Genomic DNA, 63,363 nt, shown 5'->3' with positions numbered 1-63,363 from the left:
ACTCTTGCCCCGCAGGTAAGTTACTCCAAACCAAAAAGACCTAATTAATAAGCCAAGTCTATCCCATTCTAGCCTTGTGGTAGCGCTGTTGTCCCAGGTTGTCACTCTATGAACCGGTCCTTATGGAGAGTGGCCAACCAGGCAGTAAGCACCGTGCTGGCCCCCTAAACCATGTTTCTACAAAAACCATCTTTTAACGAGACGTGAGCCACTCAAGCCACACAGAGTGCCACTCTCAGAATTAAGTTCAAGTAAACCATTAATCAATTTAATTAAAAAGGACCAAAGTGTGTCATAGCGCAGCAACCTAGCACAACTAACCAAAATGCAACCCAAAGGTATATTTAAAGGATATAAACTGGCTAGGAAATCCTTAAAGGCATACAGTATTAAAATGCAGTATGAAAATGTATTTAAAAGTGATGGGTTGTTCATGTTATACTTGCCTTCCTCGTACTGCTCTGGCTGCTGCTCAAACTGCTCGGAAGACGGCTGCTCCTAGTACTGGTACTGGGGCTCCTCAGATGGATCAACGTCTACTCACGAACACATGGCCAAAACAATGCACAATAATAAGCATACAAGCAAACTCTAACAAAAGCTAAAGAACAGTACATCAATACATAAAAACAGCAAGAAAAACTAAGCTAAAACTATTCTACGCGTTACAACGATCGCGTGGATATAAAGAACGCTAAAAACGGAGCTAAAACGCATTTTCTAGGCTAAAAACAAGTTCTAGGGGCTTATTTGTAAGAAAACTGAAGTTCCAGGGGGTTTTCTGCTAAAACCGAGGGCATAAACGTAAATAACAGTTAGATCTAAGGGCTAGCGTGCAAAAACTCAAAGGCTGGTCTGCGGGCGCTATTTCTAAAGAGCTCAGGGGGCTATGTGTTAAAAACAGGGACCTAACTGGAATTAATTTTGAATAAGCCTGGACTGCGGGTCGAATAGGGAAAAACCGAGGGCCTCTTTAGAAAAAGAGCCAGGCCGAACCGGTATGATCTAATATGGGCCGTTGATCTCAGATCTAAAGGCCTGGAGCGAAGCGGTACGCCAATCTAATCCGGGCCGCTGATTCCGGATCTGGCGGCCACGGGCGAAGGGGCGTGCGGGCGGCGGCGCTGACCGCCGGAACAGGCGTTCCACGGCGGCGGCTCGCCGGTGCAAGCCAAACTCGGCCTTCCCGTGGAGGATTCGAGCGGGGCTGGGGTCTAGAGGCATCTAGGCGGCATGCGCAAGCCACCTGAGGCCACAAAACAAAGGATTGGGGCCTGGTAGGAGCTTGCCACGGCAGGGAGCGGACTGCGTGGCGGCGCATCGCCGGCGTGCAGCGTCCTAGGTGCTAGCGCGTCCTACAGGCTGAGATTTCTAGCGCAAACAACAAGGGAGGCTCTGGGGGGGCTCACCAAGGTCCGGAACGGCCGGAGTTGCAGCGGAGCGGGGTCGACGTCGAGGTCCGGCGGCGGCGGCGGCGTGGAGGTCGCGGACTGGTCGCAGGGGTGGTTCTCCGGGCTCTGGATCTTCACGGTTCGTCTCGCGGTGGTGCTGCGGAGGCCTAACGGGGTCAGGGCGGCTAGATTGTCACCGGCGGCGAGGAAAACTAGCGGGCGGCGCATCTTACCGGTGAGGGCCTCGGTGGAAAACCGGCCGCTGCTCGGGCCTAACCTTCGATCAGGTGGCCCGGAGGGGTTCTGGACGTCGAGGCGAAGCTCCTGGGCGGCTTGGCCGGAGCTCCGGCGCGGCGGAGTGGCTTGGTAACGGCGGCGCAGGTGCTCTGCGCTGCGGAGCGAGGGAAGGCGGCGGCTAGGGTTGCGGCTGGAGGTGAGGATGGGAGGTTGAGGGAGGCGCAGGGCTGCGGGGCCAATTTAAGGGGGGCCCGGGCATCTTGGGGAGGCGCGCCCAGGGAGAGGCCGGCGGGAATCGCGGGCATGATCGCGGGCGGCCGTTGCGGGAGGAGGAGGACGACCCTGACGCGTGGGGTCGGCCTGCCAGTGGGGCGACGCGCGCGAGCGGGCGGGGTGTGCTGGCAGGTGGGGCCGGAGCGAGCGCGGCGTGGGAGCAGGCCGAGTGCTGGGGTGGGACTGGGTGCTGGCGTGGCCGCGCTGGGCCGCGGCTGGGCAGGCCGGGGTAGAGCGGGCTGGGCAGGGACTTGGGCCGCGGGGAAGGAAAAAAAAATGGGCCGAGTTGTTTTGGGTTTGGGTTATGGGTTCCTTTCTATTTCTCTTTCTATTTCTTTTCTATTCAAACTAACTCAATCAAATCTATTTGAATTCAAAATTGAATTTGAATTCAACTCTAACACTCAAACAAATAAATCAAAGCTCCAGCATGAATGCAACACAAATTTTTAAACCTATGATAAAATTTTAATTACTTATAGAACAAAATTTGAATTAAATGCCCGGCTAACACAATAAACCTTAGAAATTTAAATAAAACCAATTAAATTTATTAATAAATGCTGAAATTTAAATTAGGGTGTTACAAAGATGGCGCCCGCCTCCCTCTTTTATAGACACAAGGAGGGGCGGAGTACATGTACGTGAAGATCTAAAGTCGTCATCTTCTCCCCGAATCGGGGGTGCGCAGTGGGTGGCTACTGTAGAAAATACACTGTGGGGCACTGAAGAGCATGGCGCCAGGCGTGGCGATTGTCCTGGGAGTCATCCTTGGTCTTGCGGAGATCACGCCGGCGTCCTGGTAGCTCCAGCGGGCGGCATGGTGGCTCCTGTAGAGGGTACCGTCCCCTGCACTTGACGAGGCGGTGTTCCGAGGGTCCTGCAGACGGGGGTCTTGATCGGATCAAGGTTCGGGCCGCGCCCGAGGGTCGTGCCCATGCCGTTTGAGGGTTCCGCAGCAGAAAAAGTACGAGGAGTAGGCAGTCCAGTGGAAGGAGCAGCGCCACGCACGTTCGCATAGTGCGCCGCAGGTTCCCACAGTGGCGCCACAGTTGGTGGATAAGACCCTGGTCACAGCCACTGTGCGGAGTGGTGGCCTGACGCCGTCTGACCCGAGCGCTGCGGCGGAGTTGTCAGCATTTAATGCCTCCGTACGGTGGGCTGGTGGGCGGATGGCCGTTTGTCTTTTCTGTCGAGGGGTGGCCTCGAGCGAGGCGGAGTTGATCCGCTTGCTCGAGGGCGAGCGAGGCGGAGACGCAGTGCGCTGTCGAGGGTCTCGGCGGGGAGCCCTCGAGCGAGGCGGAGATTGCCCCGCGGGTTCGAGGGGGTTCGGACGGGCCGCACCGTGTACTTGGGCCGTGGATTGGGCTTCTTTGAGTCCTTTTCTTTCCTTTAGATCGGGAGGAGACTGTTGGCCTTGGTGGGCCGGATTGCCGGACATGTGTTTTGCGTTTTAAGGGTGATTTAGTCCCTTGATTAGGGTGCCCCTAATCATGGTACCCGACAAATTTCTAAACTTATTCTATGCTTTTATTCCGGTTACTCTCTCGAGTTTTTATCTTAATCAGCAAACTCTAAAAAATGAATATAATAGTTAGCAAACTTATCTCAAACTCTCAAACAAGTCCATAAACATTTTAAATACTTAGATTCTTTTTACGAATTGTTTCATCAAATCAAGTTGTAATCTGACTCAAAATTAATAAAAAAATTCATGAGGCAATCATCTTTGATACAATATTTGATGATTTCTAGAATTGTTATTTTAATGTATTTATTTAGTAGTTGATTTTACTTTAAAGATTAAAGTAGTACTAAAATTATTTATCCTTTGTAAAAAATCTAAGATTTTTTTAAAAAAAAGTCAAATCTAGGTTATTTAGAGACTTTGATATTTCATATTCAATTCGTGATAATTTATTCATAAGTTTCGGATCCACTTTGAGTGGGAATTGAACTTGATTCGAAACTCAAATAAATTGTAAACAATACATAAATTTTTTTCTAAATAAATATTATATCATAGAAGCATATGGACCACTTTGAGTTGCTCCAAATAAGTTTTTTTCTAAAGGTTTTTTGAGAGTGTAGGACAAGTTTAAGAATTGGGATAAAAATGTGGAATAAGCTTACAGACTATTTTATGTGCATACGGAGCATTTTGAGAGTACGAGGATCAGGATAAGAATTTGTGACAAGTTTAAGGATTGGGATGATAATGTATGACAAGTTTATGTACATTTTAAGAGTACCATGGTTGAGATAAGTTTAAAAACCGTTGATGAAATTTACTCTGTAGAAAGCAAGCAGGGGAGAAATTTGGAACGCTGACTCGTCCGGCACTCCGGCAGCAGTTGAAGTGATGTCATGGAATTTGTTTGTGCAGCTACTCCCAAGTCGCAGCCTAGAACTAGAAATGCATGAACTTTTCATGTTAGCCTAGCTTATTAATATTAACAACAGAGATAGGATTCGCAAAAACAAAGAAAGAAAAGAAAAGAAAAGAGGAAAAGCCAAGAAGATAGGCCTGCTACTGCTTATCCTGGAGCCGAAATGAAGTACACGGGCTGAACTAGCAAGTAAATGGGCCAGAAGGCCCAACTTGTGCACGAGCGGTGTGGCGCGCGCTGCGTAGGTTCATTGGTTGGGTAGTCCCACCCCGCCGAGGCAAGCAAGCAGCAGGGGCAGGGCGGACGCCGCTACAAGATGGGACGCATCGCAACCGGGCAGCGGCACGCAGCTGCGCGGTGCGCAGAGGCACAGAGCGAACTATTCTTTCGCCTTTTACTGAAGAATACCGTGTGCGCGCCGCAAATAGTTATAGCAGCATACGCCTATTTTTGGAAGGTGCTTTCCCTGTATGGGAGGGCCCCAACAATTCAAGGAAAATATTTGAAATATTATGGAGGGTGCTTTTATGTTGCTGTGTCCATCGAGATTTTAAATTCTGATACTCACCTTATTTCAAAAGGTAACCTCATTAACTTACAGATGAGTTGGAAGGCCTGTCAAATCTTATCATTTTTTCCCAAAGAAATCAATCGCTGTGTTGGCTAACAAGCCTCCAAGCGAACACAGCGAATGTCCTCAAAGAAGTAGAGAAGGTAACATTGCAAGCAGACCGGAGATGCAAAACACAAGAAAACTGAGGCAATGCATTCAGGATTGTTAAGGGCGCTCAAATGAGTACAGAAGAAGAGAAACTTGAGTGATCAACGCATATTTCAATCACGTTTCATCTTACCAAGAACAGATTCCACACAAGACCTATGCCCTTCTAAAACTGGAACCCTATGCTTTGATGAGCGTGTCAGCTCAGCTACAAAATGGCCAGCCATTTCACAATCATCCACGGAAAACAAATTTGACCTTGAGACTTTCATAGCACCCTTCTAGGTAAGCACCGCCTTCGCTGTAGTGCTGTAGGACCCAATGAAAGCTCAGCCGGACACAAAATTTCTTCACTCTGCCATGCCTTCACTTGTCATGACACAAAACAAGTTTCACGTGATCAGCTGCAATTGCCTCTTTCCACCCTACAAAACACAACCACTCTTCAGTACTGAGCTAAATAAGGAAGAACCACAATACAATTTTCAAATTCAAAAGATACAAAAATTTATTTACACTCCAAGGCATATAAACATAACGTAAAAAAGAATTGTCATAAGGGCATAAGTTTATTTGAGCACTTCTTTTCATTCCCTCCGCTACTTATATAGAATATATAGATGTTTTCCTGTACACATTACTCAATACAAAAAAACTTGATGCAATTTTCAAGTCAAGTATTCTTTTTCTAAGAAAGAAAAATGGGTAAGAACTGCTAAGTCAATTAACATGCTGAAAAACTACTTGGCTAAGAAAAATCGGGGAAAACTTATTGGTCAGCTATGCTTGAAGGGTGTGTGAATGGAACAGCAGTAAGATGTTTACTTTGAGAACGGAAGGATGTAGCTTCTTTACTGGAAAACATGGTTCGTCGTAAATGTTCACCCTCAGCGAAATCTGCACTGCAGCATGTTGAATGACTGCTTTCATCTGTCATACTACTGAAGCAAGAACAGTTCTGATCAGCTGGCGCACTATTGCCATCACTATTAGAAATGTCTTCATTTCTGTTTTCCTTATGGGTAACCAGTCAGACCACATTGACTGATGCATGTTTCATAATTTTGGAACTGGGAGGGACTCGTTCATTCTTAGAACGGGAGTCCTTCAAGTGTTCATTACCATCTTCAATTGCAACACTTATAGATCCTATTAGCACACGAGAGTTTTTGCTAGGAGCCATGTTGTGTTCATCATCTACATCTAACCCATGTTTAGGACACTGGTTTCCAATCTCAGCTGGCACTTTCCGTGCCCAAGTTTTGTTTCTATTTGGTAAGGAACAGACATTTGCATCCCTGTAATTTGAAGGTCTCGCTAAAGCTGCTTGCTTTGAAGCAACTGCCGAACCAGACACAAAGTTAGTTTCAGCAAGTTTCTCTGTTATGCCTAAATGATGCCTTGAAATAACTTGTTTCCTTAACACAACACCTTTATCCATTTCAGGCACTGAATCACAGCTGACATATTCTACCGATAGGTCCACATTAAAACCATTGCCAGTTTCTGAAGTAACTGGTCCTGGAAATTGAATATATTGTGACTTTTCTTGCTCATAAAGGTCAGGATCTGAAATAGCCTTGAAACTTTGAATGCCAGGAGAACAACTTGTGTCATCCATGATTTCAGGTAACTGAATCACCACATTCTCGTCCTTCAGGTCTTTTAACCTCTGTTCTTTCTGCCTAAGTTTCTTCATCCGCTTCCTTTCCATCAGTTCGGCTTGCCTTCAAGTTATAGAAGAAAATAAAATACATGTCAAATCAAGATTGAATTATATGGTGGTGTATTTAACTATTTATACAATAAATAAGTTAGCCAGATATTTGAACTATAGTATGGTCAAAGTGTAAAGCAATAACCTTTTCTGAGCAGCTTCCTCTTCCTCCACCAGTAACTTCTGGCATCTTAATGCTTCAGCAGCCTTATCAGCACACCATGCTTCAACCTGTTTTTTTATTTGTAGTCACAAATTAAATTGATCAAACTTATGGCTAAAGGGTAAATGCCAATTCCCTTTGCACAATAGAAGCACTATCTTACCAGCTTTTGTTCAAGCATGTAACTAGCACATGCAACAACATTTTTCAACTCAGTTGCAATTTTGTTTGCCTCTCCATCAAACAAAAACTTTTGTATACAAGCAGCTGTGTTTGTGCAAAGAAATGTTTTCTCACTAGCTTCACCAAGAACACTAAATAGATCATTCGATGACACAGGCAACTGCATCGAAACCTTTGTTTGAATCAAATCCTGCAGAGACCAAAAAGAGCTTAACATTCCAAATCCATAACATAGATCAGGAAAAAAAGTAGCTCAAAAGTCTTACCAGAAGCTCACTGCCAGCTCTTGCATATGCCATTGGCAATGAAGCATACCCTGGCTTACACATCCATGCTGATAGTGTTGTTAAAATTGATGAACCGGTGACACCCTGAAAATGTATTTCTATTCCCAGTTATTGTTTTGAAGGGAAAATGGTAAAAATATGTATCACTTGCTATCTGGAAAAACGAAATTAACAATCTGATAGTATTGCATAGTTACCTCCACAACAACATTGTTCGAAGACAAAACTGTGCTGGCTTCATCCACAGTCAGCTAAAGAAAACAAAAGGATAAATCAAAGCTATGAGCAAAATTGTATCTAATAAAGGGAGTCACTTGAATAAACAAGTCAATGGATAAATCCAGATATAATTCACGATTCAAGTTGACACGTACAAAAAGTATACTGAAAGTTATACGGCATATCTTATCTTTTTACATGGGAAGTTACAAAGGAAACAGAGCGTATTGTCTCCTTTAAAAAGTTAATAAAAAAAGAACCAAGAGGCAATTAGTACTTAATATATCACAAAATACATGATCAAGCTTAGAACAAATTTAGGAAATTGGCGAAGTAAGAAATAATTTATTGCAGATAACTTACTTTGTTCCAGAATGCGGCAAGATGGTCTCTATTCTTGGGAAAATCCTGCAGAGCATAAACAGTGTCATGCCAATATGGAAATGAGATGGAGGAGTTCCTTCATGGGGGAAAAAGTGAATATGCAATGTAAATGAAGTTCATTATGACAACAAATAACTCTGTGACATTGATAATAGTTAAGATGTTTAAACTTGAATAACTAGGGAAAAGAGAACACTTACAAGAACACGACATAAAAAAAACGAAGTACAAGTCAGTTGAACAATTTTGCGCTTACTATTAGGTTGGTAAGCTAAGCATTCTACAATAGATTATGAGACATCTGGGGAGTTGTGTATATCCCAGGTTTTGTAGAAGCGAAAGTACGTCATGCGGTGGCAACAACAAATTGCATACTTTCCAGGAAAATAATAGGTGACTCAGCCAGCATTTCAACACCACCAGAATAGGAAATGAATAACAATTAGAATTTTGACTCGGGAAACTAGCAAGTTATTATGCAGAGAGCATGCATTCGTCCGACGCACAACTTAACGACTTATGCTAAAATAACCATGCATATATGAAAATAGGAAGCATACAATGCTACTAATCACCTTCAGAACTACCCTATCAGAATACAGTGGCAAAAGTACGTGGTGGTGAAGCAGTTGGCTGAGATGATGGAGATCAGACTCGAGAGCTATCTCCATACTTAGATTTAAAAGATCCGCAGTTCTCTTACGTTTCCCTCATTTATGCAACTATGGTAGGTTGGCACAGAATTGGCAGGAAAAGACAAATGGACAAACCACAGACCTTGTCTAATTTGAGGGTTCGGCGATGAACACGTGTATGCCGCCGAAAGTTGATTGAAGAACAGAATTCTCTCGAACACTTGGTACACTTGTCCAGCTGCACCTTCGGAGGCGAGAACAATGGTCAGCCTGGAAGATCTGCAAGGTTTAAAGAAACAAAGATGCACACAGGTTTATTTGTTGGTGGCGAATCTCCTTTTGCTTATCCGACAACACCACAGCCTATATCGCAACTGAATAGAATACCTGCTTTCGACAGGACATACATTTTTCAGTCTCACCATTTGCCTTTGCAGCAGCCTGAGCGATCGCAGCAACAGCGTCCGGGACCTTCATGGACTGGATTTGGCTGGACGTGGGGATGATGTCCCTCGCCGTTTCTGCACTGTCCTTGGTGGTGACATGACTGGATTTTCTAGATGCACTCATCTCCAACTGCAAACAGGGGAGCGATCAGGGGCGGACCCAGTATAGGACCGATACTATGTGCAACAAAAAAAAAATCCAAGTTTAGCAGGTAAAATACATGGTCAGATCCGAATCCAAATAGCATACATTAGGGTTTTGGGTGTTCGATTCCGTACAGTAGGAAGGGAAGGTAAGGGAAGGGAACAGGTGGGCTCACCTGCCGTATGCTCGTTGCCGGCGAATCTCACGACGAAGAACTGGCAAGTGCGGCCGCTCGCCCTGTCGTCGCCGGCCCGCCGCGAGGAGAGACCGAGAGTGGAGCGGAGAAGGAAAATGGAAGGCAGAGGAGGAAAAAGAAAAAAAAATTAAAAAGGAACTCGCTCTCGGGGCCGTACGTAACGGCCCGGCCCATCCGACGGATTGCATCACCTTGCGGCCCATAAACGAGCCAGCCCATGCCCTCCGCAGCTCGCGGACGCTGCTGGTTCGCTGTTCGCTCGCTGAGGGACAAGGAAAACTGGGCGCCGCCGGGTGCCACGACGCCTCGCTCACAGCCGTCCACCGCGCCCAGCTGGATGCCGCCCGCTTCGCCGCCGCCGGGTGCCGCACCATACGCTCGGTCGGTGCTTGTTCAGAATTCTGTGTGCAACGAAAAAAGATGTGAGGAGCTGAACTCCTCATGGATTGTAAAATTGTAATCTGCTGGTTTATTGGGCTTGTGAACTATAGGGTTTTTTTTTTATAGGTCTACGAGACAATCGATTTCAGCTGCCTGCTAACTGTGAATTTGTTGTCATCCGTCACATGGAATGCCAGCCGGGTTTCCGACATGGGAGCAGAGCAGACAATGGTGGGCGTCAGAATCAGCTGCACCGAATGATGAATTGAGGTTGTAAATTGATGTAAGTTGTGACTAAATATCAAATGTGATGGTCAAGTGCTTTTGTCAATTTTATAATACTGCCACTGAAGTTGAATTGGGATTACTTAATGCTGTCAATTTAAGATCAGATCATTGAATGTGGCAAAATGACTGCTCCCAGTACTGAAATTGAGAGCAGATCACTGTTGTTGAATTTGGTACATGTCTGTAAATTTGGGTATGGATTTATGTTTATATTTACTTTTAGCTTTCTTTGTCACTTTTTGCTAGGAGGCATCCTGGGATCATGGCCACACATTTGCAATCAAGTCTGTAAATATTTGGCGATCTCTTTTGCCACTGAGTTATGTTATGAAATCATATTCAGATGTGCTCTCAAATTGACATCATTCAGTAATCTCAGTTCACACAATTTCGGAAACAAACTCTCAAATTGACGAAGACATTCAAAATTCGGTAATCTCACTTATGTTCTGTAGATGTTGGTGCATTTTTCTACAAACTAGGTCAAAGTTAGAAAAGTTTGACCTCAGGAAAAACATAAACTACTTATCTTTCTTGTATTTTCTGATGAATGCCATTTGCATGCATTGATCAATTTGATTCCGTACAGGTTGATTGTTTTTTCACACTACAAAAGGAACATGCATCTAGAGACTGCATATGCCTGCTCGTTGTAATGGATTCTAACAGAACATGTAAGATCTGCATAACTTTACAGTATGTATTGCTGCATGCTGCAAGGGATCCTAAACAGATGTTGGTGCACGTTCTGAAAAAATACCATGCACCTGCAGAGTTCTTGGTTAACCAATTGCGACTGCATCTAGCATTTGCTTAAGTTCTTTCATTCACACTGTTGTTTCTACTGTACTCCTAAATGTTTACAATATGTTCTAATTCAGATTTATTCTTGGATATGCTTATCTAATCACAAGAGAATTACTAGCTAATACTACTGTTGGATTACTACCTAATACTAGTTTTCATGGTATTTGCAGCAACATACTAGGAAGTCGATATACTGTACAATAATACAATATTCAGTAAGTTCAGCTTCCATGGGAATTCCATTTCCAGGATTTACTAGCTGGCGTTGCCATGGCCCGTAGGATCTCGAGCGATCTCCACTCGGCGTCGGATGTGATTGCCGGCCGGCGCTTCCTCTCCAGGCTGCAGCACCTCAGCGCCAGCTTGAGCAGCCGCTCGGCCTGCACCTCCGGCCAGGCCCCCGCGGACACGTCCAGCACGCTGTGCACGGCGTCCATCTTCACCGCCTCGCGCGCCTGCTCCGCGACGTTGAGGTCCAGGAGCCCCGTGAGCAGCTGCAGAATCACCACGCCGAACGCGTACACGTCCGACTGCGTGGTGAGCTCGCCGGTCATGAAGAACACGGGGTCCATGTACCCCGTGGTGCCCATCGGGTTGGTGCGCCGGCCGATGGTCTCCTCCTCCAGCGGCTTCACGTGCACCTCCCGCGCCGTCCCAAAGTCCCCCAGCCGGCTCACGTTGCCGGCGTCCAGGAGGATGTTGGTGAGCTTCAGGTCGGCGTGGATGATGGCGTGGGGACGCCTGGAGTGGAGGTACACCAGCGCCGAGCGCTGCTCGGCGAGGATCCTGACGCGATCCTTCCACGGGAGGCCCTTGGAGAGCCTCTCCAGGAGGGTGCCGTTGGGGAGGTGCTCGTACACGAGGCTGCACGACTCCGGGCACACGCCCGTCAGCCTCACGATATGCGGGTGCTCCAATTTGCTCAGCACCATCACCTGCGGTTACTGTATGTTAAGTTCCTCCGTTTACAGTATGCCATTTTCCATGCATGTCCACGTCTGGGGTATAAAAGGTGTCTGGAGTAGTTGGGATATTGAGTTCATTGGAGTTACCTCTTGCTGATATTCAGGGAAACCTTGTCTACCATGGGGCTTTAGCATCTTGATAGCCACTGGTGTCTCACCCAGTTTTCCTTTGTAAACTGGACCATAACCTCCTTCTCCTATTAAATTTCTTGAGTGGAAGTGATCGGTCGCTTTTCCAATCTGCGACGTTGAGAATCGTTCAATGTTCTCTGGAATTTGAAACTCTGGGTATCTAGGTTCTGATAGGCTCTTCCGCTTCAACGAAGCAGCCATTTGTCTGGGTGACAAACTCCTCGCACCACGATTAGGGCCCTCTCCTTGAAGCTCTTTCAGTTTCTTTTGTAGTCTGTCTATTTCCTCCTGTCCAAAAGAAAAACAAAGGGTGCTGAATAACAATACTTATATGATGCCCTAAGGTTCTTTTCTTCTTCTTTTGTTCTCGTCAGAACTAAGGCGATCCAATATATTAATGCTATCATATGACATACATTTTATTACCATATGATTTTTATCACCTATTTCTCTGAACGGATATCCTGATGTTTTCTTACCTTCATTAATGTCATTTTTTGTTATTTTGAACAGATTATCATTATAAAAAGTTGAAACCATCTGGCTCTGTTTTTAGTTGTGGAATCTGAGGAAGGTTTTGTCGTTTAATTCTTACCATGATTTTTTCAGCCTTTTCAGTTATATTTCTGAAACTCTGTATCTCATCAGACTGGTCAGCATCCTCTTCAGCAGAGTTTTCCATCTCGTCGGAAGCAATTGATTCCTCTGTGCCTTGTTCAGTCACTGTTTCATCTTCCTGCACAACATGGTGGGAGCAATCAATATATTGTTGGTGAATTATCCCTACCTGAGCTAAAACACATACTCCTTTGAGGCTACACTGGTGAACATAAATATAGGCCTCCTAAACATACTTAAGTGGGCAGTAAACTTAAATGGCGTCTATGGAGTATTTCTAAAAGAAGATATTTTAATGCACATATCATAGAAGTTACCCTAAAAGCATAACTATTGGAAAGCATACCATTACTAATTGATCAGAATCATCCATTTCATTCAGTTCCTCATCATCCATGATTTCATCAGCCTGAAATCAATCAAATGTGGTAGTACAACAGAACTTAGAACTGACTTTGAACAATTACTATCGACCTGGTAGAAATGGCTATTATTATTGTGAATGGGAACTCTTCACAGGAAATTTACTTACGAGGTCACTTGGTGGTGTCATGTACCCATCAGATTCCTCACCTAGCTCATGTATAGATGCTAAAATATCTGAGCTGCCTCCATAGCCAATATTTCCACTGTGCTCCAAGTGATCGTTGCTGGATTTACAATAATAGTATACATCAAGTCATTTCCCTGTGTGATCCAGAGGTAATGATAGTAGGCCAGCTGCCATTAACTTAGTAGATCTCAGGTATACCTGGTGGAGATGTGTTTTCCATTGAGCACCACCCAAACCTGACAGCATTGGCGAAGCGCCACTTGCCTTGACATGTTCCTGTACAACTTGGTTTAGTTTTTCATGCTAAGATAGAACATTAGTTTAATCTGTGTACAGGTTCTACAAAGAGCAGTATATGTGAAGAGATGTTTGTTTGTTTTTCTTGATGTGCAGATTCAGTTCTGACCTTGAACCAATGACGATTCTCTTAATTTTGAGCTTCTTTACCAGGTTCACAACACCAGCAACAGTGTCATCATGTGTGAGATAATGTGCGCTAACCTGCAGGAACACATACTTGTTTCAAAGCATGTTCCCTAATAAATAAAATTATCCTTAGTTTCAGGAGCCTATTGCAACATTAATTTGATCCCTTGCTCCACATGACTTGTTTCCTTAACTATCAGTGTAGATTAAATAAAATATTCACTATATGGTACTGCTAGATTAAGTTTATTTACAATCCCAGATGGTGTTCAAATAGTATATCAAAGAGGAATGTCTAGGTTTTAATGTAACTCATTTTTGTTTCCCCTGTAGGAAGGAGGCCACAGACATGCATATGTACTAGTATTAACAGTTTAGCACACTGACTTAGAATGGAGAGATTAGAAGGTTCCAAGGCAAAAGTACCAAGCCTTTAAGGTATCAGAGGAGTAGAATGTTTTTCTTTACCAGATAAACCCAAATAAGCACTGCTGTAATCTGACTTCTATGAATCCAAACTCAAATATAAATTGATAATGTAGCATTACCTTTCTTGTACCACACAGATTTTTGTACTGTGATAACATGTTGACCATAGCTTTTGTTTCTCTGCCTCTATGCATCTCCTTCTCCTTTTCATCCGCAAACTTGTAAAGAACTTTGCCACCCACTGCAGTTGGGAGGATAGGAGAGGAACAATAAGGTGCAGCTCATGACAATACGCTCTGTTAATGCCTATGGTCATCGAGCATAGCTATATATTGCTGGTATTTGTGCTTAGACTCGTGTATCCTGTTAATGCCTATGGTCGTAGTTATGCAAACATTGTGCATAAAGTTGGCAGTTCCGGAAATTAATGTGGCTATCAATTGTCTCCTTCTATCGACCAGTATTTTTTCATCCTTTCTAGTTTATTGGGTTGGATGACCATATTCAGCATGATAGAAAAATAACCGAATGGATGAATTGCAGGGCAAAGATTATAAAGGATTTGCCTGAAAGATTATAAAGATCTTACTGAAGGGCATCCACTTGGAGGGCCAGTGAACATGGACAAGAACTATGGTGGCCCTCGGGAAATTCGCAGCAGTCCATAGTATGTTAGCTTTCTCCTTTCTTGAGTTCTTCCCCACCGCAATATGTACCTCTTCCTCATCCATCTTTCTCAGCTTGCTCCCTACAGGTACCTTCAGGAATCAAGCTAAGATTCTGCTTTGCCATCTGCTTCAGCAGGAGCATGTCTGGACTGGGGAAAGTGAGGTAATTACCTTTTTCGTGTCGCGCCACTTTTTACTTCAACCGCATGGTATTGGTATTGGTATCAGCATCGCCCTTATCCCTTTTGTGCCTTGTTATTCCTAGGAATTGTCAGTTCAGATAGAGCTAAATAAGAGGAGAGGCTGGAAGTGTGGCCGCGGATTTGGTTTACTTATGGTGGGATACCGTGTACAGCATCATCCAGCACGTCATGTCAGTGTCTGGCTACGTGCCCCAAGTAGAAAAGTCTTGCTCCAATTTAGGAAACATTTTCAGGAGCCAACTCAAATTACAAAACGAAATACTACACTTGTTTGTGGTATTCTGTTTCAGTGACCAATTCTTTGGAGTAATTTCCATCATCGTTTGTATGATATGCAAGAGGAAAAGGTTTTTCTTCAGCTATGGAAGTCGGTCGGAAGCTAGCGTGGTGTCTCAGAGTTTCAGTATGGCCTATGAGTTGTGCAAAAAATTCTACACCAATCCAAGAAGTTGCAGTACATGCCTGTCCTCGGCGACTGACCTTTGATGCTTCACGACGAAGTCGTCCAATTAGATGGCGATTATCACAGTTTCATTTATCGCATCTCCCCGGCCGGCAAGGCAGCCATGCTTTCACAGCATCAAAGCAGGTTGCTTTCAAGCTGCAGAAGAAATGTCCATGATATGTCTGTCTGGTATGGATCCTTTGAATTCTGGTGCACTGGTGAATGGCAATTGGACATTTGGACCTTGTTCTTTCTCCAGGAGTGCCTTTCACAGCATTCTTGCTCTCAAAGCTGTCAATACAGTAATCCACGTCAGGACATCTCCAATTTTTTTTAACACGGACTGAAGAGCATATACCGGTATCATTCTTTGAGCTGGGCGACGTGAAGATTGAGGCCGAAACTTCTTTTCATTGGGAACTCCATGGGAGTTACTCATGGTCATGGGCTGTTGAACGGCTGCAGAGTTCCAGAAGAGATTGTACATGAGCATGTGTAATATAATTCTTGTAGTAATTCAGGTAGAATTTCTGATCAGACAGACAGACAATTCAATTGCAAATGCAAGGCGCCACAGGTAGTTCGTGATAACCGGCTTCAGAGGATCCATCTCAGTTGCTTTCATCACGCGCAATTCCATTTTGTTAGTTTCTTCTGAGCAGATTGCTTCTGGCAGCTTTGGTCAGTCGTCTGAGACTGTGACATTGTGCCTTTCTGAATTTCCTGTGATTTGCACAGGGTCAGACTTTGACAAACCTGGGCACTGGACACGACTTTCAAACAAAGATCCTTTTTTATCCACCCCCCATGACGTTCTGCAATGAACAAATGGACATTACTGATGGAAGGTCATCGCGAGATTAAATTATCCGTGTACTTTTGTCACGTCTTTTTCCCAAACTACACAGTATATCAATGTGCTACTGAAGATATATTGGGAATGGCTAAGTTCTAATATGCACAAGTTTAGAACGCTTTCCATTTACCAGTCAGAGAGGTCCCCGCCATATTTAATATTCACTCAGCAGTATGCATGGCCAGTCTGCCATTATTCAGAATCAGAACTCAGCACAGGGTGATCACCAAAACAGTTTACATTATGTAAAATCCTGTCCAACATTAAGCACCGGTTCATTATATTTTACTTACAAGCATAGCTCGAAAAAAAGACCTGCGTATATGGCTTGACGCAGGAAAGCGTTTTTTTTTTTGTGTATTTCTTTATTCTTGTTGTAGTGCCTGTTTAACATGATGTAGCACAGAAACACATCTTACAGCATAACATGTTATGTGCACTGATCTCCTTGCTAAGTGTTGGTCCAGTGATAAAACCCCCCTCTCCCCCACTCTAACACCTAAGTTTTAGGGTCGGAGTAGCTAGAGGGGGTAGTCTAAGTTGGTACCAGAGCCAGGTCCCGGGTTCGAAATCCACCGGCCACGCATTTCTTCCGCTGCGCGATTTCCCCTGCGGGGTTCGCTGAGACCAGCAGCCACAGGCGCGGCGCGGCTCGCTCGTCGTAGGGGGGATGTTGGTCCAGTGATAAAGCCCCCCCTCTCCCCCGCTCTAACACCTAGGTTTTATGGTCGGAGTGGCTAGAGGGGGTGGTCTAAGTCTAAGGTCATGGTTGGGTAGGAGGGCATCTGATTTACATCCATATAATTTAGTCTACATTTAAAACAGATCCTGAAACTTCCAATATCAATCACCCCCGTCCAAACACCTTTCATGCTGCCTGATAAGAAGAGAGACATATTAATCTCCATTTGTTTGCAGCCATTCTTGAATTGCAGAGCGGAGAGCATGATTGGGCAAAAGATCACAGTGGGGTAGCTCAAGGTTTGTCATGGGTGATGTCCGATGACCACTGTCCAGCCATTCCCTTATTGCGTCAGCTTCATAGGTAAAACCATCTGCAGCAATTAGAGGGTCCCTCATGACATCCTGTAACACATAAATGCAAAGGTGAAACAAGGTAGCACAATATCGGAATCTCAAATTCTGGCTATACATTTTCTTTTTTGTAAAATGACTATGAATAATAAACATATCAGAAAAGTTAAAGCAATATTTAAAGGCCAGTTTCACTCCAGATGTTTTACAGTAAAAAAAATAGGGAATCACAAGAAGGGAATTATATTCACTATGCAAAATGTACTACTCACCTGCAGTATTGGACATATGAAGTAGGATGGCACACCACCGAGGTCTTCTGATACTGATTTAAATGACAATGAACATAGCATCATCGAAGCAGACTTGAACATTGGTTCAAGTACAGTCCAAGCTTCTGTTTGCAGGTCAGGACGATTTTTCCTTCTTATTTTACAGCATCTCAAACCTAACTCAGCCAACTGCTCAGCATACATGGCAGGCCATTCACCAGCAGATAAATCTAATATTGCTTGCAAACAACCCTTTTCCATAGCCTGCTGCACTTCTTTCAATAGACCAAATCCTGATCTTCCAGTTAAAAGGCGTAGGAGTACGATGCCAAAAGAATATACATCAGATTCGGGTGTCAGGTCACCAGAGATAAGGTATTCAGGATCAATATACACAAAAGAACCCTTTGGGTGGGTATAACGGTATAGGGTAGTCGTGGCCTTGAACTGATCAGTCAATATTTGGCTTACACCAAAACCACTGAGTTTAGCTACATTATTTCCATCGAGAAGAATGTTAGATGCTTTCAGGTCACTGTGAACAATGCTATGAGGCTTATTAGAATGGAGGAAAATTAGCGCAGAGCAAATGTTAGAAGCGATATGGGTTCGTAACTGCCAACTAAGAGGCTTGGAATTATCTTTGCAAGCCAGCCGGTCATCCAAGCTTCCATTTGGCATGTATTCATAGACAAGGGCTTGAGCATCCTTGCATGCTCCTATAAGAGTGACAAGGTTTGGATGCCGCACCCTGCTGAGAATTTCCACCTGTCAAGCAGAAGCAAGAAAGACTTTAACCATCTGCAAGACAATAATTTACTTGAACCAACAAAAATGCAGTTTGGCAAGTGGTTAGAACTGAGAATTCAACCTCTTGACTGAACTGTGACTGTGTCTGTGTAGTTTCAGGATTCAACTTCTTTATAGCTACGTTGGTGTGCCGAAGAAAGCCCTTGTATACACTTCCATATACACTTTCTCCAATCTTCATTGAGTGGTCAAAGTCATTAGTTGCTTCCTTAATCTCTGAGTAGGATAACTCCGTAATGTGCATCATCCCCTCTGTAGTTGCACTAGACTCTCCTTTCTTCGCACGTAGCATTTCTGTCTCTCTCAGCGCTTTGTCACGCTGCAACATCAAATCCTTGATGATACGATCAGAATGGGCACCTCTCTTCTCCAGGACCATTCTTTGCTCACGTTCCCCTTGAAGCTTTGCACAAAGTTCGTCAGTCCTTACTGTAAGACTCTCAATTTCTTCCATTATTGTTGTCAGCTTTTCTTCCAGTTCATTCTTTTGCTTCATTTCACGGAAGTACAAATTTTCAGAGGCTTGTGCCTGTTGAGGAAATTCAATGTGAGACATAAAGAACTTTGTTCAAAGTTTAAGCCTGTAGCTGCTACTTATCCAGAGTAATGTCTCCAGTTTTTTAATCCACAGTTATGTTTCTGAAAGTACTTTGCATGCACAGTAAAAATTATTACTCCCGGTATTACCCTCGCTAGCAAACAACAATGCAAGTCAATTTAAGTCCTCTGATATATTGTGAATGATAATTATAAATTAAGATAATTACTTTCTGTAAAGCCTCAAATAATTCTCTTTCTGCTTTTTCACGTCTGCATTTCTCTTCATAAACCTCTTGCCTTACACTCTCTAGCTCCCTGAGGATATGCTGGAAATTATCACAGGACTCACTAGTTTCTTCAACATTTTCCTGCAAGAGATCAATTTCACACATCATGTTTTTGTCGATTATGGAAATACAAAACTAAGATATTGCTGATGCATGAGACTAGGTAAGCCAATGCTGTTAAGACATTGCATTGCAATTCTAGAAGTTGATTTGAAGATCAAGACTATCAGCTAAAGTGGTATGAACTAAAAAATCGTCTTAGTGTATCTGTCAAGCAAATTCTCCACCATGGAGCACGATCTAGGTGCAGGTTGAATCATTGACTGTGTCATCATGATATGCTATGAGTTATGCACGTTGACTATCATTTAGCAACCAGCCTCCAAATCTTTCTTTATAAATTAATAAATGTAGCTTCTTCGTTGCTTGATTTTAAGTTCGACATAATTTCGGCGCCATCATTACCTTCCCACTGATGTAGAACGGGTCTGAAGTAGTCCTTTCAATCCATTGCTCCCCGATTGATTTGCATAGCCATGTGTTTGCAACACACCACATTTCTGACAGACTTGCTGATTTGTCCAAAGAATGTGTGGCCCCAGAGCTTTGTCTACATTCTTGCATTTCTTCATGGCTAAGCTGAACAGCTTTCCTAGTGTAGAGGAAACAAAAAAAATCTAATTCGAATCAAGGTATCTACATTAATGTTTTTACTCATTTCACACATGCAAATGGACTCAAGCCTAGAAACTATCATTGTAACTGCAAGCACAAACTTAAAGTGTATGCTCAGCTCACGAACCATACCTACGGCAAACCAGTGTTCCCTTGCAAATAAACCAAATTTTGCACGAAGGATCTGCATTCTGTTCTATGAATCGTGCTTTCCTGGACTTCGGAATCTTCATTTTCCTGAACTCTTGAAACCAGGAGTTAGCTTTTAGTGAACCAATGGGGAATATCTTATTATTCAGAGTTAGAAAAGTAGTAGAAACATGGAAATTTCTTACAAAGTAGAGCATAGGCTAGTCATTTATCTAATAGAGTACAAACCAACATTTCTCTGAAGCATATGTATGAATCTACAACCTTGCAAATACATGGGTCCTCGCTATGATTAGGAAACGCTTATCTATAGTTATCATACATAAAAGTGTTGCTGCAGAAAAAATATCATTGAGAACTTTGGCACATACTTAGCATAATGCTTATCAGATGCTGCACCCATAACAAGCACAGTAACATGATGCTTAGAAATGAGCTCCACTAGTCCCTGTGCAACATCATCTGATTCAACTACCAACTTCTCAGCATGTATCTGCGAGATGTACAGCGCAGTGAGTTAACATGATAGATTATCTGATGACATCCTGTGATTAAATCGGTACATTTGTGCTGCAAATGATTATTCTGCAGTTTCTCCATTTCTAGGGATGAAAATGTGGATTGCCATAATTAATTATGTGGAAGAAGCAGAGCAACAGACCTTTTCTTGTGCGCATAAGTGTCGGTATTGATCCAAACTGGCATTGACTCTTTGCAGCTCCATCTCCTTGTATGCAGTCAGCCCCTGCTCCCCATCGTGGGCAGCTGGAATCCTGGCACCCACTGTGCACAACGTTGGAGCATAAACATCAGAACATGTGCATTCATAAATGGAATTGGAATTAAAATTAGAACCAGGAATATGAAAATCACTATTTATTCCAACAAGGAGCCCAATTTAATACGAATAGTGCTGCAACCGGCAAACAAAGTTCTCCTCTTTGAGTTAAATTGGGCTTTGTTGCACACAGCCACACATGGAACTCTAGTGCAGGTAAATTTGCAGGAATATTCGGGCAAGAAGCTGTTAGATACTTGATTGCTGTTAAATAGGGCCTTGTTTGGTTTGTGTTGTGTTAGTGAATAGTGACACTTTGACCGCTAATTACGGTGTCAAACAAAGCCAGTTTACAAAACCAACTTCAGAACCCCCGCGCTAGTGACCCTGAAGAATCTAATGAGGCCTTTGAACGCGCGATTAGAGGAAGATTACTGTAGCATCACTGTAGCCAATTATCGATTAATTACCGTCATTAGATTAGTCGCGAAAATTTACACCCATCTCTAAAAAGATTTTGCAAATTGTCTTCATTTACTACTTCATGCATAAAAGATTCTTTCGTAGAATGGAATAGTGTAGCCTGAACCAAACGGGGCCTAGATAGCCGAACTGTGAAAATTACACAAATTGAAGCTGCAACATATGATTGGCATGATAAAACAGTTAACGATATCATCTCCTGAAGTCTGAAGAAAAGACCTTTCCGTTTGCAGCAGTAAACAGGAAGACCTTTATTTGCATTTGCAGCGGAGAAGAGGAAGTGGGAGAACAGGGCGAGGGACGTACGGAAGGGCAGGAGCTTGGGAGGCGAGTAGACATGGAGCAGCACGAAGGAGGCAGCGCCGGCGCCACGGGGGAACCTGTGCAGCGCCCAGAGCAGCGTGGCCCTGGACTCGGCCACCTCCCTCCCCACGGCCACGTACACCTTCTCGCCGGGGAGCGACGGCTCCGGCGAATCATCGGCGTGCGGCGTGGGCGGCGAGGATGAGCCGGCCGTGGCTGTAGCCATGCCCGTGCGCTGCAGCTGCTTCGTCTGGTGCGTTTGGCCTGCAGCCTTGGAGCTGTCCACGGCGGCCGGCGGCCGGTTGCTTTGCTTGTCGGGGACCTGACCTGCCTGCCATTTCTGGGCCCCCTGTACCCATTTATATAATCGTTTCTACCCGCCCAACACGCAGAAAATTCTCTTTTTACACTAGTGTATGTTGCATTCATCATACATTACCTAAAAATCACCGTCTTTTTTTCTACTTTTCTCAATCACGCGTCCTAGTAGAAAGGGCGTGTGTGTGTGACTGCTTGATTATGATTTATGAGTTTTTACTTTTTAGGATGTGATGTGCTGCATCTAGTATATGTTTTCTTTTCAAAAGCAAAATTCTGTACGATGTGGCTATTCTCCTGAATAAATAGTATTATGTGAGAGGAAATAAGCCGAGACAAGTCGAGATTTGGTCAGCCGAACAGCCTAGCTTCCTACTGTGTTTGATTGATCCTTTTTTTTGTTTTTGTTTTGACGTGTTTGGTTGGTTCTGGGCGAGCCCGTTCCGGGAGGAATCTGTTTCTATGAGGAATTGTTGAGTACTACTGTGGTTTAGCTGTGGATAATGCTAATTTGTTTGTGCAAAAGTAAACAAATTTTGATGCAGTAAATTGATCATGTGGGAATTACATAGGCGGATTACAATTAATACAGGCTGCTGACATTTTACCATTTGTCTAATTCCTCAACGGGGTAATAAATCGCTTGCGCTTGAGTGCTTGACTAGTTGACTAGTACCATCAGTAGCGCAAGCACACAGAGTTGACATGGGAGACGCGTAAAATCTGTTTTGCCGTTCGTTGACGATTGATTATCAGGCCTTCGGTCACTTTCCTTTACTTTCCTTGATGATGATGTGTTCACTATGATTTTTGCAACTGATGTACTACCCTAATTAGCTTGCGTGTCAATTTGATCCTACACACGCAATTACATACGTTCACACATAGCATTTGCGATTAATATAATACTAGAAACTGGGGCGCGCCCTTGGCGCGCCAGCTTGGGCTGATACAGTAGATGATCTGCGAGTAGTATTAGCGTAGGCTATGTGTAGAGGATTATACAATTGACATGGAGGTGGGGATTAAGTGGACGAAGAAAGCGATGATGGAGTCCCGGAGATCTTAGTTGTAGGTTCGGGAATTTTGTAAATAGAATTTATGTTGTAATTGTAAAAAGAAAGATTTGTACATTTTTTCTTAAGCTGGAAGTTTAATATAAATGCGAAAACGGGAGAGTTCAAGCTAGAATCATGAAAGTTAGCAATCTGTAGACACGTGATGGTGTTTTTTTTAAGAAATTAGGGGTAAATATTTATGTGAACGAATTATGAAAATATTTTTTAATTTAAAATTTTGTTGTGCAGCAGGGATTTAGATTTTCAAATTTTGAGTGATTTTTTTGTATTCAAAACTTGTTGACATAAAAATATTTCAGTGTCCGAATCATAGGTAGAATGGATTTCATATAAGCATTGGTGTGAATGAATTGTGGAAGTGTTTTGAGTTTAAAAATATGCTCTGTAATAAAGTTGTATATTTTGAAATGTTAAGCAAATTTTATGTAGGACACGTTTTGGTTCGAATGTGTCTTGGTAGTCGAATTCTATGTATAGTGTCGCTAGTGTAGAAGTAATGAATGAAACGGATTGTTACATAATTTAAGTAATATTCGAGGGTATTTCGACGAAAATTCTTGAGAGAGGAAAAAGACGGCGGGGTGTATTCCAAGGAAGTTAGGGAATTTTTTTTCAAAATGTACTAAGTTCGAGGACTTTTTTCCGAAATGACCGGGAAACGCAAGATCTGGTATTCCAAGGAAGTTCGGGGACTTTTTTGCGAAATGGCCTAAGTTCGAGGACTTTTTTGCAAAATGGCCTAAGTTCGAGGACTTTTTTGCAAAATAACCGGGGACTTTTTTGCAAAATGGCCTAAGCTCGAGGACTTTTTTGCAAAACATCCGGGGACTTTTTTGTAAAATAGCCTAAGTTCGAGGATTTTTTTTGCAAAATGACCGGGGGCTTTTTTGCAAAATGGCCTAAGTTCGAGGACTTTTTTGCAAAATGTCCGGGCTTTTTTGCAAAATGTCAAAAGTTCAAGGACTTTTTTGCAAAATGTCGAGGTCTTTTTTTGCAAAATGATCTAAGTTCGAGGACTTTTTTTGCAAAATGATCGGGAAACGCAAGATCTAGACCGTCCGCCCGGCCGATCTGACGGCCGGGAATTGCGGGCGACGTGGCGCGATGTGGTGGCCGAGCTTGGGCCGCGTTTAGAAGTATAGAGATTTGATACGTAGTATATATATATTGGATGGAGCTCAGACGTGTTGATAAGTACTCCTCCATACTCGAAAAAGAAGTTATTTTGGACAAAGTTTGGATCAAACATTAGGAATATAAGTCATGAATAATTTTTAAGTTTTTAAATTTCAAAATACAAAAACCATATGAATAGATTTGTTTTGAAAAATATTTTTATAAAAATATAAATATATCACTTTGTGATAAATGTGTTAATAGAAAAAGAAGTCAAAGTTAAGTTTTGCAGAGCATGTCGCTATTCAAAACGACTTTTTTTCTGAGTTTGGACGGAGGACAGGCAAACATTGGTCGTACCGCTGTTTTCCAATATATTACATATGTAACATCCAAGTGTACGTTCACACTAAACTTCAACTTATGAAAAGATACATACGTGGCGTGCACGTCTTGGACGTGTTTAATAAACAACGAACACAAAGGAGGAAGTTACGCAAAGAGCTCGCGATGTACATTGTAATATAAATATTCATTAGTTTGCTACTCTCATAAATCTTGTAGACTATAGGTTACACGTTCACATTGTACCCATATAGCAAAAACCGACCCGGTTATGTTGGACTAGAAAAACCATGAAAGGGTGACACAATCGGTTTGGTTCATACTAAAGGTTCAGTCATGCAATTGAACTGGTGCGAACCAGTTGAACGGCCCGATTTTCTACTGAACCAGTTTTCAATGAACCAGTAATTAATTGGACACAGTTTAGAACGTTGGACAATAGACCACTGCAGTATTTTCATGTTATCTCATATATTACTTCATATGTGCTATATTTGGATAATTTGTTTTCCATGTATGATAGAAAAATTGCATATTTTCTATATTGTTCATGAGAAATTCATATTATATTGATAAATAGTGCACCACTATAAAAAGAAGTTTTAGAGGCAGGTAAAAATATATTTTCAAGGGCGGGTGCGGTACATGCCCCTACAAATCAATTTCCAAAAAATAAAAAATAGGAAAAAAATTAAAAACAATAAAAAAGAAGAAAAATATCACAGCTAACCAGCCACCGGCCACCACAACAAGCCACTTTACTATGGGGGTACAACTTTTTGACGAAATATGCACACTTACTTTATTGTGAAACTTCTATACTATGATTATTGTGAATATAGAAAAAAATATGCCAGATATATTTCAGTGTACAAAGGTTAAGATTGTGGAAACTTGAAAAATATGACTTGAGTTGTATAAGATATTATATAGTCACAACCATATGTAGGACAAAACTAGTAAATGATTTAAATGAACAATATATAAAGTACAAAATTTTAGATCTTACCAATACAATTTTGATATGGAACGACTTTACATCTGAGGTTGTTTGAAATAAACCGAAACCTGTAGATTTTGTAACTAGACAACTTAATGATTTTTCAGACTATTAATGACCTTAAATAAAAAAGTTATCAACTACAAAAATTTTAGATCTTGTCAAACTCTACAATTCTAGTATAAAATTTGTCTTCATCCAATATTATATGAAAAATTATTTTTTTTGCATGAGACTAATTGTAAGTGCAGGTAATGCCATTGACCATAACAATATTTTTAGAGGCAGGTGATGTCATCAGTGTCATCATCTGCCCCTAAAAATACGTTTCTAGGGGCAGTGATAGCGTCACATGCTCTTAAAAATGGTGGCTATTTTCAGGGATACCATCACTCGTCCTTAAAAATATATTTTCAGGGACATGTCAATTGATACAGTACATTCGCTCTCTTTGTAGGAGAGATTTATCTTTTGACCTTTCTCTGGAAAAAGTAGGATGTTCCGACTAATCGTTTTTCAGCAGCGAGTGACCCATTTGTTAAAAACTAGTAGTTTGAGCGGTTCGATTACCGTCCGGTTGTCATTCTACGATTGTACCCCAATTGTCGTGTCTTATCGATCACATCCCAATTGCCATAGTTGTACTGTTATGAATGCAAACCTATTAGGTTAATTTAGGCCCGAGCTATTCGTTAGTTGTGAGCTTCATATGACATGAGCCGAGAGGGGTGTTAGCTCACGGGCATGGCAACGTGGACGGTACAGATGTAAACGGATTGGATATGCACGGATATTACTGATATCATATTTATTTTTATATTTTTATTTGAATATGGAGTCGAATATAGATAGTGCTAGCTTTTGCCGGATAATATTGTAATGGATGTCGACATCATAAAAATGTAACTTTTGAGTATTCGGATACAGATCGGTTATGTATATTGAGTACTCGGAAACAGATACAGAAAGTTAAAAACCCTTCCAGACCGGATCAAATTCAAATACAGTCAGAAAATATCCGTACAACTCACGTCCCAGTGAACGGCCCCCACCACGAAGTGTTGTTGCAACAAACATGCTCATCTCCCTAGATTGTCAGACGCTACAAGCGTGCACCAGACCTTAGGTCGGGTTGCGCCAGGTTCGGACCAAATCAAAAGAAATCCAACGTTCTTCTGTCGGTCCATGCCTGACCCGATCCGACCCGAGCTTCGGGTCAAAATTTGGCACCAGCAATGCGTGAAGAAAGTGGTCTTTATAGCCACTGTAGTATTTATATGGACCGCCTATAGCATTGCGGAGCCGGTCTTTATGGAAAAGATCTCTTGAGCCACCCCGATAGTACTATGGGTAGGTCATAAGAAATAAAATAACAATTTATCACTCTCATTCCTCTTTTTTCTCTCCTCTCTTACAATATCATATCATTAGTACTTTTTTTTGCACTATACATTGTGGAAATTGCAATAAGTATAGCTCGCTGTTACAGGACCCACCACTAAAGACTATTTAGTCCATATACATTGGTTTTCCCTCAGCCCATGCTGGCCTGATGTACGGACCTGCACCTATCCGCAGCCTGGCTGCCTGACTGCACCTGCCACCGCGCCTAGCCGTCCGCGGTCTGCCGCCCGCTCCTGGCCGCTCTTGCCCGTCCACCGCTGATCCTCCCTTCGCCATGCGCAGCTGGCCGTCCACTGCGCGCACCTAGCCGCGCCCTGGCCCCCAGCGCTCCGCGCAGAGGAGACACGAGGGGAGGAGTTTGGGAGGCGATGAAGAGATGGCGGCGGCTGCGGGAGTGAAGGGTGGGGAGCGAAGGGTGGATTGGAAATTAGGATTAGAGTTGGCAATTTATGTGTCCCTTTGTTGGACTGAGCCACAAAATTATATGGACGGCATAGGAATGATTTTCAATGTAATGTCAGGTCATCGTACGGACCCGTGGGCTAAAATTGTAGCCTGAGCCCAATCCGAATTTTTGGTTGGGTCAAAAAAAGTAGGAACGTGCCCGGCCATGCATGCTCTTTCGGTTGGTTTGGATCTTTTTTTTCATGCGGATCTATTCGGGTTCATCGGGTCGAGCAGCCATGATCAGGTATAGCCCGCACCATCACCATGGCTGTGTTTCTGTTATCAAGCTACACGATGGTTGTGGCTTAGGGTTTTTGGAATCTGTTAGGAAAATAAGAATTTTTTCTAATGTTATCTCGGTTGGTTCGGGTCTTTTTTCAGGCGGATCTATTCGGGTCCATCGGGTCGAGCAGCCATGATCAGGTATAGCCGCACCATCACCATGGCTGTGTTTGTGTTATGGCCATGATCGGGTATAGCCCGCACCATCGCCATGGCTGTGTTTGTGTTATCAAGCTACACTATGGTTGTGGCTTAGGGTTTTGGGAATCTATTAGGAAATAAAAATTTTTTTCTAATGTTATCTTTATCGGATGAACATCAAAACTAGATGCAATACCCTAGAGAGATTATTAGGGGTGTTAATTGGTGACTCTTAGGTGCACCTCCAACCCTCTTTAGTTCAAAATTTTGTAAAGTAGTACAAAATTTTGAACTAAAGAGGGTTAGAGGTGCACCTAAAAGTCACCAATTAACACCCCCAGAGATTATAGAGATTGACCTCCCGCAAGTGGAAGGTGTAGAGAATCAAACAATATTGGTTTATGTCTCTAATCCGATGTGAAAAGATCGGATATGGTGAAATCCTAATAATATGTAGGGCTTGTTTGGCAGGGCTCCGGCTCCTCTGGTGGAACGGCTTCCCTAATGGAGTTGAAGCCGTTTTGGAAAACATTTGGCAAAACGGTTCCTCCAGGTTGTTTAAAATACATAGAAAAGGTAAAATGCCCATAATACCCTTCCTTTTCTAATTTCTTTTTTCCATTTCTTTTTATTTTTCTTTCCCTCTTTCTCTTTCCTCCTTATCTCCCTCCCGTCGCTTCTTCCTCCTCCCAAGCGCCCTCGGCCGCCTCACCCAATCCACCTCGCGGCCCTTGCCCGCGGCCGCCGGCCGGCCACCTCCTCCTTGCGGCCCCTGCCGCGGCCGCCGGCTAGCCACCTCCTCCCCATGGACGTCGTCTCCCAACTCTCGACCGCCGCTCAGCCTCCCGTCGGAGCCCGCCACTGTGGCCGCCCGCCTCAACCTCCTCCCTGCGGCCCCTAGCAGCGGCCGCTGCCGGGCATCTCCTCCCCAGTGCCGCCGGCCCTTGGGTGCCATCCGCCCCCGCCTCGTACAAAGACCCTCTGCCGCCGCCGAAGATTGGATCCACCTCAACCGGAGTAGATCAGCTTATTCCGGTGACCGAGCTGCCCTCCCTGCGCGTCATCGCCGGCGGCCGCCGGAGAGGATTCATGGGCGCTACTGTATCACGTGGGAGGGAGGAGAACGGATGGAGGAGTCTGCGTTTTTTCCTTTCCGTCGGGGCTTGACGGGGTAGGGGAGTGGCAAAATCGTTGTTATTACGACCAAGTTCAGGGGTAAAGGTGGACGACCGCATGTTGGGCAGGTGCTGGAACCACGCGGAGCCTCATTTTCCTGGCTTCTCCTCGCTTGTGTAAGCCGCGAGGGGCTCCAGCGAGGGTTCCAGACCTGGAGCTGGTCTCAAAATGACCGTTTGGCAGGGCTCTGCTTGGAGCAGGTTTTGGAGCTGCTCTTGGAGCCTTTCCAAACAGAGCCGTATTCGCTTGCATCTACCCGGCGCGTTTGGCAAACCTATGGGAAGGATGATGGGAATTAGCGGTGGGAGTTCGTGGAGGAAACTCATCTAGGAGTTTGATTTTAGTCTCAATCCCTTATTTGACTTTTGGAGAGAATTAGAAGTGAATGTTTAAGAGAGAATCTATATTTGTACTTCTGATAATTTTCGGTTGCAGTGATCCTCATAAATTTCTGATCGTTGGATTGCCCTAAAAAAATTCTGATAGTTGGATTGGAACTAACCATTCAAATTCATCAGCTCTCCTCCCTCATCTTCAAGTAGACTATTCGGGCCATGAGTGACGCTTTGGGAAGCCGCTTTGCCCCTATATATGGATGCAACTTACCTAGATAATACAAGGTTCGCGAAATATTTTGGATTCAGTTATTGTAGCATTTTGTTTTTATTTGATAATTAGTGTCCAATCATAAATTAACTAGGCTCAAAAGATTCATATCATCATTTACAGCTAAACTGTACAATTAGTTATTTTCTTAAATTATATTTAACGCTTTATGTATATGTCCAAAATTTCGATATAACGGACTAAACATGGCCAAAGCTTAGCCGATCAGGGGGCTAAACCAGTATATAAAATCCTCGTCTCCTGTGTTCTATTGTGAGTGTGCTACCGTGGAGTTTCCCGGCAAAGCAAAAACCAAGGAAATGCGTGGAAATTAGCCGGATTTGGGTATGGCTTGCCTGGACTCTCGCATAGGCCCCGTTCACTTCTCAAAACTTTTTCAACAGTATTTGTCACATCGAATTTTCGGATACATACATGGAGTATTAAATATAATTAAAAAATTAACTAATTATATAGTCTAACTAATTAGCATGAGATGAATCTTTTAAATCTAATTAGTTTATAATTAGATATTATTTGTTAATTAACAACGAAATATACTACAATAAGTTTTCATCATTTTTTCGCGAACTGAACTGGTCCATAGTAGTTTACGACGTCTTTCGTCTGGCCGGGATGGTTTGTCCGGTTGCCTTTGTCTTGGTTCAGGTCTACCTTATTCCTTCCGGATTGACAGTTCGTGGAGATTGACACCGTCGTGGTCTGTGGACAGAACAACAGCATTGCCAGACACGCGGCAACCGAAAGGGCCGTTCGAATTTTCCGTGCCTACTTTCACACGCTCACAGATAGGGCTGGAAAAAAAAAGCTCGCGGCTCGCGAGCCGGCTCGGGCTCGGAGCGGCTCGGCTCGACTCGGAGCGGCTCGCGAGCCTGGAACGAGCCGAGCCGAGCCTCTTTTTTCGGCTTGCTAAAATACCGAGCCGAGCCGGCTCGCTCTGGCTCGCTAGCTGAGCCACCTATGCACCACTTGTCAATTGTCATGTAATTTAAAATGTTTTCTCTTCATTTTATCTTGTTGTGGCTATGGTACTGTTAAAATCTAGATATGATACTGTTAAAATCTTTATGTGGTACTGTTAAAATCTTGATGTGGTTGCACTCTTGTATGTGATCTGTAAATCTATGAACTGTGATGCAAATGTGCAATAACTAGCTGTGGCTCGCGAGTCGGCTCGCGAGCCGATAACGAGCCGAGCCGAGCCTCTTTCAACGGCTCGTGAAATTACCGAGCCGAGCCAGGCTCGCTCGCTGGATGACCGAGCCGAAAGCAGTATGGATGAATTCGGATCGGATACGGATGAATTCGAATCCGGATATCACCTTTTACCACATTTTAATTCGAATACGAATACAAATCCGAATCTTCTCGAATACGAATACAAAACAGATGGTTCGAATTCGAATTCGCATTCGGATGTTTACTCAGAATCAACTCGAAATTATTTTCCTAAAATTTAATCTAGACGAATAAGATATTAGTGTCAACTTCATAGATAGCCAACTCGAATTAAAATCAAAGTACTACATAGATCAAAGTAAACTAAAATATGTGTTCTTCATACAGTACCATACCAAATCAAAGTGAAATCCATCCTTAACAACAATGGTACGACCATTAATGTTAAATTAGATAACAAAGTACATGACATTCAACTCAAGTGAACTAAAACTAAAGTGTTTTCTGGTAGCAGTCATCAGTAGGAGCTGGCAGCAGACAACAGTAGTAGTACTCAGTAGCACAACTAGCACAAAAAGGTCAAGCACCTCTGATCGCCTACAAAAAATTGTTAATTTGTTAATAACACATGTACAGATTTGACACAATTATCTAATAAAAAATCCAAAAGGAATGGTGAATACCTAAAGAGAGAGCAATCCTAAACATCTTCCAGTTCCACAATGTTGTCACCGTCGACATTGTGGTCAGCAGCATTAGAAGTATCTACATCATGAATGATGATATGTATAAACAAATAAATCTGAGCATCTGAAACTAACATCATGTAGTCAAGTTAAATAGTTTATGTACCTCCATCTTGGTCGACATCATCATGAATACTAAAACCAGATAAATCATCAATGATTGAAGATACATCACTTGGATCTGAAAGAATAGACAACAATTACATGGGAAAAATCAGCAACAACTAATCTACCAACTGGACATACAAGCAAACAGTACTGAGAAGTATAGAAGTGAAAAATATCTTTCCTTGTAGCCCTTATCCAATCCTTTGTGCAAATAAGTTCCTCGACAACATGAGGGTCCAAACGACTATGATATTTGTGAACAACTCTTCCTCCAGCACTAAATGCAGATTCAGATACCTCTCATTTTTTTCATCATGAAATGAATGATAGTGATTCCATAGGCGTGTGGTACCTTGATTGCTTTGGGAACTAAGAACATCATCACAATACTTGCATACTGCCATCGGCTTCTTGATAACCATGTCATCCACCTTTTCTTCAACAAAAACTTCAGTGAAATGCTTCCAAATAGGTGAAGTTTTCTTCTTTGCACGCTTGACTCTGGTGGGTGGAGTTCCTCCTGCTGCAGCCTCAGATTCAGTCACAACATTAGCTGCACCACTTGCTTCTATATTAACCTCTGTGTCCCTCTCACTTGCATTCACATTAGCAATGCCATTTAGTTCTCCTCCATTTACAGATGTCGCTGACCTCTGCAACGAAGAAATTTGATATTGAAAATTCTTGTAAAAGTTGATAGATTCAATCCATTTACATATTTCAGTTGATAGATTAATTTTTTGGGAAAGGTTGCCTCAAAAATGAAATACCTGGTTATTTCTTGACGACCTTGTGTTTCTTGAAACCATGGTTACTGATATGCTTCACCTGTCCCTTTGATTCCAATTCTCTAAAACACGAGGTTAAGTATTAGAGAGGCTTGTTAGATTGGATCTGATATTATAGCTATCTTTTTTTTCAAATTTAAAGCATACATTAGTTAATTTTGCAACAGTTTAACAAGCTACTCTATCTATATTTTGGCAAACCACAAAGATCAACTAGGCAAACAGTAGTTCAACAACATAAAAGAATGAAGCATGACACAGCTGCTCAAGAACACAGAAGCATAACAAGCATCATATCAGGAGTGGTAAAAATATAGAAAAATAATTTTACATCAACACATTTTCACATGAATGGCCATATATGCTCTGTCGTTCATCATACAGGGCACCAAGTTCATGATCCAAACATAGAAACATAAAAAATGTCACCTTGAAATCAGAGGAGGGGCTGCCGTAGGTGCACAAATTTGGAGGGGAAGTAAGAGCGCAGACCTTCACTGGCGAGGCAATGGAGCAGCAGACTAGACCACCGTGGGAGATGAGCAGCTGCCGTGGGAGGATGAGGAGGAGCAGGAGCAGCCGTGGGAGGACCAGAGGACGAGCAGCCGTCGGGGGCGCTGCCGCCGGGCCGTCGCGCCGCTGCCGCCGGGCCCGAGCAGGTAGGGTTAGGGTGCACAGTGGGGAATTTTTGCCTTTGGATGAGGAGAAAATGGGAGCTGTACATGGATGGATAAGGTTATAAGGTTCGCGGGTAAAGGATTTTTGCGCGCGCAGGCAGAGGAATCATGGAGCGAAGCGATGGCGCCAGCAGGAGGAAAAGGCGCGAAGTCCGCGAGCGGCGGGTGCACGAGCGCGCGGCTGAAATTGTTCGCGGATAGCGGATACATCCGGTTTCAGATCCGGATTCGACAGAAATTCGGATATCCGGATCCGGATCCGGATTTAGTAATCGAATTCGGATGCTTTCCATTTGCCATCCACATTCAATTCGAATACGAATTCGGATATCCATATTTGCGTTTTTAGCGGATACGAATACGGATAATTCGGATTTCCAGACATCCGAATCCATCCTTAGAGAGCAGGTCATGTCACGGCAACATGGGCATAGTGACAACAAGAATGCAGTTACGAGAGAACCAAGGGCGGAGACAAGGGGCGGCGGGCAGGGGCCAGCCCCCTCAACGTTGGTGCAACTCCACGTAAAACCCTCTAATTTCATTGCTAATATTACTCATTAACAAAGTGTGGCTCCTCTTGATCTAAATTGGCCCCCCTTATGTTTTAATTCTGGCTCCGTCCTTGGAGAGAACGGAAATCTCAAATTTGTACGGGACTCTGACAGTGATAATATATTCTCTCCGGAAAGAAATTGAGGGTGAACAATAGAGCTTCGTCCAAGCAAAGTATGTCACTTGTCCTGACTTGCCTTGCTTTGCTCTGGGTTCTTTTTTTTTATAAATAAAACAGCTCCGGCAGGAAACAGCCGGACAATACATTAATAGAGAAGAAGAAATACACAAATAAAATACAAAAGGTGTCGCAGTCTTGTTGAATGTTTGGTCTAGCAAATAGAATCTTGTGTCCACAGCAATGAAGAATGACATCCATCTTTACTGAGTTGGATGGCCTCGTTGCTATAGGAGGTACGGGTCTATAATTTCAGGTGCGAAAATTTTGAACTACATTTATATTGATCGAATGAGGCAGCAAACAAACCAATTGCACTACAATTTCTTCTTGATAATTTCTTATCAAATGACCGTGTTTTTCCGCAGTGGCGAAGCCACCTCAGGAAATGACCTGGGGCGGATTTTTACGATAAAATTTTTGCACAGCCATAGTGAGGCACCAAGGCTTGCTGCTCGGCTGTAGGCGCCCGCGGCGGTGGCGCACGGGATCCGCTGGCGCAGCCGGCGGATGCCGAGGTGGGGCTGCAGGATGGACGGGCGCGGAACGCCATCGCGCAATGGCAACGATGCGCCGGCGTGAACGCCTGAGCGGGACTGCAAGCAGGGGTGGATGGTGAACTGCTGAAGTCGTTAGCGGCGTCTGGTGGTAAGAAGAAGCAATACTAGGCTGGGGTGCTAGGCTGAACCGCTTAAGAGGCCGCAGCTCACTCGACCGGATGGCCCACAAGGCCACGATGTCCTCTCGCCCAATGCCCCAATGGCCCAATCTGAGTCTCGCGACTCTCGGCGGTAGGACCATCGTCCTCGCGTTCGAGGGACGCCGCCGCACCGTCATGAGCCCCTGCCGAAGTTGAGAACGGGGGATATTGTCAGCACCCACGAACCGGAGAAAGCATCTACTACTATGGGCTGCTGCACCAGGAAGCCTACTGTCCGTTTTGGCGGCAGCGAATGGTTGGCTAGATGTGTCTGCGCGCATGTATTAGACCCAGCTCATGTAAACACAAAAGAGTTGCCGGATACTGTGTGTGCGAGGAGAAAGGGTATTGAGCACCTTGTATGAACTATTACTCCTTCCTCAAGTAACCTGTCCTCCAGAAGCTAATTCCCTGTTCTGCTCTGTTCTTTCTATGTTCCTCAAATCCATCTTTCTTCTTCTTTCCCGCTATCTCTACAGAAGCTAATTCCCTGTTCTGCTCTGTTCTTTCTATGTTTCTCAAACTCATCCTTCTTTTTTCCCCGCTATCTCTACTGTTAACAAATATACTCTGGATCTCGCCTTATAGAGGCCTAGAGCGGCCGCCCAGCTCGCCCTAGTGGTGGCTCCGCCTCTATTTTCCAATCTAATTTGGATATTTTTTGAGAGAAGAGAAATAACAACAAAGAATCCACATACAACATTTCACAATAAAAATGAAGATGTTGGCCACTTGATAATTGACATAAGGGATTACATCATCCATCTAGGCTAGGAAGCTTTGTCTGTTTGAGACATGATTCATTTGCTAAAAAATACTAGGAAAACCACGAAAATATTGTAATTATCATGTTAGACACGGACGGAGGAAGTTGCTGGAGTCAAGGGACGCGGCAAGGGGCATGAAGGTCGCGCCATTGGTCTAGTGCAGCTGCTAAGCAGGAGCAGGAATAGGTTGCCAATCGGTCTCCGGTTGCCCATGACACCATTCGCAGTAAGAGTCCTACAGACGTCGGATGTTTCTATGGTGCAAGTTAACTTGCTATACAAATTAATACTATATATGCTATGGTTTTTTGACTGTCATCTAGCAAACTTTGTTCGGCAGGCTGTGTACTATACTTTTGGCATTAACCCACCTGACAATATTGGTCATTTGTTGGGGTCTTGACTTAATGGTTATCCGGCAAAGCTTAAAAAACAGTTGCTAGTTGGAGCGTCGGCCATGTGCTGGGCAATTTGGCTATGTCGAAATGATGTGGTCTTCCATCGAACCAATTCTAATCCTTACTTGAAGGTAATCTTAAGAGGGATCCACTGGGTGAGGTCTTGGTCGCAGCTATCTGAAGAGGAAGCGATGAAAGCCATAAAAAACAATTGTCAGCGGCTCGAGGCAACTACTATGAAGTTCTTTACCAGGTGTGGGTGGAACTTTTAACGCAGTAAGCTATCTAAGGTTTCTTTTATGCGCTGTATTAGCTCAGACCAACTAAGTTTTTACGGAGTTTGTTTCTTAGCTATGCTATGACAGCATGCGCGCTGTGTTGCTGCTTGTAGGCTGTAGTCATTCACTTGTGAGTGATCAAGGTCGGGACTTTTCTTAATCTAATATATATATATATATATGCTATGGTTGGACTTTTTTTAGTCAAAAAAATATTTTTTTACTTCATAGTTGCAAAAAAAGATTTTTTAAGTTCTTCGTGACGGCACAGTAGCTCCACTTGCTCGTTCCGTTGCTTCTTTTAATAAAGAATTAAGCCAGCCTCTATATCTATAAGATGAATATACAACCAAAATATTATGATAGGTCTTAGACTCTAAATGACAAATAAGGGATTTCACGAAACAAGAGAAAAAGCTAGAAAACAAAATGTAAGAAAGCTAGAAGGCTAAGCTTCATAATTTCTTTTTGTTCTCGCTCCAACCTTGCAACATCTTCGTACAAGCACCAATCCATCGTATCTCTTGTCTACTTAGAAACTTGATGTCCGGATCATATGTTGCTTGTCAAATCTCTTCTTTCCTCCACTGACCATGATGGCCCTTTCAAGGACTCCAAAGCGATGCTCCAGCAGGAAAGCAACATTAAAGATGTCGCCGTCGCTCGAACCAGCAAGTCAGTTCTTCAGTTTTCACGTGGAGCAATCATTGGAGGTTGAGGTCCTCATAGCAAAACCCTCGAGGCCTCAAGAAGAAGAACGATGCACCATGGCACTGTTGTTACCGGCAATGGTCGAAGACCGAGCGAGACTTTCATCCAAGAACTTGTACAACCTGACGATCGCCCACCTCTAGCATCTGCCACCACAATGAAGCAGACAACATCGATTGCGGGTCGCCAGCTGCTGCCACCACCATGATGCGAGACATTAGGGTCAAGCATGGCACTGCCACCATGGCCCACCGGAAGAAGAGTCCCGGCTAAGCCGAGCCATCGCAAGGCCTCTAAGGCTATCCACACTCATGAAACTCTATATCCATCCTCTAAAAGGAATATTCCTGCTTGATTATCGAGATTCTCTCCTTTATATCCAATTTCCCCGCACTCATCCCTCCGCTATACCTCTACTCTATATCAACTACCAGAGAATGGGACCCACATGTCAGCCTCCCAACCCCGCCGGCCTTCCCCTCCCTCTCTCTCTCTTCCTCCTCCCTCGCTCCCTCCGACAGCCTCCACCTTCCTCGCTCGCTCCGGAGCCTTCCCTCCGCCTCGTCGCCCTCCTCCGCGCCCCCTGCTCTCCCCGCCGACGATCCTCCTCCCTCCTCACCGGCACCTCGAGCTCCACGCATCAAGCTCGCAAGCCCTGGGTGCCTCCACGCCGCGCCGCCCCCTCTAGCCTCCTTCCTCCTCTCCCCTCCACCTCCTCTGCTGCACTCCCCTGCTCCCCTCACGGATCCGGCGGTGGCAACGGTGACGGCTCCTCCACCGCTGCCGTCCTCCCTCCCTCCCTCGCCGCCTTTCCGGCTCCACCGGACGGCCGTGCTCAAGCTCCTTGCAGCGGCTCCTCCCGGCGGCGCTGCAGTTCCTCGTCACCTTCGGGGCGGAGCACGACCGCGGGTGGACGGAGCAGGCGGCGCGCCGTCGGGGCCGAGCGCGGCTGGAGCGGCACGCATGGCAGACTGGCAGCACGGAGGATCGCGCGCTCCTCTCGCCTCCTCCTTCCATCTTCCTCTCCCTTCATCCCGACGCACCTCTACGGCATTGATCTGGCGCCCCCTCTCCAGGCGGCGGCGGCGGCGTGCGGTGCTGCAGCGGCCAGGCACACAGCAGCCCGCGGTGGCGAAGAAGCGCGCCGCGGAGGCGAGCGCCAGCGGAGGGGGTGCGCCGCGGAGGTGTGGCACGACGTGCGGAGGGCGGCCTTCTTCCCCAAATCCGGTGCGGCGTGGGCGGCCTTGAAAGACCCTTGTTTGGTTTTGGTAATTGAGTGACAATCTAGGTGGACTAATAAGTGTTTATGTTGAGATACACATGTGATTAGTCCACACAAAGATACTAGTGTGATGGAGGAACTCATTTTATATGAGACATGACATGGAGTCATGTGACCAAAGTGGAGAAGATCAAGACAAGGCTTGGCTTGATGGATCGGTTGCAATGGTGAAGGGCAAGTCAAGACTTTAAAGCGAGGGACCGCGTGGTGGTGAAGCTTGGGCAAGACTTGACGCCGATGGACCGAGACAATGGTGAAGAGCGAGCAAGGTCAAGATCGATGGACCAAAGAGGTCATGTGATGATATGGAGTGGATCATCTCTTTCAAGGAAGATCAAGCCAAGTGTTGACTCATGATGATAATCAAAAGGCTTGATGGAGTTTGGTGCTTGTGTGGTATCAATATTTGGGAAGATTAAATGGAATGCGTAAGGCAAAGGTATGACTTGTAGGGCATTTCATTTCACCGGTCAAAGGTTGTGTAGAGAAGTGCATGACCGAATTTAGGATTGATGGCCGTACTATCAAGAGGGGCAAACTTGTTTGCATATTGATCATCTAGTGCCACTTGAGCGATCTAACATTGCGATGTTGCTAGGATCGAGTGGCGTGGTGAGATCAAGTGAAAATCCTTGAAAATGATTGTGAAAATGCTAGCACACATGCACATGGTGTTATTCACTTGGTGGTGTTGGCACATTTGCAAAGGAGAAGGTGTTGGAGTTGATGTTGATCAACTTGTGTGTAAAAGAAGTGACGGGCGGACGGTCCAGCCCGGTTGGGCGGATAGTCCGCAAGTATAATTCTTTTTTGTCCAGAGAGGTTGCAGCTCTGTTTGGGCTTGAAGGCCGTACTGCGGATGGTCCGCTCCTGGGGTGCGGACAGTCCGCATGTGTTTTAAAGAATTTATCTAGAGAGGTTGTTTCTCTGGCTTGGGCTGAAAGGTTGGACTGCGGACGGTCCAGACCAGGGGCGAGGATGGTCCGCAGGTCACTTAACAAATTGACCAGAGACGTCTTGGGTCTCTGGTGAGATTTAAGAGTGAAGGGCGGACGGTCCTCCCATGGGGTGCGGACAGTCCTCAGGTCTTTTGAGAAAATGTCCAGAGACGTTTTCGCTTCTGGTGGGTTGCACGATGTGAAGGGCGGACGGTCCGCCCAAGGGGTGCGGACGGTCTGCCCTTCTACTTTCAGTTTGTCCAGAGGCGCTGCCTCTCTGAGTGTTTCAGAGTATCTGAACGGTGGACGGGCGCGGACAGTCCGCGAAGGGCTCTAACGGTCAACTCTGACACATAATCATTGCAGATCTAGCCATCGGGTTTGAATGGCGGACAGTCCGGTTTTTGTGAGGCGGACAGTTCGCGAAAACTCTGTTTTCACGGGTTTTGAGTTAACGGCTAGTTTGGGGCCTCCCTCTATAAATAGAGGGTGTGGCCGGCCATTTGAGGTTGCTGAGCACTTTGGGGACTTGGTGTCCTTGTATGATAGTGCTTGAGAGCCCTCAACTCACTCTAACTCGATAGTAATCATCCGATCGAGTGAGAGAGCGATTCTAGGGCGATTGCTTTGAGAGATTGCATCGAGTGGCACTAGGTGATCGTGTTGCAAGCCGGTGTGCTTGTTACTCTTGGAGGTTGCCACCTCCTAGACGGTTTGGTGGCAAGAGACTCCGTTGAAGTCCGCAAAAAGATTGTGCGGTGCTCCGGAGAAGAGATTGTGAGGGGTATTGTGCTCCCCCGTGGGAGCCACGAAGAGCAACTCTAGTTGAGCGAGACGTGAAGAGCAACAAGTGGTCCGGCCGGATCATGTGCTAGAGCTCGGTGTGAGCACTCCACGTGGGAGAGTGTGACTTGAGAGTCACCACTAGCAAGAGGATCGACGGCAACCTCGGATCTTGTCTCAACGGGGATTAGCTTGGTGGCAACCAAGTGAACCTCGGGATAAAAATCACTATGTCAATTTTGTCTATTCTTCTCGGTGGTTTGCATTCTCCAAATCACAAGCCTTGTATTTACATTTATATATATATCTTGTGCTTGTGTAATTGCTCTCTAGTGATTAGTTAGCTTGTGTAGCTTGCTAATTATCTTTTTGCTTGTGTAGCTAGAAGTAGAGGTCCTAGTGTAACTAGTTAGCTTGTGTAGCTTAATTAGTTGCTCTTGCTTAGATTGTGTAGCTAAGAAAGTTGAGCTCTTGGGTTTGGATTGTGTATCCTTTTCCTTGAGCATCTAGTGAGTTTAGGTTTGGCTTTGTGCTTTTGCTCATTAGAATTGTGTAGGAGCTCCCCCGATTTGTGAAGTACTAGTACTTAGTCTTGTGTGGCTTGGCATTAGAATTGTTAGGAGAGCTCTTGCTAGCTTGGCACTCCATTTGCTTTATGTAGGATCTTTTTGGAGGTGCCTTAGAGTCATAGTTAGAGGGGTGATGTCTTGACTAAGAGAATAGTTTCAATTCCGCATAAGTTTCGGTTAGCCGGCGTAATTAGTTTTAGAAAAGACTATTCACCCCCCTCTAGTCCGTCATCTCGACCCTACAGGCCTTCTTCCCCAAATCCGGCGCGGCGCATCCCCGGGTCGGCCGGCGCAGCGCATCCCCGGCTCCCACGCGAGCCCCGCGAGGGATGCGAACCCCGCACAGCCACAGCGGAGGCACGCACGACCACGGCGGAGGCGGAGCTCCGCGCAGGCGGCGGCAATGGCGAAGTGGAGGTGCCGCGTGCGGCGGCCACGGCGAGGCGGAGGCAGGCTTTGCGCGTGGCGGCCATGGCGAGGCGGCGGCGGGGGACGAGCCGTTGGGTCTGGCGTCGGCCATGGCGAGGCGGCGGTGGCGTCGGGGCGAGCTGTTTGGGATGGCGCCGAGGCCATGGCGCGGGCCCCACAACGGCGATAGCGGGAGTCCTCTACTCCGCTCAGAATGGCGGAGACGGCTCGCGTCCGCTGCTTTACCAGGCATAGTAGCGTGCCCCGGTGCAGCGCCTCCTTCCTCTAAATGTTACTTGAGTACGCTGTCCAGTATACCAGTGTAGACAGCCTAACATCTCGAGTGCCCCGACTGCGCCAAATCTGGGGCCCGCCGGATCTGGACGCTAGTTGCCGTTGGCGCGTCGCCGAGGTGACACTAGCCTCCACCTCGGGTGAGAACACCGCTCCCACCTTGGCACCCCAAAAATCCGACCCAGGGGCGTTGGAACCGGCGAGCCGCCGCCATGCCTGACGCTGGTGCAACTGGCCATGGGGGAGGCACCCTGTCTGCAGATCCGATGGTCGGAAGGCCGGATCTGCCCACGACCGGATCGGATCCACGCCGCCGCTATACTAGCGTTCAACCTGGCCATGGGTTCCACCCACCGTCCCGCCCCATCGCTCGAGCCCCCAACAGCCGATTCGCTTCGCCTTCGCCTTCCTCGCCGGCCACGGGCTTCCGGAGGCCCACTCGGGCAATGGCGAGGGAGGGATGGGAGGTGACAAGGATTGGAGGCGGCGGCACGAGGGAGCCTCCCTCTTCTCCCCGTCGCCTAGCGGGAAATACCTCGTTCCGTTGCTGCCAAGTCCTTGCAATTGAACCAATAGGGAAGCAAGATCCAAGAGAAGAGAGTTCAATTTTTTTAGACGAGAGAGATCAGGGGATTTTCCTGGTGCTCATAAAGGAAGAGATGCAGAAAAGAGACAGTTCTTGCGAATGAAACGGATTGGAGCAAATAGTAATAATATTTTATTTCTTCATTCGGATCCAGCTATTTAGATACTCACTCTTTCCACATTTATAAGGCACACACGTATATCAAGATTCAAACCTTCCCATCTTTAACTATTAATTTTTTATTTTTATAATGTAAATAAATTTTATATGATTAGATTCGTAATCAAATATAGTTTACAATGATTATAAGTTTTAATCATAAGTGATATAATATATAATACATTCATGGTCAAAGTGTTGTTTAGAAGACCGTGCCATATTTCATCATGACTTGTAAGGCCAGTCTCAGTGGGAGTGTCATCGACACAGTTATTAAGACTGCAAACTTGAAAACTATGTCAGTGTAGTGTCATGGTGATGACACTTCTCTCACATTTCATGACACTCCTCTCTTCTTTCTTCCCATACTATTTGTACATATTAATAAATTTAATATTTATGACACTTCTATAATATTCTCACTGAGATTGAGATTGGCCTAAACGTGAAAGGATAGAGTAGCTTCGATGCGTGTATTTTTACACGCCGTGGCTCTTATAGCTCCCGAGCTCATTTACTCACTGTGGGGCTCATTTTTCCGAGCATCACCAGCGCATTGTCGAGGGTCTGATAAGGAAAAAGACGTGATTGGTTGCTTTTCCAGTAGCTCGCACTAGAGAGCCATGCCCCCGCTGGGCAGGTACGATGCGTGCAAGGCCCTCATGTTTTGATAATTGGTTCAATCCAGCCAGGGGGCGAAAGTGTTCGGTTTGCATGGATGTACGGCTAGTTAATTAACTAAAAAAAAAAGATGAAAGCTCAGTGTGTTTGGTTACCGCGATACAACGACATGGTGGACTCACCTCTTGCATGGAATGGTGAGGCTACCAACATCTAGTCCTTAAAGCAAAATATCAACTTTCTAATCAAGATTAAATCAATTTGGAAACCAGCGTCCGCAAAAATGTATTGCAAATCATAGTGAACAAAAGTATAGAATGTCTCGTATGTGGATCAACATTGATCGACCGATCTAGTAGGAAATCTGTACAGCTTGCAACAAAGGAACGAGAAATTTGGATTTTTGCCATGGCAAACTTTAGGCTTCGCAAAATTGTTATCATCAAGATTAGCTTCATAAGTTTGCCGCTAAAAATGTTGACAACTTGATTTCATTGTTGCCGTGTTGGTGGCTGACTGGCTGGCGGTGCGACTGCGAGCGAGTGCGTCGCACGCAGAAGGCCCACCTGCGGCCCACGAGCAGCTCACCTCCGCCGCCGCCACCTCCAACGGCTTCTCGCGCTCCCAGCCCGGTGTCTGACCCACCGGTGTCTTGCCCACCACCGACGGCCGGTGGCTCTCGCCGCCTCGCCGCGCCGCCCCCTCAACCCGCCACCGTCGCCGGACCTCACCACCCCTCCCTTCCCTTTCTAATCCCGGGATCATAGAAACCCTAGCAACCCCTCTCTTCGAACTCCGGCGGCGAGTTCGTGGAGCAGAAGGATCACGCGCGCTTCTGCAACGGATCCATGGGCGCTACGGCAGATCGGAAGGAGCCGGTCCCAGCTGTCAGCTGGGGCCCGCTGAGTCTTAATAAATTTGTAACCGAAGATCCGCAATCCATCTTGTCCCAACGGTCAAAAAAACAATGGATGTCACCGCCTGCTTCCCTCCCCCAATGCCCACCCCGCATGGCCCCTCCCTCTCCGAGGCACGAATGGCTACTACTTCACAAGGGCGGAGCTCCGCGGCTTGCACCGCTCCATCTGACGCGGCGGGGCGTCCACCTCGGCGGCGCCCACGCCGGGGAGTGACAAGACGCGCCCACGCCAGGTATTCGACGGTACGCTGCTTGTAACTTTTGTGTAGACTTGATTCCGTGCCGAAACTCCATGGCACAATCTTATACTGTTTCTCACATCCTCTGCTCTCTAATCTAGCCAGCAAGCCATGGGGAGGGAAATCACGCTCAATAATCCCTGTTCCTGATTCGTGAAAACCAACTTGTTTCTCAGTGCACACAATCAGCCGAAGCCCCTTTGGTATACCAGCTTCAATGCACGAATATGGCGTATCGAATAACGACAGCATTTCTAGCTACAAAATCACATTTCTCATAGTTAATTTCTCAAGTAGTAACATGATCAGCAATCTCCATGGTGGTGGGTATTCAGTTACCCCACTTAACCTCCAAAACTTTCGATTCATCCAATTGGCCATTTGCTGTGAGTAAACTCATAACTTTGCAAATATGGAGAGAAATGGGCACACACATCTACTGGTAGTTCCAACATTGCATCTCCTTGCTAATATATTACATTATGTTATGTATCAATTCATCCCAAATATGTGAGCCCTCACAGGGGAATGTACATGAAGCTTTATGCCCAGCTCCAAAAATTGAGAAAATATTGACTGCTTAAGTTTCCTAGAATGCATTCACACTTTAAAACCACTTGGCTTACTTCAGAAACATGACATACAGTACAAACCAAATGTAGGGTCAAAAACTCAAATTTATTGCTGCTGTTTTTTTTTGCCATTCTTGTATAGCGAAGCGAAGGGCATTGTTAGGAATTAACTGATGGTGTGCAAAATTAAGGTATGTCACGGGGGACATTTTATGCCCCCTTTGGATCCAATCTTTTATAGCTTCACCTTCATATGTGAATCCATCAGAAGCAATATGTGGATCTCGCATGATCTCCTGAAACAATGCAATTATGCAATGTTATATTAGTTAGAACCAAAAGTACAGCACAAATGCAGGTGGATGTGACTATGATGCAGACCACCTACTCGAAAGGAAATAGAGCCTTCATGCGGTGGCTGAATTGTAAGAGTTGTATGTGATTAAACTATGATAAACACAGTAATTGTTTGTGTCCCAAGAGACATTACATTATTCAGTTGCTTTGTTTCTCAGATTTGCTAGCAAGATGGAGATTTATTTTCCATCTACTCTACTAATGCCGAATACTAGAGACCTTTTTAGGCAAGTAACATAGAGTCAACTTCAACAATTGCTAACAGACCTGTGTCATTGGGCAGATGAAATATGATGGTGCCTCCGGAGGAAGTGATGAAGAGGGTGTTGGTTCATTCATCATAGCTTGCAAGGCACCCCATGCTTCTTTTGCAAGATCAGGGCGCTCCTTTCTCTCATACCGACAACATTTCAGAGCTAGGCTTGCCAACTCTTCAGCGAACCCAGGAGGCCAGTTCCCTGCTGAGGTGTCAAGTATTTCATGCAAGACTCCACTGTTCAAGGCTGCCTCTACCTCACTCTGAAGGCCTAGGGGGCTCTTGCCAGTTAGCAAACGGAGCAGTACAACTCCGAAAGAGTAGACATCATACTGTGCTGTGAGCTCCCCTGAAGAAATGTACCCTGGATCCATGTATCCAAGCGTGCCTTTTATTTGGTCTGTTCTGTGGTAAGGGGTGACAGTGGTGTTTGTCAGATTTAAGGAACGAGAAATACCAAAGTCCCCCAGCTTGCCTACAAAGTTAGCGTCAAGGAGGACGTTGTCAGGCTTCAGATCACCATGGGCAATGCTTTTTGGTTTGTTGGAGTGGAGGAAGATAAGTGCTGTGCAGATATCAGCTGCAATTCTGATGCGCATTCGCCATAGGAGTGGCTCGGTGTGGTCCTTGCACTGGAGGCGGTCCTCTAGGCTTCCGTTTGGCAAGAATTCATAAACCAGCACTTTCGGATCTCTGCACACTCCTATGAGAGTGACAAGGTTTGGATGTCTCATCCTACATAGAATTTCCACCTGTATTATTTTCAAAAATCACAGGTTTAGATACATGTTTTGTCCCATGCAAATAAGCTTACATTTGAAGTTGCTAAAAATTACCTCATCGTTGAACTCTTTCTCTCCTACAATGCCTTCTCGGTTGAACTTCTTTATGGCCACTGTTGTATGACGGAGAAAACCCTTGTAGACACTTGCACATCCACCACGCCCAATCTCCCTAGATTCATCAAAGTTGTTGGTAGCTTCTTGAATCTCACTGTAGCTAAACTGTGACAAGGAAACTTGACCAGCCGAGATAACATTGCTGTTGCCGTATAGTTTGCTCATCTCTTCAGCTTCTCTTAGAGCATCTTCTTTCTCACGCTGCAGCTCTCCTTGCAGCTGCTGGAGCTGTTCCAACAGAGAGTTGGTCTGGAGAAGCTTATTCTCCATTTCTGCCCTTTGCTCATTTGCCTTCTGCAGATCATTGAATATCTGAAAGTTTTTTTTTTCAAGAACTGCTTTTTCTTTGGCCAATCTTTCCTCTACCTCCCTTTTTTCTTTGAGGAGTGAATTTTCCCTTGCTTTGAACTGCACATAAATTGTTTTAATTCATGAAAGATCAATTGACCATTTAAGAAAAAATGCTCATAAAGCTTGCTAACACTTGGATCTTTTGTTTTTTTAAAAAAAAAGATTGCTTTCATTCAGAGATAAAGGTGAGCATAGAACAGTATGATTAAGCAAGAAAACAAAAAACAAAAGAAATTTTAGCAAAAACAAAGGTCATACCATCCTGGATGCTTCAAACAGATCCCTTTCAGCTTTCTGCCGGCCCTCAGATGCTTCCTTTCTTGAGTGTTCCAGCTCATTGCGGACTTGCTGCAGCTGCTCAAACACTTCATTTTGCATGCCAGTTTCCACCTATAAAAGATTACGATCTGCTTTGAGTTCAATAAATATGAGGGCATTATCCAACTACCTTAAGTACTATTTTGCAAAAGCAAAAATCTTTACTGATAAATCAAATCTTCCATGCAAATGTATGATAGAGCAAAACAACACATTCTAAGTTCTCAACAAAAGCGAGTTTTCTGGCACCAGATAACACCAATAATCATAATAAGAGAGTTCTCCCACATGTAAATTCAGAGTTACAACCATGTACACGTTAACACTTCATGACTATTAGCATACCCAAAACTTCAAGAAGCTTTGTTCCTAGATCAATACAGAGAAAAGGCAGTTGAAACTAGAACTAGTTTATGCCCGTGGTGATGCCCCAGAGCTATTGTCTTTTGGTTTAACACCATTAATATCATGTTGGTGATTTGGGTACTTTAGTGATGCATACATCTTGTTACTGCTAGTCTATGCCTGTACATGTGTCATGCAAGATCCTCCGTAGAGGATTCATCAACCGTCCACAGTTACAGTCATATATCTAGATATATGAAATATCTCTATGGCTTGATGATTACCTAGAAGTTTTACATGCAATTTCTCCATTTAAGAATAATTATCTATATATCATCTGGTAGAGTTTATGACACACAGTACTTATGTATTGGAGATCCATTGCAGCACCAGGGTACCTTGTACTTAACTTTTTTTAATGCGCAGGCATAGCAGTTGGTTTGAGCTTAGCACTAGAAAGATTACTTGGTCTGATTTGACTTACCGACTTACCGTGGTCATTTGTTGCTCTTCAGAGCTGACTATTGAAGCCGGTAATGGTGATCCATCCATACTGTCCGAATCCTTTAGACTTGATGAGGAGGACCCTTCATTGTTTGGGTGGCTGGAGTTCGGAGAGAAGTTTCTTGGTTGCACATGTATTGAGTGCTGCGCTGTATGCAACATCCTCTCCACATTGTTTGCTATCAATACTGGCGAGGGGTAACTAACTGAATTTGACCGTCGAGGAAGGAACGGTAGATCAGGAGAGCCCATGTAACCAGGATGCCCTGGTGGCAGTGACACTGATCTTGCAGGTAATTCAGGTTCATCTGACAGAGTGCTTGCAGAACTGCTTCTTGGTGAATCAGCTTTTATTGAATCAAGATTGCCATCCCTGAAAATGATGATGAACCACAACAATATTGTTTTACCAATTTGCCCAAAAAATAATGGTGGGTTGTTGCTTGAGTTGAGATTGCTATATAATTGGCTTCATGCTGCACGGACACATGAAGGGTTCATACCTAGTGCAAGCAAGAGACCCTTTAGAAATGAAGAATATCTGGCAATAAGGTTTGGCCTGTTGATGCACAATGGTTGCAACTTTTGACTTGAGTACTTTCCTCTTCCTGTTCATGGAAATTAATGGTCAGCATAAAGAACTTAGAATTCTTCATTAAATGCAAGAGCTGACCTCTAATTTGAACAAAAACAAAAGTTCAATGCTAATAAATCATGTTTTGCTTATCAGAAGTTCAATGCTACCTTGTGATTGCCATGTACCATGTAAATAGTATGCAAGAAACAAAAACACTGGATTTTATTGCGGATGCTTTGTTTTAGCAAGAAGTGTCATTTTGCTGGTTATCCTTTATCAATCATATTGCCTTTCCTATATAAAAAAAAGCTGTTGACACTGCTTATTAACATGGAAAAGCGAAAGATGCAGCTATTAACAAATTATAAACATAAAAGCTGCACAACTCAGATGGTGCCCTCATATTCCAATAAAATAAAGTTGATGCATTTATTTCTATAATCCGTGCAATTTAGGAATAAATTATGTATGATTTATGATGAAACCTCATTGTAATATATGAATAATTGCATCTCTGCATACGTTGAGAAGGATGACGTTCCCATGACAAGCTTTGTGATGTTATGCTGATTAATTAGCTCTACGATGCCATTTGCGACATTGTTCTTCTCCATGACCAGTGTTTCTGCTTGCACCTGTAAAGTTAATGTTTTAGTTAGATGACATATAATGGTAATACAAACCCCTCCTGGTTTGTCAGAAAGGAAAAAGGTAAAAATAAAAAAGAAAGGTCGGCTTAGTGCATTTTTTATTACTGGTTGATTTAAATTCTTTTTCCCATGTATGTCACTAAATTTGTTTTTTTTTTAACTAGGCTTACATAAATACATGGTAAGCTAAAACTTTGTTCTTTTCCCCTGGAGATAATCCCAAGTTGACCAGCATCCAGAGCTAAAAGTAGACACTTTGAGAAATAAAACTTCACAATGATCTAAGAAATAGAACTACTGATTGACCGACCTTCAGATACAGCCTGCAGTAAGTCATATACTGGTTCAGAAGTGTGTTCATCTCCTCCTGCTCAATCTTCCTGTATGCTTTGAGTTCCTTTTCTTCTAGCTGGCTTGCAGGAACCCTGCATAATCCTGCAGAGCAATTAACAGAGAAAACATGTAATGATCTTGTTAAGTTCATAGATACGTGTGTTAGTGTGTAAGCTTTGCCAACAGTATATATGTCTTATTATCTCTCTGAAGTGATTGCAACATTGAGTGACATAACGCTGGGGGTTGAAAATAGTAGTAGGGCCTTATTGTTTTTGTAATGTGAATTAGTCTCTAGAAAAGAACAAGAGCTAGATACAAAGTAAGATTAAAACAAATGAAAGTTGATGCATGGTTTATTTACCGTTCATAATCCTGTCTGCAGGCTGGTGGACATGCAGCAGGCTAACGTTGCGATCACTACTGAGGAGCCCGAGGTTCTGAGCCGCGCTGAGGTTGGACCTGCCGTCCTTGAAGTCCTTCCCAACGGCCACATAAACCTTCCCACCGCCATCATCGACAACTACGACCGCAGCCTCCTCGGCAATTTCTTTGAGGCTGACGCTCCGGCTGCTGCTCGTACCGGTTGAGCGGCTGCTCCCTTCGCGCATGAACATCCTCCCGTCGTCAGGCTGAGGCGGTGACACTGGTGGCAACGGTGACGAGGGGAAGGAATGGGGAGAGCCTCCGGTGCTGACCACGGCCATGTGCAGTGAGGGCTTGCTATTATGCTCTACTCCAGCTAGCAACTACCACCAGGGAAGAAGCAAGCTCTTTATATATATATTTATATATCTATGTCATGTCTGGAGACTGGAGGGATGATTCAACTATATACCGTTGCTTGCTGGTGGAGGCTAATGAAAGCAACAATCAAGCAGAAGATGGAGGCAAGAATGAATCAACAAAACTTAAAGGCCGGTCCTGTCCTATGTGTGTCTGCAAGGGTTCGTCCATGCTCTCCTCAGCCTTGCGGTTGGATTCATCGTACTGCCACAAGGCATCTACCACTTTTTGGCTGTGCAGTTAAGATGTAGTGATAAACAAAGCCACAAAGCGTTGTGTGCAGGCTCTCGTTTCGGCGAAGATCCACCACTTTACAGTGCAAGGAAGGACGGTTTGGCTGTGACAAACTGACAATTGAAGGCATAGAATTTTCGGAGAAGTTTCCTGCTGGGATTGCTATTGGCCTATATTTGTTTTGTTGCCAGTCAACTGCACGGCGAGGTTTCTTCCTGCACAGCTGGATGCCGGGAATATACGGTGTTGGCCTAGTCATTGATCCTCTCTTCGCTTGATCCATCCATCCAGCCCTTGGCTGGAACCCACCCCAGTCAGTCCCCCTCTCATCGGCCTTGGTGGATGCACGTTTTCCGAGGTTGATCCACTTGTAGCATAGGGATTAGGGAAGGTGCTGCTTGGTAAGGTCAGCGCTTGGAGCTGCTGCTGCTGCCGCCGCCGCCTGTAACCTTTGTTCTGATCTGCAACTGCAATGCGTTGGGATTAATAATCTAATGTGTAGGACACGCTAATGGAATAGAGTACCGGCCGAATGGTATATTCCTGGACGAGGAGGAGGACGATGCCTCCTCGATCGTCTGCTCCACGTCGTCAACGTTGGCGCGACGGAGCAGCCGGCGCTACTGTTAGCGGCAGTGCAGGAAGCAACCGCGTCCTTCGGTCCTGCATTGTGTGCGCCGACCTTCGTGTGGTAGCCTGTCCCCGTCTCGATCGGGCTATCCACGTAATGTTAAGCAGGCCGGCGAGATTTTTGAATTAAGGAATTGTTCCGCCCTTAAACATCAACGAGTAAATGTCTACATCCAAAGTCTTACAGAAGATGACACTAAACACAGCATTAAGCCGACGAGATAGCATCTGCCGAACCGAGACCCCACCCCAGTTCAAGGGAAAAGGAGAGGGCCGGGATCGGACAAGAACTCACCCAAACTCATCACTCGCCAGCCAGCTGGTCAATCGAGATAGGGTCGGTCTCGTCTGCGCTGCTGCGCCCACGCATGTTTGTGTTGACTGCTCTGGCTCGCCCCCTGCCTGCTGACTGTGACAAAGCCAACCAATGCAAAGGAGTCAAGCTCGTGGACTCAATGCGGTCGGTCTAGCTAGTACATGAGACTACTGTATACGGTCAATCAATAACTCGAGTATTGAAAACTTGCATTTGGAATGAGCCATTCACACGTAATCATATGCTCGGTAGTCTGATCGGTAGTTGAAGAACTGACAAGCATCGTCGGAACTGACAAGAATAATCGTGATGACTTGATGAGCAGCACGCATGTTCTATCGTGGTCCTGGTCGCTCGGTCATCAGCACTCAGCAGGACCTTCGTGCCTACCGACGTGGCCTTGTCACGTGTACGTCGTCGTTGCCTATAGTCCCGCTTGCTACGCACTGCAGTCATTATTCCTGCCGAGTGCTCACTGATACTGATAGGACCACGACCTTGTTGCGGAATTCCTTTTCCAACCGACGACGGCCGAATTCAACATCCACTTCGTGACCAGACCGCGAAAAGAATGACGAGCGAGCGATGCTGGCCGGTTCCCTCCTTTTCCAGGTCTCCAGCAGCTAACTCCTTGTATCTGTTTGTTACCAACTTATTCTTGGTGACAAATGATATTGACATACTCCCTCCATCATGGAATATAAGAAATTCTAATATTTTTGAAGAGTTAAAGTTTTTCAAGTTTGACCAAATTTATACAATAAAATAATAACATTTATGATATCAAATATGTACTATTAGATTCTCCATTAAATATATTTTTATAATATCATCTGTTTGGTGCTATAAATTTTTATGATTCTCTAAAAAATTTGATCAAACTTGAAAAACTTTGACTCTCCAAAAATATTGGAATGCCTTATATTTCAGGACAGAGGGAGTACACGGTGTTGAAAAAATGATTAATTTTTCTTTCAAGACGAGGATCACCATATTTCCATCTAAAAAACAAGGAAATGGACGAGAGTCTGAAAGGTAAGGAAACCACGAAGTGAGATAACTGGATCACCTTGTTTTGCATTTGGCGTATTAGGATTTAAAAAAGTTAAGCTTTTATAAACTTTGAATGACAACTAGTCAACGTATATGCATTCTTATCTTACTATTACTAATTGGAGGCTCCTTTGAAATCTCCACATGAAGCCACCTAGGATCTTAGGTGGACACTCTAAAAAAATAGAGAAATTCTATAAATTCTAAAAAAAATCAGAAACATCTAGCCATCAATCTAACAACTCTAATTATAATAGTCATTGGATCTGTTATCTTTTCTTATAAATTACCCATCTCTGTCATTATAAAAATAGACTAAAGTAACCCCCTAAATATGTATCTAAATTAACCACCTATGCCACTATAAAAAAAATCTAAAGTGACCCCTAATCTCCGTGTAAATTACCCACCTATACCATTATAATACAAATAGCCCCCTAAATTTGCATATAAACAATCCAATTATATCATTATTAGAAGTTAAATTACTCCTAAATATGAATTTAAATTATATAATTATAATAAAATATTAAAGTATCAATATAAAAATCTAAATTACAATTTCTATCATTATTAATATTATTGTTTATACAAAATTCTACCCACGATGTGTCACCATGTATTTATGTATGATGGAAGATATAAGACTACCAATTCACAAACAAATAGTTCAACTAAATATATATATCGAATACATGTGGAGGTGAGATGCAAAATGAAATCTATTGTAACTAAATAATAATAAATATATATTTTAGTGTATGTGTTATAATATTTAATTATAATTATTGACATCATTTTTATATTAATTTTAATAGCTCGTGCGGGAGCACGAGTTGATAGGCTAGTTCACATAATTATATGAACTAGGTTCATGCCCGTGTGTTGCTATGGGTGTAAAAAAATCACATCAATACACAAAGCATGGACAACAAATAATATTTTTTAGATTTGCACTGACATCCACACGCAAACTTTCACATAAATACATAATGCTTATCCTTTCTTAGCCTTACATTACGCTTCTAGTTACTAACATTCCTCTTCCCTCTTTTCATTAGATATGGGTTGCCTTGCAGTAATTTATCTACTCCTACTTAAAAATCAATGGGTTGTCTTCCTATAGTCAAGATCAGTTCTGCCTATCAGGAGAAATATTGAGATCCCAAGAAGAAATAGAACCCTGCTCTTCACCGTCACTGCACTCAAGTTTGGGAATGGTGGATGGCAATGTGTCTTTCTCAAGCAAAGAATACTGTCCACTCTTGCCATCAAATATTTATCATCCGTTGCTGGCAGACCCTGTGTGTCGCTGAAAAGGTACTGAACAAGGCCTTCCAGAACTTATGTGGATCACTACTAGAAAACACACTATGGGATTCCAACCGGTTTCCCCAAACCGAGACCAATGTCGTCTTTCTAAGACTCCGGGTATTTAACCCGGTGGCTTAGGCTTCCATTGGCACCGGTTGGAAAGACCAACCGGTGCCAAAGCGGCTGCTACACTGACGCAATGTGGCAGCCCCTTTGGTACCGGTTGGTCTTTCCAACCGGTGCCAATGACTTTTTCCCTTTTTTCCGTATTTCAGTTTTGTTTGTTTTATTTATTACTATTTATTCTTTTATAATTGCTAAACGCACTCGAGCTCTACAGTAGTATACGTTCATTGGTCGTACGTATGTGTTCATTTTCAGAGAATATCTGAAACTAACTAAAAGTGAAATGCGAGCATATAATTAAGCTAATTAGATGAACTAATATATTTACAAATATACAAACATCAAGACATCACATTTAGAAATATTTACAAATGTATAAGTCATGTTTGTAGTCTAACTACAGGGCCCCTCAGGAGCTCGATGGAAGTCCTCTATGGATGTGACCGTCGTGGTAGAACTCGCCTCTAAGATCCAGGATCTCTTTCAAAATGAATCCGGCGAGCTGCTCGCACACAGCGTTGATCCGATCAGTAGAGTAACATTCATCCCCCATTTGAGACATCTATCATTTAGGAAAAAAAGGACTGATATATTAACATCACGTGCGTTAGTATAATTATGAAAATATACTAGTGAATGGTTTGGACGTACTCTCATGTCCTCCGTAGTAGGCTTCCCGCATGGAGTCATGATGTGCAAGTAGTCGCATACGTAGTACCCGCACCAATCAGTTCCTTGTTGTCTCGCACACTTAAGGAGAAACAAATAAATTACTCAATTTAGAACAATTTGGGATTATTTAACTAGACAAATCTTTGTGAATCAACATACCGGATAATCTATTTTAACGTTCAGTTCGGGCCTCCATTGACCAGGTCCTTTGTTATTTTTCACAAATTTTTTCCAAACCCTGTGCTCAAAGTTAAGTTTGATATTCAGGAATTGTTATTAACAGAAAAAGGATTTGATTGTGCAAACTGAAGTTACCTGTTCAAGGGGTCTATGATATGTTGGATTACGAACTTTGGATTTCTCATTGAGTCAAAGACTATAAGATTGCCGGTCTCTACGGAAAGTATGAGTAAAATCCAATGATAACTGCAGATATAGATAGGATATATACATACATGCATTAGACGACTTAGTATTTATTTAGTAATATAATATAGGATTGAGTCGACCAAGACTTACCCAAAGTTGTATGGTATGAATATATAGGATTTGTAATTTTGCCTAGTCAATGAATCGTACATGTTTTGGCACGTTTCCGTGTAATTTTTGTTGAGCATTTTCTGGTTGACTAGCAAAGGAGACATGAAGCCGATCTGATGGTGCCATCCATGTTTTCGGCTTTTTTGGGTCTCTTGTCTAAATGATACAATAGAAATTTTATAATGCATACATATAATTATGTTCTAGTTAATAAAAAGTATTAATTTAGAGGTAAGTGATACTTACAAAACCCAAATGGTGATGATAGAGGCGTCGAAGGCTTGTCGATGGTAAATGTGATATAAATTTTCGAAGTACACCCAGAAGTCATCCTCCCCGCGGAAGAAATCATGGTCACGATACTTGACTCCAAACATTTTCCCTTCATCATTCGACATTCGCAGGTACCATCTATGCAAATTGACCATCTGCGTGCCTAGACTTTTCTCCTCTTCCTCAGTGACAAAAGGTTTTCCATGCTGGAATGGAGTAAGAACGGGAGCGACAGAGATTTCCGCCTCCACTTGCCCTGTTGCCTGCTCTAGTGTTAATCTTGTTTCAGAAAGAAATATCGCGGCCTGTAGGTCCGCCTGGAGTTGTACGTCCGTCGGGTGTAGGAGTGGCAACCCTGGCACCCGGAGGGGCTCGAGTTCTTTTTGTTGTGTGCCAAGCTGAGTAATGGTCTTGCCACATTTTTTCTTCACATTTCTCACCTTGTGTGCCTTTGTCAGAGTATGTTCATAGTCCGAGGGTAAGCTTTTCGGTTGTGGTGGGTTGTCTAGGCTCGCGAGAAGCTTTTTCCCTAATTCTAGAGGTACCTTTTCCCTCGGCGGGGGGACTTTAGGCTTCAACTGTTCTTTTATATATTGAGATGTCTCCTCTTCCAACTCCTCAGCAGTCTTCTCGTAGGTCAATTTTGTTTCGACCATTTTCTGCTTCTTCTTTGAGGGTCCAGCCGCTGGGAGGGATGCTGTCTTTTTCTTTCCTTTTTCTGGTGCAGGAGGAGTTGGAGTACTCGTGGCCCTTTGCGCCGGGGAGATGGTGGTGAGGGAGCTGGTTGTGGGGACGGCGGTGAGGGAGGCCGCGGAGACGGGCGATCGGTCTGAACGGGAGCCGTTGTGCTTGCAGTAAGTTTGATGTCGGCCTTGCGCCATAGAACGATCCCGTGCATTGCGTCTGCCAATGTCTTCTCTCCATCCCCTCCAACGAAGTCGAGCTCAAGATCCTCATTGTTTGCAACTATCTACTCGACTGAGACAGAGGTGTAGCCAGGGGGTATCGGCCTTCCATGAATTGTAGTACAAGGATTCAGGGGCAGGGCTGACCCGTATGCAACATGAATGGATATATTCTTTGCTCGCACATGAAGCTTGCACGGAGTCGGTATGGTGACATCATCCACTGGATACCTCTGGTCATCTACCGCCGTTGGCTCAATTTGGGGTTGCTGTTCAGCTTGTACGTCGGGCGCGGCCGTGGATGCACAGCTGCTGCGTCGCTGAGAGGCCGGGATTATCACAACATCCGGGTGCGACCCAGCAGTGCCCCTTTGGCTCAGAGCTAGCGCAATTGCCTCATTGACCCTGGTGTCCATCTGAGATTCCAAGGACGCAACCTTCCTGTTCATCTCTTCTTGTATGGCACGGAGTTTCTCTTCTTGTTCGGTTTTGCTCTTTCGGTGAGTCTTGTAAGAGAAATCTTCGGCCCAAGCATCTTTCCATGGGACCATGCCGATGCCGCGGGCTCATCCAGGGTGTTCCGGATTCTTTAATGCCCTTGTTGGCTCATCATTCTCCCTTTGAGGCTGGAATGTTCCTTGTTGGGCCTCATCTATTGCAGCGACCAGATCGCGGGACACTTCTTGCATATGCTCGGGCACGACTAAAGTTCCATCCAACTGGTTTAGTGTCACGCCATTAGCAAATAACCACCACTTGGAATCCGGCCAATCCCAAGTCGTCGGCCTGATGCCTCTGTCCATAAGGTCCTACTCCATCTTCTGCCATTTCTTTATTGCCTTCTTGTACCCTCCAGCCCCAAGGTGGTGGCTGTACTTCTTATTTGCTGCATTCGCCTTGGCCTGTTGGAATTTTTCTTGGGCTTCCTCTGAAAGTTTGTATTGTTTGACGGCATCGAGGCAGACGACGGCAAAGGGGCGGCGGCGTAGGGCGGGTTCGGCGCGGGGTCGTCGAATGTGGCCGGGGCGCGTCGTTCCAGGCGGAGAGGGCAGCGGCGTTGAGGTGGAGGGGCGGCGGCGCACCTGTACGGGCTCGGCCGCGCGGGGGCGTCGAGGAGGGGGCGTCGAGGAGGAGGCGCTTCGGTGGAGGAGTGGGCGGCGGCGGCGGCGGCGTCGAGGATGCGCGGCGGTGGACGACCGGGCGGCGGCGGTGGACGATCGTCGGAGGGGGTGACGGCGGCGTCGAGGATCGGGGGCGTCGAGAGGGCCGGTAGTGGAAGGGAGAAGTGAGGAAGAAGAGAGAAGAGGGCACACCTTTTATACTATTGAGTCTTTGGCATCGGGTGAAAACACCACCCGGTGCCAGAAAGGTCTTAAGGCACCGGTTGGAAGACCACCCGGTGCCAATGGAAAGCCATAGGCACCGGGTGGAGATATCACCCGGTGCCAAAAGCGTCAACGGGCGGGAAATGAAAAGGGTCTAAGGCACCGATTGGAATTAGAAAACCGGTGCCTTAGGTTCTTTTTAGTAGTATTTTAGATGTTTTGCCGCCTTGAAACTTGAAATCACAACATAGCTCAATGGAAAGCCAAAGATATTTATTCGCCGCGGCCCGGGTTCGACTCCAGGTCACCCATCTTTTTTTGTCCAAAGACATTGGTACTAGTTGAAAATGTCAACCGGTGCCAATAGGTTTCACTGAAAATTGCATAATGCATCATTTAAATGCACAATAAATTATTTAAATACATAATAAATCAGATAATTGCATAATAATTTTTTTCATTACATAATAAATCATTTAAATTCATAATAAATCATATAATTGCAAAATAAATCATTTAAATGCATAATAAATCAGATAATTGCATAATAATTCTTTTAATTACATAATAAATCATTTCAGTGCATAATAAATCATTTAAATGCATAATAAATCAGATAATTGCATAATAATTCTTTTAATAATATAATAAATCATTTTAGTGCATAATAAATCATTTAAATACACAATAAATCAGATAATTACATAATAAATCATTTAAATGCATAATAAATCAGATAATTGCATAACTATTCTTTTAATTACATAATAAATCATTTCGGTGCACAATAAATCAGTTAATTGCATAATAAATCATTTAAATGCACAATAAATAATATAAATGCATAATAATTCTATTAGTTACATAATAAATAATTTAAATCCATAATAAATCAGATAATTGCATAATAAATCATTTAAATGCACAATAAAGCGGATAATTACATAATAAATCTGATAATTGTCATAACAATTATAGATAATCATTAATATCATGTTCACGGAAAATATTACAAGACATAATCATTCAACTAATGGAATATTAACGATGGTTCGCTTTACAATCGTCCCTTCATTGTGATCATGGCATGCGTAGGGAGCTTCCTCTTCGGCTAAAAGTATACTTGTGTCAACCTCCACTGCGAATGGAGTCATATCTTCAACCTTATTGTATTCTTCTTCATCTGTGATATCGTCGACCCCCACAATTTTCCTTTTGCCGGCCAGAACAATATGACGCTTTGGCTCATCTCCGGCACCTAGAAAACTTGATTTATTCCTGGACTTGTCCTTTCTCGGTTTGCTAGATATGTCCTGCACATAGAAAACTTGAGTGACATCTTTAGCTAGGACGAATGGTTCGTCTCGATAGCCAAGCTCTTTGAGGTCTACCGTTGTCATTTCGTACTCGTTGATATCGACACCTTTTCCGGTCAGTGATGAGGACATGACACCTTCGGATACGACCATTGCTTATAAGGTGACTTTGCTCTTACTTTTCCATAGTGATTTTTGGCACAATTCATTTGGTTCCACATGTACATGTCATTATTTGCTTGTAGGTGCAAATATTTCTCAAAGTGCAAGTCCATCAAAATTGCTATGTCATTGTCACGGGCTTGTTATTCACAATTGGGACCCTAGCCCAAGTTGGAGCACACCCCATGAAATGGAGAACATGTCAAAAAAAATCTTTGGACGTCCTCCACCTTGGCCACCTCCTTAGGAGGCCAGCAAAGGCGTCCAACCCAAGTTGGAGGCCCAATCGATGTCGACTTCGAGTCCGTTTCGGAGTCCATGAGCAGTCTGCACTAAAATAGGCGCCACGGTCGCATACGGGCTTGGATTTGGGCGCTCTTTATATGGTTGGAAAGATAATTTTAAGACGCTTCCAATGGCATCGGTCTCAGGCCTAAATTCGTCCGGAGTCGACAGGAATCGTCCGAGAAGTTGACATCCAGAATCTGTCCCGGTGCTGCGTCACTGTTTTTGGGCCGATGGTCCGTGTATCGTGTTGGAGCCCAATAGGGGCACGTCCAGGGGTCCCTCCACGACCATAGGGACTTCTTTAACATCCGCTGCCACATCGTTAGGGTTTGGGTTTTGCTTAGATTCATTCTATCATGAACAGTTGTCACCGTTCATCGGTTTGTGAAACCCCAACTCGTGAGATTAATCATTCATCTGCAGAGTCACTTCATTTGAGCTGCGTTCTTTCAAGTTCTTGCTTGTGTTCTTCGTTGCGCTTGCAAAGATTAGCCTTCTTGGCGAGGTCAACCGGGTTGTGACACGGTTGATAACCAGAGGAGTTGTGGTGCTAAGATTGCTGGATTCGGGTCTTAGGATCTGAAAGCCGGATCGGTGTGTCTCGCTCCACTTACAACAAGAGTTATCCAGAACCTGACGGAAGATCGGGAACCCACGTCCCCATTATTTGGTATCAGAGCTTCAGGTATACCGTCAGGTTTACATCTATCCTTTAGTTTGAGTGTTTTTGCCTTCGTCTCATAGTCCACCTCCATATTTGTTTCCTACCTGAAACCATCCGCGCCATAGCCTTTGCATAATTCAGTTTCAGAGTTCGTAGTGTTGAGTTTTTGTCCTAGGTCAAGGTCTTGTTACTGGTATAGATCGTGTTTTAGTCTAATTTGTGTGTTCCCCCGTTGCTTTCCATCAACCCTTGCCATCAACATCCATTAGATCCAGATTTTTTTGTAGCAGCACCGTCCAAATTAAACCAGCTTAAATGCACTAACCATCATCTTAATACTTAATCAGGTTATTGTGCACTTAAAACGGTGTAACCTGACAGGCTGTCGGGTAAAATCCCGATTAAACTACTGTACTCCAGGATCACAATTGCACTTAGACCCGTACGAAGACGAGCACAGGTGTTACCAGCATACAGAAATCTTCAAATTAATTTACAACACAGGTTTTACATAAAAGGTTTAAATACAAACAACAGAGTTCAAACGCACAGCGGAAGTTTAAAACTGAGTTCGAAATACAATACGATAACCACGACGACGATACAAGGTGAGCTCCACATCCTGCCCACCTATGAGATGCCAACCTGCCCAATCTTCACGGGGAAGACGGGGCCCACTCGACGGTCCAACCCGGAGGAAGCGGCTGTCCAATCCAGGACGCACAGACCTCCTCGAAGTCAGCGAGGACACAACTTGCTAAAAAGGGTACAACAACAACCCTGAGTATACTAATACTCAGCAAGGCTTACCCGACTTTGGGTATACTTAGCCCATTACCTAGACATGCAAGGCTTTTTGGCTCTGGAGTTCTTTTGCTGAAAAGCTGCTAGAAGTGAATCCTTACTTTCAATATTTTAGCTCCATTTAGTGTACCAAGCATTAACTAAATTCGCCTATTCATCTAGAGCACACATGGTAGATCAGATTAAAGTCTTCAAAACAACAGGTACAACATTCCATCGCTACCTTCAATACTTATTCCACTTCTTACTACGATGTGACGCAGTGACCAAGGTTCTCTTAACCGAGAGAGACGGCGAATCGATCCGATTTAACCTTGCAAGGTGGACCTAACTCACACGACACGCGTAAACCCCGTCGGGCCACACACGTCAACTGTTCCCATCATCACCCCGACGTCTGAATCACGCCTGCCAAAACCCGGGTGAAGGGTCCCTCACAGCGAACTCCCAGAGAACTAGGAGGTGACATACACTCCAACACCCGCTATCATCCCACTCCCAGAGTAGCAGGTCGCGATTAAAAGTATCGTTGCAAATCAGGTAATTAGCTTACCGGTTTCGACTACCTCCTACTTCCGGCATGTGGTTAGTACTGTTCAAACTCGGTCATCAGGGCCAACAACGGTACGGTCCTCAATCGACACAGGCGGGAGTTCATTTTCTCATCTATTCTAACTCATTCCCGCCCGGTCTCCAATTCTTTTTACTCGTCAACGTATTTCCAAGCCAAAGCTAAGGGATCAAGATCCTAAACTTGCGAGTGACAGTAATCACTCGACTTCTACCGAAATCCTATTTAGCAAAGCATTTCTATCGACACCTGCATACTAGTATAGGCCCACGGTACCTAGGGAAAACATGCATACTATGGTTCCATTCAACTCCTAGAACATAAATGCACAATACTTAAATAAACATTGAATAATTTAAATTATGGTTATGCTCCGGGGCTTGCCTTGCAGGTCAGCGGGGTTAACGAAAACTTCTGGAGCGGGCTCAACGGCATCCTCCTGCTGCTCTCCTGCTCGTGTCTCCTAGACCGGCTCAGCAACTAGCTCGTGGACTGCTTCGTTCGCGGCGTCTACACGAATAAAATATGCCATGCAACAATTAGGATACGGTGCAACGCATGAGCACTTAATGCGATGAAAAGATTAACTCAAAATAGCCTGAAGTGTTTCCTTCGAAAACAACTACTAAAACGACTTAGGTTAGCATGGATAACAGGAGTTTGCTTTGCATGCACGAAACAGTTAACTATCAACATTAAATAAGGAAAGAGCATGGCTAGGGGCAAACTATAAGTAAAACCCTAACCTGCACACAGGACATAGCAACACAATTTAACCAGATCAACGTGAAAGCAGTAAGCATGCCTCACAAAATTTTCCAACAAAAGCTACTGCTAACAAAGCAATTAACTAACCCTAGCAAGGAAAAAGGAACATAAATAGATCTACCCAAAAGTGCATAGCAACAGGCCATGAAACTTTTACAGTGGGCTACACATGAGATGAGTAAGCCACTACGAATTTTCCACAATTTTTAGAGCCATGGAACTTCCTGCAATAATTAAACTAGGTTTAACGCAAACTGAATTTTCATCACAGCAAAAGTGACAAAACATAGGCACAAGTATTTTTCCTCAGAAGCTTGTGATTTTAGAACCCTAACAAAATTTGTTTGACATTTTTCACATTTTTCTGTGATTTTCTACGCAATTACAAAATTTTCAGCCGAGATAAGGGAAATAAACACAAAAGATTAAAAGGGGGGTGCTGACAGCCGGGGCCCACTGGTCAGGGAGCCCGGCCCAGCTCCCAGGCGCACCCCCTCCCCTGCTTTTGCCCGCACAGGGCCAGGCCGCGGCACGGCGGCGGCGGAGGCGGCGCTACCGCCGGCGGAGCGGCGCGGCCCGGTCTGGCCAGGGCGGGACGGGGCGGTGAGGCAGGCGCAGGGCGGGGCGCGCAGAGGGAAGGCGCAGAGGGGAGGGCACACGTGCGGTGGCCCACGGCGGCGCGAGGCAGAGCGCTCGGCGGCGGAGGCGGGCGGCGGCGCGGCCAGGGGTCCTAGGCGGCCCTAGGGCGCGCGGAGTCGGCGCACGGGGAGGCACAGGGAGAGCCGGCGGCGGGCGCGGGCGGCGGGCGGCGCGTTCCGCGGCAGCGAGGCGGCGATTCAACGGCGGCGGCCGCGGATTCCGGCGGGGAAAAGCTCGGGGAGCGAGAGGAGGTTGCTATGGAGCTCACCGATGGTTCGTTTTGGGCGGGGAACGGCCGGAGGTGGAAGCTCGGCGTAGAGGGGCGGAGCTCGGGGAAGACAGCAATGGTGGGCGACGGTCTGAGCTCGATTTCGGCCGGGTTTGCGCACGGTCGCGCTCGTGGAGGGTCGGAGTGGGTGGACGACGAGGCTGCGTAGCTCGGGGTGCGACGAATTGAGGCGGGGCGGCGAGGGTTGGCCGGAGCGACGAGCGGCGGCGGTTTCGCTCGGTTCTGCTCACTCGAGCTCGACCTAGCTCCGAGGAAGGAGAAGGGAGGAATGGAATGGGATAGGAAGCTTCGAGGCGTTCGCGTGGCTAAGAGCGGCGCTCAACGCCGAGGTCGGGCGCGATTGCCGACGCGTGGACGCGCTCGCCGGCGACCAGCGGCGGTATGGGCGTCGGGGCGACACAGTGCCGAGCAGGAGTTCCTCTGTTCACTCGTTTAATGATTTTAGCCCGAGTTTGACCAGTTGAAACTCCAAATTTCATATAACAACTTGAAATTTGGCCAAAATAAAAGTTGTAGAGGATTAAAAGATCTACAACTTTCATTTTGGGCGGAAGTTGATTTGGAGCTCAGATCAAGGACAAAAACAGGATCGAAAACGGCTAAGACAAAGATTAAATTGTGGACTCGGTTAACGCTAATGACAAATTTTGAGTCCACGATTAAATCGCGGACTCGGTTAACGCTAATGACAAATTTTGAGTCCACGATTAAATCGCGGACTCGGTTAATGCTAATGACAAATTTTGAGTCCACGATTAGCGAGTTAACTCGTGATTAGCGAGACGATTAACACAGGGGTGTTACATTTTTCATCCATATGACATCCTGATTCGAATGCCTTCCATAAAACAGTCATAACTTTTACGTCCGAACTCGAAAAGGTGCAAATTTTATATCTACGGAGAACTACAAAAAAAATTAGATCTTTTTCATCCTAGCACCGCTAGGTTCGCAAAATTTAGAATTGCAAAATTCGATCAGCAAAATTGAGTTTCGGGGCCAACAAGTTTGGCATGCATTTGAGAGCACAATCATTATTTTGTATAGACCACATCTTTTATCCAATTGAGCTCAAATTTTTTTGTGGTTAGTTCTTGTGTGCTCCTTGCTGGAAAAAAATATATGTCAAAAGTAAGAGCAAAGTCACCTTATAAGCAATGGTCATATCCGAAGGTGTCATGTCCTCATCAGTTAGTTTAACCCATTGGCAACGAAAT

General features: G+C 44.6%; 4 protein-coding genes, 1 long non-coding RNA gene and 1 pseudogene across 18 annotated transcripts; 2 read left to right on the top strand and 4 right to left on the bottom strand.

Annotated features, from left to right (window-relative positions):
• The first annotated feature begins 4,639 nt into the window (after nucleotides 1-4,639).
• On the top strand, nucleotides 4,640-4,770 carry LOC120663228 (annotated as a pseudogene).
• Nucleotides 4,771-5,029: 259 nt separating this feature from the next.
• Nucleotides 5,030-9,511, bottom strand: LOC120660028. The gene is given in 10 exon segments (XM_039938355.1): nucleotides 5,030-5,437; nucleotides 5,838-6,739; nucleotides 6,875-6,960; nucleotides 7,056-7,265; nucleotides 7,342-7,446; nucleotides 7,560-7,613; nucleotides 7,945-7,989; nucleotides 8,743-8,879; nucleotides 9,023-9,176; nucleotides 9,367-9,511. Coding segments are annotated over 9 exon segments (1,746 nt in total). The 5' UTR covers nucleotides 9,171-9,176; nucleotides 9,367-9,511; the 3' UTR covers nucleotides 5,030-5,378.
• Nucleotides 9,512-10,739: 1,228 nt separating this feature from the next.
• LOC120660026 (U-box domain-containing protein 33-like) lies at nucleotides 10,740-21,827 on the bottom strand. Of its 14 annotated transcripts, none has more exons than XM_039938349.1 (18): nucleotides 21,495-21,827; nucleotides 20,589-20,710; nucleotides 20,299-20,420; nucleotides 19,910-20,021; nucleotides 19,568-19,754; nucleotides 19,043-19,183; nucleotides 18,337-18,804; nucleotides 17,466-18,233; nucleotides 14,826-17,244; nucleotides 14,576-14,744; nucleotides 14,106-14,227; nucleotides 13,538-13,632; nucleotides 13,330-13,407; nucleotides 13,111-13,228; nucleotides 12,925-12,987; nucleotides 12,556-12,696; nucleotides 11,916-12,248; nucleotides 10,740-11,798 (listed from the first exon to the last, which is right to left on the bottom strand). In XM_039938349.1, the coding sequence occupies exons 10-18, from the start codon at nucleotides 14,715-14,717 to the stop codon at nucleotides 11,085-11,087; spliced, it is 1,806 nt and encodes a 601-aa protein (XP_039794283.1). In that variant the 5' UTR covers nucleotides 14,718-14,744; nucleotides 14,826-17,244; nucleotides 17,466-18,233; nucleotides 18,337-18,804; nucleotides 19,043-19,183; nucleotides 19,568-19,754; nucleotides 19,910-20,021; nucleotides 20,299-20,420; nucleotides 20,589-20,710; nucleotides 21,495-21,827; the 3' UTR covers nucleotides 10,740-11,084. The 14 variants fall into 14 exon arrangements, 7 of the variants coding, with proteins under 7 accessions (XP_039794283.1, XP_039794282.1, XP_039794284.1 ...); XM_039938348.1 differs by having other exon boundaries at nucleotides 19,910-20,014; XM_039938350.1 differs by having other exon boundaries at nucleotides 19,568-20,420; nucleotides 21,495-21,729.
• Nucleotides 21,828-31,580: 9,753 nt separating this feature from the next.
• On the bottom strand, nucleotides 31,581-32,370 carry LOC120662487. Its single transcript, XM_039941625.1, has 3 exons — nucleotides 32,230-32,370; nucleotides 31,757-32,112; nucleotides 31,581-31,587 (listed from the first exon to the last, which is right to left on the bottom strand). The coding sequence occupies exons 1-3, from the start codon at nucleotides 32,266-32,268 to the stop codon at nucleotides 31,581-31,583; spliced, it is 402 nt and encodes a 133-aa protein (XP_039797559.1). The 5' UTR covers nucleotides 32,269-32,370.
• An 11,362-nt stretch (nucleotides 32,371-43,732) lies between these two features.
• Nucleotides 43,733-49,207, bottom strand: LOC120660024 (U-box domain-containing protein 33-like). The gene is made up of 9 exons (XM_039938346.1): nucleotides 48,836-49,207; nucleotides 48,449-48,573; nucleotides 48,011-48,123; nucleotides 47,415-47,519; nucleotides 46,900-47,284; nucleotides 46,003-46,134; nucleotides 45,331-45,801; nucleotides 44,506-45,246; nucleotides 43,733-44,177 (listed from the first exon to the last, which is right to left on the bottom strand). Exons 1-9 carry the CDS (start codon nucleotides 49,176-49,178, stop codon nucleotides 43,974-43,976), a joined length of 2,619 nt encoding a protein of 872 aa, XP_039794280.1. The 5' UTR covers nucleotides 49,179-49,207; the 3' UTR covers nucleotides 43,733-43,973.
• Nucleotides 44,977-50,003, top strand: LOC120660025. Its single transcript, XR_005669314.1, has 3 exons — nucleotides 44,977-45,213; nucleotides 46,923-47,505; nucleotides 48,857-50,003. It is a non-coding gene; the product is annotated as an uncharacterized LOC120660025 (long non-coding RNA).
• Nucleotides 50,004-63,363: the final 13,360 nt, after the last annotated feature.

The sequence above is a fragment of the Panicum virgatum genome, chromosome 2N (genome assembly GCF_016808335.1).
Source record: "Panicum virgatum strain AP13 chromosome 2N, P.virgatum_v5, whole genome shotgun sequence".
NCBI classification, from domain to species: Eukaryota; Viridiplantae; Streptophyta; class Magnoliopsida; order Poales; family Poaceae; genus Panicum; species Panicum virgatum.
The sequence above is the reverse complement of the archived record's forward strand: the minus strand, read 5'-3'. Positions and strand labels throughout refer to the sequence as shown.

Bases quoted from the DNA above. Each gene is read 5' to 3' on its own strand.
- LOC120660026 (XM_039938349.1), bottom strand. From the start codon at position 14,717: ATGGATGAGGAAGAGGTACATATTGCGGTGGGGAAGAACTCAAGAAAG. The intron at 14,228-14,575 runs GTAAGATCTTTA...TCCCAACTGCAG, and splicing joins CTCCAAGTGGATGCCCTTCA to TGGGTGGCAAAGTTCTTTAC. The intron at 12,988-13,110 runs GTAAGTAAATTT...GATTGATTTCAG, and splicing joins TGACACCACCAAGTGACCTC to GCTGATGAAATCATGGATGA.
- LOC120662487 (XM_039941625.1), bottom strand. From the start codon at position 32,268: ATGGTTTCAAGAAACACAAGGTCGTCAAGAAATAACCAG. The intron at 32,113-32,229 runs GTATTTCATTTT...TCTTCGTTGCAG, and splicing joins GGTCGTCAAGAAATAACCAG to AGGTCAGCGACATCTGTAAA.
- LOC120660024 (XM_039938346.1), bottom strand. From the start codon at position 49,178: ATGGCCGTGGTCAGCACCGGAGGCTCTCCCCATTCCTTCCCCTCGTCA. The intron at 48,124-48,448 runs GTCGGTCAATCA...TTAACTTTACAG, and splicing joins ACTGCAGGCTGTATCTGAAG to GTGCAAGCAGAAACACTGGT. The intron at 46,135-46,899 runs GTAAGTCGGTAA...AATCTTTTATAG, and splicing joins AAGAGCAACAAATGACCACG to GTGGAAACTGGCATGCAAAA.